Source organism: Rattus norvegicus, chromosome 14 (genome assembly GCF_036323735.1).
Source record: "Rattus norvegicus strain BN/NHsdMcwi chromosome 14, GRCr8, whole genome shotgun sequence".
NCBI classification, from domain to species: domain Eukaryota; kingdom Metazoa; phylum Chordata; class Mammalia; order Rodentia; family Muridae; genus Rattus; species Rattus norvegicus.
Genome location: NC_086032.1, coordinates 102027465 through 102099553, shown reverse-complemented (window position 1 = coordinate 102099553; position 72089 = coordinate 102027465). Strand labels below are relative to the sequence as shown.

Sequence of the window (72089 nt, the reverse complement as noted above, 5' to 3'; positions counted from 1 at the left end):
GCAACCTCAACTTTCTACTTCCCTGGGGTCGCAAGTCCAGGGTAACCTAAAACCCTGCCTGTGTCACTCTTCACCAGAGACGTTGGCTGCTGGCATTTTACGAGTGAAAATTAACTGGGAGTAGGTTCCATGCTGCTATAATCCGCAGACTGAAAGAAAGCGGGTAACAAGGAGGGCCCAAGAGAAGATGTGTGAATCTCACTCAGAGCAAGAAACGAAACAGTCATCAGAGGTGGATGGAGAGTGGGAACTGGGTGGGAGAGATGATAAGGAAGGGTTGAGGGATGGGGATCAGGTCAGGGTGGATGGAGCAGGAGAGGGCTGGGAGTGAGAATGAAAATAGGAGGGAGCACCTCTGGGACTAGATGGATACCTGGTGTGGTGGTTTGCATATGCTTGGCCCAGGGAGCCGCACTATTAGAGGGTGTGGCCTTGTGGGAGGAAGTGTGTCACTGTGGAGTGGGCTTGGAGACCCTCCAACTCGCTGCCTGAGGATGCTCAGTCTGCTCCTGGCTTCCTTCGGGTGAAGATGTAGAACTCAGCTCCTCCTGCACCATGCCTGCCTGGATGCTGCCATGTTCCTGCCTTGATGATAATGGACTGAACCTCTGAACCTGTAATTCTAGCCCCAATTAAATGTTGTTCTTTATAAAACTTACGTCAGTGTCTGTTCACAGCAATAAGAGCCTAAGACACCTGGGATGGGGGAGTCTACGCAGAGTCTACGAGTGGGACCTTCGCTGAGATTCCTACCAGCAGGGGGATGTACAGTCTGAAGTGCCCTCCCAATTTCAGATAACCCCAAGGGGCTGATTAATCTCTTTGAGACTGTTTTATTTACTCATCAGCCCACCTGGGATGATAGACAACAACTCATGAGAGTGCTTTTCACGACTGAAGAGTGAGAGAGGATAATGCAGGAAGCCAGAGAGAATGTCCCCTCAGACACGGGGGCACCATCGATTGACCAGGCTGTCATTGACAGAGGGTTTCCCCCGACTAGACCTGGCTGGGTCTTTAATACAGAAGGAAGTAAGGAGCACCTGAAGGTCTCCCACCAGGCTCTGTTAGTAGGTCTTAAGGAGGTCGCATGACAACTCACCAATTTGACCAAGGAATGTGAGGTTAAGCAGGGACCAGATGAGTGGCCCTCAGCCTTTCTAGAGTGGCTCATGAAGGCATTCCACTAATGTACACCCTATAACTCCAGCAGCATGGAGCACAAAGCTACTGTGACTTTGGCTTTTGTAGACCAGGCCAGTAGAGACATCAGGAAAAAGCTTCTTCAGAGGTTAGAGGGACTACAGGATAAGTCATTGAGGGATTTGGTGCAGGTTGCTGAGAAGGTCTATTATAACAGCAAGACAGAGGAGAAGGAGTAGAAAAAAAGAAAGGAAGAAGATGAAAGGGAGATGAAAAAAAGAAGTGACAGGAAAGGAATTTACAGAGAATTTTGGCTACAGCAGTTAGGGAAAGCAGAGTAGAGAGACTCCAACCAAAGAGAGACAGAAAACCCCTTGAAAAGGACCAGTGTGCATATTGTGAGGAGAGGGGCCACTGGGCCCGAGAGCACCCCAACAAATGGAATCCCAGGCCTTGGGAAAAGCACCCCCAAATGGTGAAAGTGTTAGCCCTGGGGGAAGACAGAGACTAGGAAGGATGGGGTTTGGACCCTGACACCAGGGTAACCTTGAAAGTGGAGGGGAAACCCACCCAATTCTTGGTGGATACTGGGGCCCAACACTCGGTCATCCTTCAAGCTGGTGTGCCATCTCTAGCAAAAAATCATGCATCCAAGGGGCCACTGGGACTAAATATTCATGGACTACCAAATAGTGGACCTTGGGATGGGCCAGGTACCCCATTCATTTATAGTCATCCCGGACTGTCCCTACCCTCTCTTGGGGTGAGACTTACTCTCCAACATGGAGGCCCAGATACACTTCCTGCCCAATGGGCCACAACTAACTGGCCCAAAAGTAGAACCCATACATGTTCTGACTACCAGACTTGACTTGATGGTTGGAAACATTCCCATCAGCCTGGGCAGAAGTGGCAGAGATGAGCAAAGCAAAAATGTCATCTCCCTGTGGTGGTAGAACTCAAGGTATCCCTCAGACAATACCCTATGTCTCGGGAGGCACAACAAGGAGTTAAGCCACACATCTCCAGGCTCCTCCAGCTTGGGGTGTTGTCTAAGTGCCATTTGGCCTGGAACAAACTGCTTCTGCCATTTAAAAAGCCAGGGAACTAACGATTATCACCCAGCCCAGGACTTACAAGAGGTAAACTGTTGACATCCACCCTACTGTGCCTAACCCCTACACTCTGTTGAGTTCTTTGTCACCTTCCAGAATTTGATACACAGTCTTAGACTTGAAAGATTCTTTCTTCTGCCTACCCTTGGCATCCCAAAGTCAAGATTACTTCACTTTTGAATAGAAAGACCCAGAGGATGGAACCACCAGTCAGCTGACATAGATTAGATTCTTCACTGGTTGGGCTCAATCCGGCCACCTTGCTGCCCAACTCCGACCTTTGAGCCACCACAGCACCAGTGTCAAGAAATATTGGCAAAAGCCCATGGGTGGAGGAAAGACCTCTCCACCTCTGCTGGGAGCTGAGGCTCCCTAGTTTACAAATGGGAGCAGTTTTCTCCAGGTAGGTCAGAGATGAGCAGGTGTTGCCATGGTGGAAGGCACAAATGTCATCTGGGTGGAACCTCTACGCCCTCCACCACCGCCCTCCACACATCGGCGCAGAAAGTAGAACTAATGCCTTCACCAAAGCCTTGGAACTTGGGGCCCATAAGAAAGTTAACATCTACACATACAGCAGGTACGCCTTTGCCACAGCTCACATCCACACGGCTATGTACCAAGAGAAAGGACTGCTCATATCAGAGGGAAAAGAAATAAAAACCAACAGGAAATCTTGGATATCTTGGATGCCCTGATGAAGCCAGCAACTGTGAGTATTATTCATTGCCCAGGACATCAGATGGGAAGAGACTCAGTGACTGAGGGCAATAACCAGGCAGATCAAGTGGCTTGAAAAGTGGTTATGCAAGGGCCTACCGGTTATGGGCCTGCAGGAGACATCCACTGGGAACTGGGACTAAGGAATGGCCTCACTTAGAGTATACTGAAGAAGAAAGGACTCAGATTGCTAGCCACCCCACCAACTACAACCTAGAGAAGAAAGGGCAGTGGCGCACACAAGAAGGAAAACTATACTCCCCAGAAAACAAGCTGAGGACTCATTGTACCAAATTCCTAGATGGACTCATTTAGGGGATAAGAAGCTCATCCAAGCAGTCAAGGTTTATGTCATAGACCTTAGGTTTTTAGCCAGAGAGACAGTAGAACAGTGTAAGGTATGTTAGGAAGTAAATGCTTATGCAGCCAAGAGCAAACAGGGCAAGAGACCCAGGGAAAGGCAGCCTGGGGTTTATTGGGAGGTCGATTTTACAGAAGTTAAGCCAGGAAAATAGAGTTATAAATACCTTCTAGTGTTTGTAGATACTTTCTCTGGATGGGTTGAGGCTTTTCCCACCAAGCAGGAAACAGCTACCATGGTAGTCAAGAAAATATTAGAAGAAATCTTCACAAGGTTTGGGGTCCCCAAGGTAATTAGATTGGACAATGGTTTTGCTTTTGTTTCTAAGTCAAGTCATGGATTGGCAAAGATATTAGGGACTAATTGGAAGCTCCATTGTGCATACCATCCCCAGAACTCAGGGCAGGTGGAAAGAATGAGCAGAACCCTAAAAGAGACCTTAACTAAATTGACCTTGGAGACTGGTGGTGCTCCTTCTCCTGGTTCTGTTCCAAGCCCAGAAAACTCCCTACCATTTTAACCTGACTCCTTTTGAGATCCTGTTTGATATCCCTATTCCCTTGGTGTCTGCTGGGCCTTCCCTAGAAGTATCCCAACTCACTGATAGGAACCTCTTCTTGAGGTTCTAAGCCCTTCAATCAATACAACATAAGATTTGGCCCAAACTGTCTGCCTAATGCTCCAGGAACGCCAGAGACCCCCTCACCGTTTCCATACTGATGACTGGGTCTACATCCAGAGGCATCAGAAAATGAAGAAAACAAGATATTCCATGAAGATATCAATTTTTAAGATTTATTTATTTCATGTATGTGGGTATGCTGTTTTCAAATACACCAAAAGAGGGCATCAGATGCCCATTACAGATGGTTGTGAGCCACCATGTGGTTGCTGGGAATTGACAGCTGAGCCATCTCTCCATCCAACAAAATCGAATTTAAACAACATCTATCCATAAATCCAGTTCTAGAAAAGTACTAGAAGGAAAACTCCAACCCAAAGAGGTTACACCCATTAAAAACACAGGCAATAAATAAAACAATCTCACACCAGCATAATCTAAAGATCTAAAGAAGGAACACACACACACACACACACACACACACACACACACACACTACAACCACCACCAACAATAGCAAAATGACAGGAATTAATAATCATTGGTCATTGATATCTTTCAATATTAATGGACTCAATTCTCCAACAAAAAGACACAGGCTAGCAGAATGGATGCAAAAACGGATCCATCTTTATGATGCATACAAGAAACACACCTCAATATCAAATATAGAAATTACATCAAAGTAAAGGGCTGGAAAAAAAGTTTTCTGAGCAAACAGACCAAAGAAGCAAACTGGAGTAGCCATTCTAATATTTAATAAAATAGATTTCAAATCAAAATTAATCAAAAAAGATATGGAAGGACACTTCATACCCATCAAAAGAAAAATCTACCAAGATGACATTTCAATTCTCAGTATCTATAACCCAAATGCAAGGGTTTATAAAAGGAAACATTGCTAAAGCTTAAATCACATATCAACCCATATATACATATATATATATATATATATATATATATATATATATATATATATATATATCCCACTCTCACCAATGGACAGGTCATCCAAAACTAAACTAAACAAAAATTAGAGAAATAATGAAAGTAAAAGAAGTTATGAACCAAAAGGACCTAACCTATCTACAGAGGAATATATCTTCTTCTCACTCCCTCATGAAACATTCACCAAAATTGACTACATACATACTACTCAAACTACCACATTCTATTCTCTGTTCCCCATAATGTAGAATTACATTCAATCCAACTTCAAAAATCCCTGTAGTCTGCAACAGTCTCAAACTTGTTTAAAAGTCCAAACAAAGTTCAAAGTCTCTTCTGAGATTTATACAATCTCTTAACTGTAATCCTCTGTAAAAATCAAGCTGAAAAAAGCAGATCACATACTTATAGCATATAATGGCACAGGATATACATAACTGTTCCAAAACGTAGAGAAGGGAGCATTGTGAGGAAATATTGAACCAAAGCAAGACTGAAAACCAGCTAGGGAAATTTGAAACTCTGCATCTTCATGTTTGATGTCAAAATGCTCTTCAGAACTCCAACTCCTTTCAGCTTTGTTGACTGCAACACAGCTCTTTCTCTTGGCCTGCTTCCACTCCCCATTAGCAGCTTTTCTTGGCAGGTATCCCACAGCTCTGGCGTCTCCAACATCTTGGGGTCTCTAAGACAATCCAGGTTTCACATTCACACCTTTGCACAATGGCCTCTCTAGGCCTCCATGCCGGGACACCGCTGACACATTCCTGGACTCAGCCACTTCCTTAGTTGTGAAGGGAAATTCCATAATCCCCCTTTTTTTTCTATCCTTGATTCTTAAGCCAGAACTATGTGGCTGATGCTGCCAAGTTCTGCTGCTTGCTGGGGCTGGAATATGGCCTCCTCATTCAATTACACCTTCACCAGCTTTCTGCATTCCATGGTTTCCTTCACTGTCTAAACTTGGCCGACCTGAACTGTAGACCTAGCTAACTTTGAACTCGGAAATTTGCATGCCCTTGTCTTGTGAGTGTGGGACTAAAGGCACGAACCACCATGCCTGGGCCTAAACTGTTCCTTAATTCCTTTCCACAAGATGGAAGGTTAGCTGTGCGGAATTTGCCCTGAGGTCACCAATCCCTTTATTTCATTTAATGTCTTTAATATTAAATCTCCTTGAATGCAGATTTAGTTGCATTCCACTTCCTGGTGCCCCTTTAATACACTTTGTATTTTTTCTTGCTCAGCTTGTTCCTTTTCATCGAAACACTGTCCATAAGCATAAACTCTAGAAACCGCACAACAGAGTGTATCCTGGACAGGTTTGAGATTTTTTTCTTTGTCAATACGATGAAATCTAAATATTTTCACAGGCAGACTCTTTGGACACGGGCAAAAAGCAGTCACATTCTTTACCAAAACATCACAAGAATGATCTGTAGACAACATACTAAAATTCTTCTCCTCTGAAACCTCTTGAGCCAGGACCCCACAGTTCAAATCACCATCTACACCACTATCTTCCATGTTTCTACTACTATAACCCATTAAATACCCTTAAAGCATTCACTGCTTTCCTAAACAAAAGTCCCCAAATCCACATTTCTCCAAAGAAAAGCATGGTCATGTCTATCACAGTAATACCCAACTCCTGGTACCAACTTCTGTTTTGGTTCAGGTTTCCATTGCTATGAAGGGACACCATGATCAAAGCAACTTTTATAAAGAAAAACATTTAATAGGGGCTGGCTTATACTTTCAAAGGTTTTAGTCCATTATCATCATGGCAGTATGCAGGTAGGCATAGTGCTGGAGGAACCAAGAATTCTACATCTTTTTTTTTTTTTTCGGCACTGGGGACCAAACCTTGCGCTTCCTAGGTAAGTGCTCTACCACTAAGCCAAATCCCCAACCCCAGAATTCTACATCTTGATCCAGAGGTATCAGAGTATCAGGAGACAGTGTGCCATATTGGGTGTGGCTTGATCATAGGAGACCTCAAAGACCATGCCCACAAAGACACACTTCCTTCAACAAGGCTAAACCACCTAAAAGTGTCATTCCCTATGGGCCAAGCATTCGAACACATGAGTCTAAGGAGCCAAACCTATTCAAACGACCACACAGAGCAACTCTTTACTGAATCATTACTGGGTAGAAAGAAATGAAAGACTTCTTAGAATTCAATGAAAATGAATGTACAACATACGAAGTTATGGGATGTGATGAGAGCTGTACTAAAAGTAAAATTCATAGGTCTAAGTGCCTTCATAAAGATCTCACACAAGCAACTTAACAGCACATCGGAAAGCTCTAAGACAAAAAGAAGCAAAGTCTTCTGTGAAGAGTACATGAGGAGCAGTAATCAAACAATAAAATGGAAACAAAGAGAAAAATACAAAGAATTAATGAAACAAAGAGTTCTTTGAGAAAGTCATTAAGATAGACAAACTCTTATCCAAACTAACTAAAAGACAGAGAGAGAACCCAAATTAACAATATCAGAAACAAAAAGGGAGACCTAACAACAGACACCAAGAAATCTAAGAAAATTATTAGGACATACTCTAAAAACCTGTAATCCACAAAATTGGAAAACCTAAAAACTTGAATAATTTTCTTCAATATCTACCAAAGTTAAATCAAGATCAGTTAAACAATCTAAATTGTCTTTAAACCCTAAGAAAATAGAAGCAGTCATTAAAATCTCCCAACCAAAAAGAAAGCCTAGGGCCAGATGGTTTTACTGCAGAATTCTACGAGAATTTCCAAAAAGAGCTAACAGCAAAACTCAAATTACTCCACAAAATAGAAACAGAATGAACACAAATACAAATTCATTATATGAAACCAAAGCCTCACAAAGATTCAACAAAGAAAGAGGGGTTCAGACCAATTTCCCTCATGAACACTGATGCAAAAACACTCAATAAAATACTTGCAAACTGAATCTAAGAACACATCAAAAATATCATCTACCATGATCAAGTAGGCTTCATCCCTGAGATGCAGGGATGGTTTAACATACAAAAACCCATCGATGTAATCCAGCATATAAACAAATTGAAATGAAAAAAAAACCCCACATGATCATCTTATTTGATGCCTAAAAAAAGTCTTTTGACAAAATCTAACATCTTTTCATAATAAAAGACTTGGGGAGATCAAGGATACAAGAGGGATCCATAAGCATAATAGAAGTAATTTATAGCAAGCCTATAGCCAACATCAAACTAAACTGAAAGAAACTCAAAGCAACTCCAGTAAAATCAGGAACAAGTTCATGTGGTCCCTTTTATATCTATTCAATACAATCCTTGAAGTTCTATCTGGAATGAAGAAAAAGGATAAAGTATCACTATTAGTAGATGATATGATAGTATACATAAGCAACACAAAAAATTCTACCAGGGAACTCCTTTGGTAAAGTGACTAGATACAACATTAACTCAGAAAAATCAGTAGCCCTCTTATATGCAAATGACAAAGGGGCTGAGAAAAAATCAGGGAAACAACACCCTTCACAATTTCCACAAATAGTATAAGATATTGGGATAACTCTAACCAAGCAAGTGAAAGACCTGTTTGATAAAGATTCAAGTGTTTGAAGAAGGAAACTGAAGAAGATATCGGAAGATGGGAAGATCTTCCATGATCAAGGTTCAGTAGAGTCGATATAATAAAAATAGCCATCTTATCAAGAGCAATCTACAGATTCAATGCAATCTCCAACAAAATTTCAGCGCAATACTTTACAGACCTTGAAAGAACAATACTCAACTTCATATTGAAAAAAAAAAGCCCAGGATTGCTACAAAACAATCTTGTACAATAACAGAACTTCTTTTTTAAACCAAAAATGGATTAATTTTTATTTACATTTCAAAAGTTATTCCCTTTCCCCATTTCCCACCCATAAACCCCTATCATGCTTCTATGAGGGTGTTCCCCAACCCATCCACCCACCTCTTCCTGCCTCCCAGCCCTAGCATTCCCTCCCATTGACACCCAACAAGGCCATCTCTGCTACATATGCATCTTAAGCCATGGGACTGTCCATGTGTACTCTTTGGGTAGTGGTTTAGTCTCTGGGAGCTCTGGTTGGTTGGTATTGTCATTCTTATGGGGTTGCAAACCCCTTCAGCTCCTTCAATCCTTTCTGTAACTCCTCTATTGGGGACCCTATCCTCAGTTCAATGGTTGGCTGCTAGCCTCTGTATTTGTCATGCTCTGTCAGAGCCTCTCAGGAGACAGCTATATCAGGATCCTGTCATCTTGCACTTCTTGGCATCAGCAATATTGTCTGGGTTTAGTGGCTGTATGTATATGGGCTGGATCCCCAGGTCAGCAGTCTCTGGATGACCATTCCTTCAATCTCTGCTCCAAACTTTGTCTCTGTATTTGTTACTGTGAGTATTTTTGTTTCCCCTTCTAAGATACATCACCACTTTGGTGGTCCTTCTTGAGCTTCATGTGGTCTGTGAATTAATCCCAGCTTTTGAGCTAATATCCATTTATTAATGAGTGCATACCATTTGTGGATTTTTTGTGTTTAGGTTACCTCACTCAGGATATTTTCTAGTTCCATCCATTTGCCTATGAATTTCATGAAGTCATTGTTTTTAATAGCTGAGTAGTACTTCATTGTGTAAAAGTACCACTTCCTGGATCCGCTCCTCTGTTGAAGGGCATCTGGGTTCTTTCCAGCTTCTGACTATTATAAATAAGGCTGCTATGAACATAGTGGAGCATTTGTCCTTGTTATATGTTGGAGCATCTTTTGGGTATATACCCAGGAGAGGTATAGCTGGGTTCTCAGGTAGTACTGTGTCCTATTGTCTGAGAAACCTCCAGACTGATTTCCAGAGTGGTTGTACCAGCTTGCAATCCAGAGAGATGGTTCACCCACTAAAGGCAAGACTCACAACCAAAAATATAATAGAATTTCTTGGAGGTACAACCACTCCTGATTTCAAGTTATACTACAGAGAAATAGTATAAAAACAACAACAATAACCCTGCCTGGTACTGGCATAAAAGCAGACACAGCACATTGATCAATGGGACCGATTTGAAGACCCAGAAGTAAATTCACACACCTATGAACATCTCGTTTTTCATACAGAAGCTAGAAATATACAGTGGGGGGAGGGAAGCACTTTCAACAAATGGTTCTGTGGAATTGGATGTCTGCATGTAACAGAATGCAAGTGGATCCATATCTTATTACCCTGCACAAAACTCAAATCCAAGGGAATCAAAGGTCACAACAAAAAACCAGATACACTGAATCTGAGAGAAGAGAAGGTGGGGAATAGCTTTGATCACATTGGCACAGGAGAAGACTTTCTGACTGAACAGAACACCAATAGTGCAGGCAGTAAGGCCAAGGATTGATAAGTGGAACCTTGTGAAATTGAAAAGCTTCTTTAAGACCAAGGGCACTGCCAATAGGACAAAACAGGAGCCTAGAAAATGGGAGATTTCCCCAATTCTACGTCTGACATCCATATCCAAAATATATAAAGAACTCAAGAAACTAGACATCAATAACCTAAGTAATCCAATTTAAAAATGGGGTACATATTTAAACAGAATTCTCAAGAGAGAAATCTCGAATGACTGAGAAACATTAAAAAAAAAATGTTCGACATCCTTAACCATCAGGATAATGCAAATCACAACAACTTTGACATTCTATGTTACACCAGTCAGAATGGCTGTGCTCAAAGCACAAGGAATGGCTTACGATGGCCAGAATGTGGAACAAGGGGACCACCCTCCATTGTTGGTGGAAGTGCAAACTTGTACAGCCATTTTTGAAATCAATATGGCAGATTCTCAGAAAACTGGGAATCAATCTATCTTTTTTTTTTTTTTTTGGTTCTTTTTTCCGGAGCTGGGGACCGAACCCAGGGCCTTGCGCTTCCTAGGTAAGCGCTCTACCACTGAGCTAAATCCCCAACCCCGGGATCAATCTATCTTAAGACCAAGCTATAAACCCAAAGGGCACTTCATCCTATCACAAGGACACTCGCTGGACTATGTTTAAAGCAGCTTTCTTCATAATAGCCAGAAACTGGAAACAACTTCAATGTCCCTCAACAGAAAAACGGGTTTTTAAAAATGTGACATATTTACCCAATGGAGTATTACTTGGCTGTTAAAAATGACATCATGAAATTTGCTGGCAAATAGACAGAACTAAAAAAAAAAAAATCATCCCAAGTGAGGTAACTTAGACCCAGAAAGACAAACATGGCATTCATTCCGTTATAAGTGGACTATATCCGTGAAGTAATCGTTCTACGATCACAGACCCTGAGAGGCTGAGCAACAAGAAGGGCTTAAGGGAAGACACAAAGATATTCCTGAGAAGGGAAAATAGAATACATTTCCAGGGCGGACTGGGGGCAGGTAGGGATGAGAACAGGAGGGATCTGTTAGAAGACGAGTGGAGGAAGAGAATGCAGAGAGAGATGATGGGAATAGGGGGGTATTTCAGAAGGAGGTAGAAGCCTAGGGCAATGGAGACTCCATGGAATCTACCAGGGTGACACCAACAAAGACTCCTCCTAGTAATGGAGGACATGGAGCCTGAACTGGTCATCCTCTGTAACCAGGCAAGGCCTCAAGTGGAGGGACTGGGACACCAACCCTAGTCACCAAACCTCCCACCTGCAGTTTGCCATGCCTGCATGATGTGCTCCTACCAGAGCATAGCATAACTGTCATCCGAGAGATGTCATCCAGCAACTGGTTGAACCAGATGCAGAGACCCACAGTCAAACGTTTGGTGGAGTTGAGGAGTCCCACAGAGCAAGGGGAGGACAGATTAGAATGTCCCTCAGAGGACCCACAGGATCAGATGAGTGGGACCTGTAGAAAGTATTTTAATCTCAACCAGGGATTTCTAGCTCCTTGCCTTTGGTTATTGAGTTCCAGAATTTAAACACACACACACACACACACACACACACACACACACACACACACACACACACACCCTTTATATTTTTAATAAGCCTTAAGCAGCACAAGAGCTGAGCAGATATCTATGTTATCCATGTTATTTGAATCTGTTTTCCTAATGATAACCCCACATTACTACTTATTATTTACTGTTTTATTTGGACTGCTCTTAACTCTTCATCAACCAACCCTTGGGGTCAAATTTTTATGGCTCAGCTAACCCATGGCGGCTTCTCCTTCTCCCTCCTGCATGTTCTTCTCCTAAGGGTCCTTCTCCAACCCTAAGCCCTTGAAACCTAAAGCCCACCTATGTCTTTTCTGCCCACTAATCGGATGTCGGAATGTTTATTTACCGTTTAGAAATGATTTGGGGTCAGGGTCACTTAGTCTCTTATGTTATACTCTCTCATCTTTGGGACAACCAGTCTTAGGGGCCCCAAGTTAACATTAAAATACAAACAACATTAGACCAACTCACTATAGGAACTCATCTGGCTTGAAGAGAGCTGGGAGCCTGTATGGGCCTGACCTGGTCCTCTACATGTGTGTTATGATTGTGTGGACTGGAGTTCTTTTGGGATTCCTAAGAGTGGGAGCTAGGGCTGTCTCTGACTCTTTGGGACCCCCTTTCCTCCTACTGGGTTACCTCATCCAGCCTTGACGTAGGAATATGTGACTGGCCTTATTGTAGCTTGCCATGCCATATTTGGTTGAAGTTCCTGGAAGGCCTGCTCTCTTCTGAGGGGAAGTAAAGATGGTGCAGATTGGGGGAAATAGGAAGGGGAGAGGCTGGGGGGAGGACACTGAGGGGAAACTTCAATCAAGATGTAATACATCAAAGAAGAATAAATATAAAGGAAAGGTCAGTTGAGTGACACTCCCGATGTCTGTAAATACAGTACAACGCCACAGACCTCTAGAACTTGCCTACTCTACTTAGTGTGATTTCCCATATGCCCCTTCCCTCTGTCTTTGGGAACCTTCCTCTATTCTTTGATTCTTTGAATTTGACAATTGTAGACACCTCGAATAACGTCACTGCATTAGCTTGCTTGTTGTTGCTGAGATAAACACCAAAAGCAACTTGAAGGGAAAAGCGTTCATTTGGCTTACATGTCCCAACACGCTCCATCAAGAGAAGTCAGGAACAGAGGTAGGAACCATGGAGGATTGCTGCTTATTGGCTTGCTCCTCATGGCTTGCTCAGCCTGCTTTCTTATAACACCTGCCCAGGGATGGCACCTCTCACAGTAGGCTGGGTCCTCCTGTATCATTCATAAAACAAGACCCATGGCATGGCCCACATATGCCAACAAGCCAATCTGCTGGAATAAATTCCTCAGTTGAGGTTCTTCCTCCCTGAGGTATGCTAGTTTTCATCTAGTTCCCTCCCCGCAAAAAAACCCCTAACCATCAGAAAAAAATCATAAATGGTTGTGATTTATCTCACTTAGTATAATGAGCCCAAAACTCCTTCATGCTGCTTTGTATATTGGGCTGCTTTTTGTTTTTGTTTTGTTTTGTCTTGGTTGGTTGGTTGTTTCTATTCTGTACTAAAAGAATTCTCTTGTGAAACATGTGTTTTCTTTATCCATTTGGCTGTTGATAGGCTTCCATATTTTTTCTGTGCCTTGACTACTGTGAATTGTGTGACATTGAACATCTCTTCAGGTCCTGTTTTTAAATCTTCAGAATAAATTCCAGTAAGTGATATTTCCTGGATCCAACAGAAAGTCCATTTGTAAAATCTGAAGACCTTCTAATGGTTTTCTATAAAGTCTGCCCACTTTACATTCTTACTAGAAGCTTGCAGACAGTCCGACTTCTCCATGTCCTCCCCTTTGTCTTTTATGTCTTAAAAACAAACAAACAAACAAACAAACAAAAGCAGCCATCCTAACAGATGTGACTTCTCTGTCTCCCTCCCTCCCTCCCCTCTGCTGCTCCCCATCCTGTGGTTTTACCTCTCCATAGGACTATCGGTCACCGAGAAATGTCCACTATAGTCCACTTTAAAGCCAGGATGTTTGTTATTGGGTTGCTAGAGTTTCCTATGTATTTTAGATATTAATTTCAGGATATTGTTTCTTCTGTTCCATAAGTTATGTGTTGTTTGTTGAAGTTTATATCTTTTTGATTGGCGAAATTCACCTACTTTTGGTGTTTTGCCTTTGTGTCATATCCATGAAATCATTGCCAAGATCAATGTCAACAAGTCTTCCCTCTATATTTTTTGTCTTGGAGTTCTGCAGTTTAATGCCTCACATTTAAGCCTTTAATCCAATCTCAGTTGATTTTTGTGTTGGTATGATGAGGGTTCGGTTCTCTCTTTTCTTTGTGGTTATCCTGTTTCTCTTAAACTGTTGGAAAGATGATCCCGTCTCCATTGTATGTTCTTGGTATTCCAACTCTAGATTATTGCAGGACATTTGATCACACCATGAACACTGAGATTGTGTTATTTACTGGAAAACCCTGTTTTTTAGTTGTGGTGTAGCTCAGCCCTGGCACACACCTTTAAACCAAGAGCTCTCTGCTTGAATATTGTGTGAACAGGATTAATTAAGATGATCCACAAGTCCAGAGGCAGAGCAAGCAACAGTTGACAGGAAGTGGAAAGGATTATTTAAAAAAAAAACATGGAGAGTAAGAGGGAGTCAGGAGGACGGATAGACAAACAGGAAGTAGGAAGGCGGGACATTCAATTTTGGAGATGGCGTGAGAAAGAGAATTCCTTCTGGGATGTCAGTTGAGGAGGAAGGTCAGCTGCGTGCTTTCTTTGCTTCTCTGAGCTAGCAGGCTTTTACCCTAGTATACGGCTCCTGAGTCTTCATTAGTAAAATCCAATGACTACGATTATTTTAAAAATCAAAAGTAGATGAATTGATCACTGTACTGGCTGGTTTTGTGTGTCAACTTGATACAAGCTGGAATTACCACAGAAAAGGAGTTTCAGTTGTGGAAATACTTTCATGAGACACAGCTGCAAGGCATTTTCTCAACTAGTGGTCAAGGTGGGAGGACTCAGCCCATTGTGGGTGGTGCCATCCCTGGACTGGTAGTCCTGTGTTCTATAAGAAAGCAAGCTGAGCAAGCCAGGGGAAGCAAGCCAGTAAGTAACATCCCTCCATGGCCTCTGCATCAGCTCCTGCTTCCTGGCCTGCTTGAGTTCCAGTCCTGACTTCCTTTGGTGATGAACAGCAATGTGGAAGTGTAAGCTGAATAAACCCTTTCCTCCCCAACTTGCTTCTTGGTCATGATGTTTGTGCAGGAATAAAAACTCTGACCAAGACAATCATACAGGTGTGGATTTATATCTCGGTTTTCTATTCTGTTCCACAGGTCAGTATGTCTGTCTTCATAGGTCAGTTGTCCATCTTCATGTTTATACATGTTGTTCTGACTATTTTAACTTTGTAACACAATTTTCAAAACCTGAAGATATGAAGTCTCCATGACTTGTATGTTCTTGGTATTCCAACTCTAGATTATTGCAGGACATTTGATCACACCATGAACACTGAGATTGTGTTATTTACTGGAAAACCCTGTTTTTTAGTTGTGGTGTAGCTCAGCCCTGGCACACACCTTTAAACCAAGAGCTCTCTGCTTGAATATTGTGTGAACAGGATTAATTAAGATGATCCACAAGTCATCTCCATGACTTTTTCCTTTACTATTTATATAGTTATTTGAAGTCTTTTGTGATGCCTTACGCATTACAAAATTGTTTTTCCTTCCTAGCATAGGATATGAACTTCTGTACAGAACCCTATTATTTCATTGTAAAAAGCTGTGGAAACTAAAAGTGAACTGAAAAAAGTTTCAGGATACAAAATTGACATCAGAAACTAGTTATGGGCGGGACAGATGTCTCTGTGGTTGGAGGAGCTCTTTTCTCCTGCACTGAAGCAGAGGTCAGGGGCATTCAAGGTTTGACCAAGGTTTGACTTGTAATCCACCTCTTTGGCCCAGGAAGACACTGCAACTAAAGATGTGACGAACATTATCACTGCTTTACAAGAGGTGCAGAAAACCTCCCTCATCCCAACATGGGGTTTTCTCAAAGCCTCCGAAGCCTTAGACAAGACCAAGCCCACCTCTGTGTGCTTGCATCCAGCTGTGATGAGCTAGGGTTTGTCAAGCTGGTGGAGACACCTTGTGCCCAGTACTAAATCGTCAAGGTTGATGACAAAAAAAAACCAGGGGGAGAGGTAGGCCTCAGATTGAGAGGGGAAGACACAGAAAGTGTAGGCTGAGGTCGTGTAGTGAGTGGTTAAGGACTATGTATGGCAAAGAATCTCAGGTCAAGATGCCATTGAAAAATACTCCAAATACCAGAAATGAACAAATGAAAATATTGGCTCATTTAAATAAACAATGAGAAAGCATTTAATGGATGGCTTGTTTACAGCATGACAGCATACATGGTATTGGAACAGTAAGAGAGCTATCCATCCTGATCCAGAAGCCAGGAGAGCGAGCGAGAGGCTGGGGGGGTAGGAGGCGTGTCTGGCTGCTAGGTAGGGGCTTTGAAACCAAGCCTTCCCTGAGTGATACATTCCTTCCAACAAGGCCACACCTCCTAATCCTCCTAATCCTTTCAAAGAGTTCCACTCCCTGGTGACTAAGCATTAAAATACATGAACTATGGAGGCCATTCTCATACAAACCACCACACTCCACTTCATGACCTCCATAGGTCGTATTATAATACAAAAATGCATCCAGCCCAATTTAAAAAGTCCCCATAGACTATAATAGTCTCAACCTTTAAAATCCAAAGTCTCTTCTGAGACTCATGACAATCTCTTAACTGTAGTCCTCGGTAAAAATCAAAATCAAAAAACAGATCCCATACTTCCAATATACGATGACACAGAATATATATCTTGGAATCTCCAACCCAATCTGGGTTCCACCTTCACAGCTTCACATAGTGACCTCTCTGGGCCTCCATGACACAAAGCTTGGCTTCAGTGGCGTCCCTTAACCACACAGGAGAACCCACAACCCCTTTCTCTAATCTCTTACTCTAAAGCAACTTGGCTGAGGCTGCCAAATTCTGCTGCTTGATGGGGCTGGAGGTTGGCTCTTTCAATAACTCTGCATCAGCTCCCTATTGTCAATGGTTTCCCTTTACTGCCTAAGCTTTTCTTTAGTCCCTTTTCACAAGTTGGAAGCTTAGATGGGTAGGTTCTTGCCCTGAGGTCATCTCTCCCTTTATTCCACTTAGCATCGGTCTTTTCTTTACCTTTTTAATCTTCTTGAGCACAGGACTTGGCTCCATTACTTCCTGGTGTTTCTCTCCCCCTCAAACTTTTTATTATTTTCCTTGCCTAGTTTGTTCTTTCTCATTATAGCTTTGAATAAGACTGGCCGCTGATAATCACACCACAGAGACAACACTAGGCTGTCTTGAAGACTCCTCTGCCAACACCATCAATCCTAAACTCTACAATTTAGCCTCAGGCAGATATTTTAGATAGGGGCAGAGAGCAGCCTGCCAAAATATTACAAGAACAGTCTCGAGGCCACTTACTAATATTCTTTCCCTCTGAACTCACTTGAACCATGTACCCAAGTTGCCCCTAACAGCACTCTTTATGCTCCAACTAGGATGCCCACTAAGCCCCACTTACAGTGCTTTTCTAGTCCAAAAGTCTCTCATGGTTAGGTCTGTCATAGCAATACACCAGTCCCTGGAACCCACTTAGTCACTGTTCCACTGTGTGAAGAGACATCATAAGCTGGACAAGTCTTATAAAGGGAAGCACTGAGGTCATTGGGGCCGGCTTACAGTTTCAGAGGTTCAGTCCATTATCATCATGGCAGGAAGCATGGCAGCATGCATGGCACTGGGGCAGTATTTCCTATTACCAATCACTCTGATTCCTAATGGCCTGGGGATAGAAACAGAGCCTACAGTCACAGCCTTGGGTGATGCACGATCCCTTGTGGCTTTTTCTACTTTTTAATAAGCCAGCTTGCCCTGGTTCTCCAGGAGATGGGCAGAAACATAAGCTAAATGACAGGATGCCACCTTGAGAGTAAAAATAGTAAGTGCAAGAGTAGAACAATATACTAGGACTTGAGAGCCAAGAGAAAAGATACCCAAAAAAGTCTCAAAAAGGAAGTATATAGCAGGGAATACTGGAGAATATGATGTCCAAGATGAAGCAGAAGGGAAGACTGAAGTTAACAAGACAAAGAAAGAAAATAGGATGCTAGTCACAGGCAATACCTTAATCAAAGACCTGGGTGCAGAAGACTATAAACAATTTAGTAATGTTGGAAGAAGGCTCAAAGAGAAGAGGCAGATAAAACCGCAACCTGGCCTTAAAGTCTGTATTACACCAGGCAAAGGCTGTGTTACACCAAGAAAAGGCTGTGTTACACCAGGCAAAGGCTGTGTTACACCAAGAAAAGGTTGTGTTACACCAGGCAAAGGCTGTGTTATACCAAGAAAAGGCTATGTACACCAGGCAAAGGCTGTGTTATACTAGGCAAAGGCTGTATTACACCAGGCAAAAGCTGTGTTACACCAGCAAAGGCTGTGTTACACCAGGCAAAGACTGTGTACACCGGGTAAAGGCTGTGTTACATCAGGTAAAGGCTGTGTATACCAGGCAAAATCTATGTTACACAAGGCAAGCACTGTGTATACCAGGCAAAGGCTGTGTACACCAGGTAAAGGCTGTGTACACCAGGTAAAGACAGTGCTACACAAGGTAAAGGTTATGTTACACCAGGCAAAGGCTGTGTATATGAGACAAAGGCTTTGTATGCCAGGTAAAGGCTGTGTACACCAGGTAAAGGTTGTGTTTCACCAGGCAAAGGCTGTGTACACCAGGTAAAGGCTGTGTTACATCAGGCGAAGGCTGTGTTACATCAGGTAAAGGCTGTGTTACACCAGGCAAAGGCTGTGTTACACCAGGAAAAGTCTGTGTACACCAGGTAAAGGCTGTGTACACCAGGTAAAGGCTGTGTTACACCAGGTAAAGTCTGTGTTATACCAGGTAAAGGCTGTGTACACCAGGCAAAGGCTCTGTACAGCGAGCAAAGGTTGTGTTACACCAGGCAAAGGCTACGTTATACAGGTGAAGGCTGTGTACACCAGGCAAAGGCTCTGTACAGCGAGCAAAGGTTGTGTTACACCAGGCAAAGGCTACGTTATACAGGTGAAGGCTGTGTTAAACCAGGTAAAGGCTACGTTATACAGGTGAAGGCTATATTCTGCCAAGTAAAGCACGTTCTTTTCCTTTAATCTTATAGCACCCATTAGAGGGTAAGCATACCTCAGGCTGGATGTGTTCACTAGATGTATGCAAGAAAGTCCACTGGAATACAGAAAGTCAAGGTTGCAACTTCTATCTAAGACTAATTCTTATTTTAAAAATTTGTGTTTTACAGTGTATATCATATGTGATTTTAGTATGACATGTTATATACTAACTAAATATTAGGCACACACTGAAGTTTGGGTTTAACTGCAGTGCTCAGTCACCCCTGGTCCCTTTGCCTACTGTCCTCTGTACTATCTCAAGAAGTCTTTGAGCGGAGATCACAGGAACCAAGAAACCGAGGGGTCTGGAGCATGATTCTAGTGTACATTTTAGTATTCCCACATGGTTACAGGTCCCTTGTCTCTTTTTCACTGTGTCTATCACTCTAGGAAAAGCTGCAGGGCCTAGAGACCTTATAAATAGAATAAGCCAGGATACATACACAAACCACTGTGTAACTAAGCACAGTGATTCCTCTTGTAGGGCATTCTCCAGAGAAGATGGGCTCAAGCCAATAGAAAGTCATTACTAGCTGACTAGTGACTACACTAGATGTTTGGGATCCCAACGTAGCACTGAGCCTTTCTTAGGTTGAGCTTTTAAACGCAAAGCCATGTTCTTGGTTAACTTACTTCAATTAATAAGACCAGTTAGCCAGAAGAGGAACTACAGAGTCTAGAGTGCAAAGTTAGTACATTTTGAGACTTTACCAAAACAATGAACTCTAATAGATTACATCTTTGTTTTAGTTTTGACAGGTAGGGCTGTCTACGTGCTGAGTTCTACAGACTGAATAGTATTTCCATCACAGAGTGAGAGGTGCTAAGACCTGGGGCCCTGTTACATTTGCCATTGGTCTTAGTGAATGAGCCAAATCTTGGACTCATCCTGTTTTAGTTTAAGATGCAGAATGAGAATTAGAGGCCCAGCCAGTACTGATACAAAATCACTAGCCAATCATTGTCTGTCATACAACTCTCCACTCCTTCAGCCAAACTGCCATATTTCTCTCCCAGGTTAGGAAAATGTTTTCAAAATGGCTTAGTATTTTTCAGACCTTTATGCTAAACTATTTATATAAAGGAGACATTGCAATTTTATGCTGTACTTTAATTTTTAATTTTCATATATATTATAATGTGTATGATATATTATTAAATTAGGACACATCATATAATAAATATAATATTAGGCATGCACTCAATCAGAATCTGCCAATAGCCTGGCTTTAAACGACTACCTGCTTTAACATTACTAAAGTTAATTATTTAAGTCAGTTTTGGCTGTGAGGTTCTTAAGAAAAGAGCAATTTCTTGAGCATTTTTTTTAGATCCTGTGACAATAATACCACTGTTCTGATCCACCTTTTGTCACCATGACAAATACCTATTTAAAGGAGGAAGGATTTTTTGTTGGTTTTTGTTTCAAAGGTTTAGCCACAGTTGATTGGCTCCATTGTGTCTCGGGCTATAGTGAAGCAAAGATCATGACTGGAAGACATGTCAGGGTTCATAGTCATACAGAAGAGAGACAGAAAAACTAGGAATTGCTCTCAGAAACACATCCTGCCCTCAGTGCACCAGGTCCTCCAACTAGATCCCACCCTCCACATTCCATTATAGCTCAACAACCTATTTACATTTTAAATCCGTCAATGGACAGAGCCCCCATGACCTAATTATCTCTGGCCCTTCATTAACTGCCTAGGTTGCCTTCAGTCCAATCAAGCTAACACTCCTGCTGGGCATGTGGCACTCCCAGCACTCTGGAGGCAGAGGCAGGCAGATCTCTGTAAATTCAAGGTCAGCCTGCTCTACAAAGAGTTCCAGGACAGCCATAGAAAGACCTTAACTCAAACAAAACAAAACTACTATATTCACAAATACCACAAGATTCACAAAATTAGTCTTTAACCTAAACATAGGAAGTAATCCAACTAGCAATTAAAGAGAAGAACTTTTATCTGAACCTAGATACAAAGTGTTTTATAGAGCACAGGGTGCTGAAGAGTCTTTTTCTGAATTTCACTTCCTGGGTGCAGAAAAGCAGTGCTTTTACTGCTGGGTGTACAGTTACACGTTTGAGCATGTCGAGAAAATATGACACCTTCAAGTTTACAGCTTTCGTATCGCAAAATCATGTGCTGTCCTTGGTGTGTCTGAGAGGGTTGGACCTTCCTAAAATTAGTATCACAAGAATCTTTTTAATAAAATAGTAATAGGAAAGAAAGTAATTAGGTGTCATGTAATTGTCACGACATTGCATGGAACAAGCACGACAAAGAGTGGTGCAGGAATTAAGGGCAATTGATGTTTTGTGGTCCAACCAAGTAATTAAGGCATAGAACAGTATAATGGGATTATTGGCGCCGAGTTAAAGGACGGGACACATGAGAGATTTTAAAGCCCCCTTATTATCTTTTACTTATTAGGAAAGATACTCAGATAAAATGAGACAAGACTTACATGCTTTCAAGCTACTTGAACAAAAGAAAGCTGTAATAATTTGCCCACAGCAAACAACAGCAAGGTAGAAAAGTCTGAGTGGCAGGCAGGTCAATAGATACAGAGAATCGCCATAACCTAGGGAAGGAATAACTAAGTTGGCAGAGTTTGCAAATCTGAGTATTGACATTCCTACATGACACCTGCTGTTGAGAGCTACCTGTCACTCTACTTCAGGGACTGCACTGAAGTGACAGACATGGCCTACTAACTGAGACATGAGTGGAAACCACTCTTCATTTGTGTCATTTCAAACTATTCGATCGTTGTTAAATTTTAATTACATTCCATCTCTGCCCCATTCTTGAGTTAAAGTTTCTCAAATATTTTTTTTCAAGTGATTACATAAAGTGGATGCTAAAACATTAGAAGCAAGAATGTAAAGACAAAAATCTTTAGTCTCTCTGAAAATATTCAGAAGGCACCCTTTTGAGAGCTTCACGAAGCTTCGGGTCATTAGATTGCTTCTGTGAAATGCCATTATTACAAGTATTCAAATGTCCAATCCACAAGGAAAAGAGTTGTGTTCCTAACAGCCAGTTGACAACATAGAAAGTTTAATATTTAAATAGTGATAGATTAGGATAACTATGCAAGAATGTTGAGATATCTAGATAACTGTGAAGAAAATTATACAAAAACATATCCTAAAACGCCATGAACCAACAAAAATGAATTATTTAAAATATTGAAGTAAGAGAGAATTAGATGAAATATAAATAGAGAAACCATAGAAAATAATTCATAAAAGTCAAAGCATAGTATCCTAGTTAGGGTTACTGTTGCTTTGATGAAACACCATGACCAAAAGAAAATTTAGGAAGAAAGGATTTATTTGGCTTATATTTCTACATTGTAATCCGTTACTGAAGAAAAGTCACAACAGAAACTCAAGCGCAGTAGGAACCTGAAGGCAGGAGCTGACGCAGAGGCATTCCCTGGCTTGCTCAGCCTCTCGCTGACTTCACCAGCCCAGGGATGGCACCACCCACAATGGGCTGGGCCACGTACATCAATCACTAATTGAGAAAATGTCTTACAGCTGGGTCTTATAGAGGCATCTTCTCAGTTGAGACTTTCTCCTTTCTGATGACTCTAGCTTGGGCCAAGTTGACGTAAAAGTATCCAGCAAACGTTTCAATATTGACTTTAATGTAGATGGTCTAAGCATGCTGGAGAGACAGACTGCCAGAGTGAATTTAAAACCGTTAAGCACATAAAGTACATCATTCACAAAATGCATGAAGCAAACTCTGACCCCACTGCAAGGATAAATACACAAATGTGTCATTATAGTTGGGAAATTCAGCACTCAATTCTCAACAACTGCAAGAGTTGCGCAAATCCAATCTCAACGGAGATGTAGAACTCAGTCACCAACACAAGCAAACTGACAGAAAAGCCAACAGTGTATACATTTCTGGCAAGCACTCAAAGGAGATATTCACCATGGTAAACTGAGTCCTGGGCCATCAAATAAAACTCAACAAATGTAAGAGTGTGAACCAGGACTAGGGTATAAATCAGTGGCAGAACATATGGCTAGCATGTTCCCTGGGTTCAATTCTCAGCACTGGAGAGAAAAATAGGGGTTTGGGGGTAGGTTGGGAGGGGTGGGGTTAACCATTATGAAATTAAACTGAAGCTGAGTAACAAAGGCAACAGGAAAATATTCATATACTTAGAAACTAAATGATGCGCTTCTAAGAATGCACAAATAAAATAGGAAATCTCAAGAAAAATTAAAAATATATATAATGAATGAAAATAAAGGCACAATGTATCTAGATATATGTGATTTAGTGAAGCCACTGCTTAGACAAGAAAGTCTATAATGCTAAATGCTATATTAGAAAAAATAAATCTCAAGTCAGTAGTCCTATCTTAAAATATAGAAAAACAAAATATTCTGTGGGTCTTTTGGGGAGAAAAGACAGCAATGGATCCTTCAGCCAACTCTGAATACTGCCAGACTGGCCTTCCTGGCAAATGTGCCCACCTCTGCAACAGTGTCACGAAGGCTGCTTACTGTGCTTGTATTGGATTTGAAGCCTGCCCCACAGGAAGTGATTCAGGCCTGGCATAGAAACCTGGTGTAAAGCCCATGGCTCGGGAGGTCACAGGCCCTAGGGAGAAACCAAGTTCTGGTCAAGAACATGTTGTCAATTTGCCATCCAAACAACTCTGCTTCTCCCTCTAGGCTAGTGCTCCCCTCAGCTTGACCAGAGAAGTTCTCTGCAGTCAATACAGAGACCCTTAACTGAGAATGAATGTAGTTGATAGCTCAGCCTTAATTGGGGCATCTCCATTAGCACCCTGTAACCTGCTCAATTGCTCAAGGAACATCATACAAGAAGAGAGGGGAGAATGGAGACATCATGGGATGGGGGTGGGGGAGGAGGGCTGTCCTGGAAGAGGAAATATGGCCACTGCACCCCTGAGCTCACTGCATCTATGATTACCTACACAGGATCAAGTACACACAGCAGGCAGCATTCCAAAAGGCAGCACCAGGTTAACTCAGTAGGGAGCACAGAGCAGGAGAGCTGCTGGGGTGCCCTAGGAAAGTGGGCAGAAGGAGTTTGGGATTCTTTTGAGGAGAAAGGGGGAGCAGTTAGGGAGCATAGAATTAAGTTGTGCTGTTAGCATGTATCATCAAAGAATACATAAAATATAATCTATTTTAAAAATTAACCGAAAGCATAAAGAGGTAGGGGGGAAAATGAAGAACAGAAATAAATGGAGTTTAGTAGGGAAAAAATCCCAGAAAATCAATTAACTAAATCAAGCTTTGAAAACAATCAATCAGCCTAATTGAAGGCAGTAACAAGAATCCCAAGGATTGTGAAGAGCAGGCACAATTTATCTTAGAAACAGGACCGCCATTACAGAGTCTGTAGTTGACAACGTTGAAAAGGCAGAAGCATTCCTTGACAACTTGGCAGGGTACGTTGGCTTTTGCCTTTGCTCCCATCACTCCAGAGGCAGTAGTGGGTAGATCTCTGTGAGTTTGAGGCCAGCCTGCTCTACATAGAGAGTTCCAGTACAGCAAGAACTATTTAAAGAACCTGCCCTTAGAAAAAAAGAGAGAAGGGAGAGAGAGAGAGAAAGAGAGAGAGAGAGAGAGAGAGAGAGAGAGAGAGAGGAAGAAGAAGGAGGAGGAGGAGAGAGAGGGGAAGGGAGAGGGAGGGAAGAATGGAGGGAGGGAGGGAGGGAGGGGAGAGAGAGAGAGAGAGAGAGAGAGAGAGAGAGAGAGAGAGAAATAGAAAAGAAAAAAGATGAGAGAGAAGAAAAAAATGAAACTCACAAACTACTAAAACCCAGTCAAGAAAAACTAAACAACTGAAGACATCTTGGAGCCTGTAGTGGCTATTCCTGGTTGTCAACTTGACTCTATCTGGAATAAACTACAATCCAGAACTGAAAGGCACACGGGTGGAGTCTGGGAGATACAAATTTCTGACCTAGATCTTGGCATGGAGATCTTGAGGCATAGTGACTATGAATCCCAGAAGACTAAAGCAGGGAGATGTCTGAGTTGAAGGTCAGCCACACCTTCTGCTGGACACCTATTTAAGGACATTGTAAGAAGGAAGATCGGCTCTTCTTTGCCTGCTTGCACTTACTTGCCAGCACATCTGTTGGAATCCACTAGCCTTGTGGGACTGAGCAACTACTAGATCCTTGGGGTTCCCATTCACTGCTAACCATTGGACTGCAGACTGTAAGTCATCAAACAAATTCCCTTTCCATATAGAAACTGCCCATAAGTTCTGTGACTCTAGAGAGCCCTAACTAATACAGAGCCCTTAAAGTATTTATCATTATAAAAACTCCTGAGAAAGGAAATCACCCATTCCAGAGGGTCCCACTGGAGAATTCAACCACATGTTTAAGGCGTTAATACCAAATATACTCAAACTTTTCTACCGCATAAAGCAAGATGGAATATTCCCCAACTTGCTTCAGGAGGGTAACATTGTTTTGATACAAACCCAAAAACAACATAAAAAGAAACACAAAGCTTCCCCAAAAGGGGGTGGAGCTGTGGCTCCTGGGTACCAGTTGTCCTTCCAGAGGATCCAGCTAATGCACCAGTTTGGTGTGATACTTGGGATCAAACTCAGGTCTCTCTTCTGTGTCTAAAGTTTCTGTTGGAGAGGCCTTTCTCCTCATCGGGTAGGTTCATCCCTAGGTGTTTTGAAGGTAATATAAATGGAATTTCCTTGTCTGCCTGAAGAACTCATTGTTGGTCTATAGAAATGCTAGAGCTTTGGTTCTGTGGCCTGCTGCTTTCCTGAAAGTTTTAGTTAGCTCTGAGAACTTTCTGGAGTCTTTGAAACTTAAGATCATACCATTTACAAATAGGATAATTTGGCCTCTTCCTTTCTTATTTCTCTTACCTTTATTTTATTTCTTAGCTTAGGTAACTGAAGACTGAAATGTGTTTTCATCCCTTAGCTTAAATATATCAAATTATTTCATTAAATGTGAAAGATGATTGAATATTAATAATGTGTATTAGCTAATTTAGGTTATCTTGAAATTTTTAAAAATTTGTGGCTGGATTCTGAAAGTTGCCTGTGGTCTATGGTTTGGTGCAACAACAGGAACCAAAAATTTCTGGCTCTAATTTCACTGAGTTCTTAATTCTTTTCAACAATTGCTTTTTCATTTATAAAGTGTTGCTGATAATTTTAGTCTCTCAAGGGAGTGTCATGATTTGAGCACAACGAATTCATTCTAAATTTTCAAACATAAACTTCGATTTTATGTTCACTAGAGTTTACAGTATTGAAGCTAGTTATTTCCTGAAAGTAATTAGGTTTTAGAGTTATCAATTCATTTAGTAACTTTATCAAACAGAGATTATACTGAAACTAACTCAGATAAAGAGCTGAAGAGATAAAGGCTGTCAGGATGGCTTACCTGGTAAAAGTGTTGCAGCCAAGCTAGAGAACCTGAATTCAATTCCTGAAATCCACAAGAAGGAAGAACAGAACAATCTCCCAAAAGTTGTCTTTTGCACACACACACCAATAAATAAGCTAATAAAAATTTTAAAAATATTTCTTAAAATTAGTCATCACAATAAGTCAACATCATTTTTAAATTTTTTATTATGTGTGTGTGTGTGTGTGTGTGTGTGTGTGTGTGTGTGTGTGTGTGTATCTGCCGTGGCCCACGTGTGGAGGAGGCTGGTGGACAACTTGTAGGAGTCAGTTTTCTCTTCCTACCATAAGGGTCACAGGGCTCTCAAACTCAGGTCATAGGTTTAATGAGCAATTTCACTAGCCCTTAACACTATCATAATATTATACATCATGAGGAAGTAGGATAAGGGAGGACATTAAAACACTGAAAAGTCCATTCTTACATAAAACTACAATTTAAATAATTATTGGTATTCATTTCTTCTGTAAGTTTCTTCAGAAAGCAACTGACATACAGAGTCCAATATAAAACCCATCAAGTACACACTATATATAGATACCATTAGATGTAAGAAGAGATTCTGCACCAGGGTATTGCTGGTAATATATACAATACATATACAATACAATACAATACAATACAATACAATACAATACAATACAATACAATACAATACATGCAATACATACAATAATACTGGGTATTATTGCAATCTAAATGGGACTAAATGGGACTGACAGGAGAGAGTGTTCAGGAAGACCTTGGTTTCAAACAAGATGTATTTGTTTACCTCTGGTAAGCCTCCTCCTCACCTCTTCAGAGTGTGTTTTAGAGTGTTCTAGTGAGGGCTCTCTAAAGCAGCAGAATACATTTAATTTACACACACACAGACACACACACACACACACTATAAATTAATGTGATAATATATGTAAGTGACCCAAAAATTTTATCAGAGAATTCCTACAGCTGTTAAACACCTTCATCAAAGTGGCTGAGCACAAAATTAACTTAAAAAAAAAGAAGTAGACCCCCTTTATACAACCTATAAATGGGCTAAAAAAGAAATTGGGGAAACAAGACCCTTCACAATAGCCACAAATAATATAAAATATTTTGGTATAACTCCAATCAAGCAAGTGAAAGATCTGTATGACAAGAACTTCAAGTCTTCAAAGAAAGAAATTGAAGATATCAGAAGATGGAAAGATCTCCCATGCTCATGGATTAGTGGGATTAATACAGTAAAAATGGCCATTTTATCAAAATCACTCTACAAATGCAACACAGTTCTCATCAAAATTACAACACAATTCTTTACAAACTGTGAAAGAACAATGATCAATTTCATATGGAAAAGCAAAAAACCCAGAATAGCCAACACAATCCTGTCTAAAAAAAGATTTCTGGGGGTTGGGGATTTAGCTCAGTGGTAGAGCGCTTGCCTAGCAAGCGCAAGGCCATGGGTTCGGTCCCCAGCTTCGAAAAAAAAGAAAAAGAAAAAAAAAAAAAAGACTTCTGGAGGACTCACCAGTCCTGACTTCGAGCTGTACCTCAGGGCAATAGTAATACAAAGCAGCATGGTATTAGCATGAAAACAGACAGGTTGATCGATTGAATCAAATTGAATACCCAGAAATAAGCCCATACACCAGTGGATACTTGGTTTTTGACAAAGAAGCCAAAACTACACAATGGAAAAAAAGAAAATATCTTCAACAAATGGTGCTGGTCTAACTGGATGTGTGCATGTAGAAGAATCCAAATAGATCCATACCTATCACCCTGCACAAAACTCAAGTCCAAGTGGATCAAAGATCTCGACATAAAACTGGATATGCTAAATCTGATAAAAGAGAAAGTAGGGAATAGGAGTGCTTGAAACACACTGCAATGGCCATTCTCGGCTGTCAGCTTGACTATATCTGGGATGAACTGCGATTCAGAAATGGAGGGCACACCTGGGACGGGGATCTTGAGGCTGGAAGACACAAGCTTTTGATCCAGATCTTGAGTGGGGTGACACATGCTCTTAATCCAGACCGACACACACCTTTAACCCAAATCTTGAGGCACACCTTTAATCTGGACCGGACCTTCTGCTGGAGGCCTGTGTAAGGACAATAGATGAAGGAAGCCCATCCGTCGCAACCTACGTTTTCAGGATTCCCGTTCATACAGAAGACCAGCTAAAATACCTCGTAGGACTGAGCAACAACTAGATCCTTAAACTTTCCATTCTCAGCTGGTAGAGTTGGACTGCAGCCTGTAAGTCATTCTAATAAATTCCATATACATATATATATATGGAATATATATGTGGAAAAAATATATATGGAAAAATATATATATTTGGGAAATTCAACTGTGTTTTTTACTACAGTCAATATATATACATATATATAATGAAATGTATACACACACACACACACACACACACACACACACACACATTCATTCCATAAATTCCATGACTCTCTACAGTTACTATAAAGAATTGAAGCATATAACAACTCAGGCAGTCTACGGTTTTATAAAATTCTTTTTCTGGGTTTTAAAGTTATAATCTAGGAGAGGGACAAATCTGTTGAGACAGTCAACTAGTTCCACATTTTACCTGAGAGGGAGAAGTCCATAAGTAACATTCTGAACATTTAAGATTCCTGCCTTTTTGTTCTACTCGTCATGATCCGATTGAGGCCATCTTTCAGTGGATGAGAGTTCTGGAAGCTCTTGCAGAGGGCCCAGGATTGAATCTCAGTTTCCCACACGATGGCTCACAGCCACCTATAATTCCAATTCCAGGGGATCTGAAACTGTCATTCAGGTGATACACACACATATATGCAGGCCAAACGGGCGTATGCATAAAAAAGTGTTTGTTTGTTCACTTACCTGTTTGTTTTTCAAGACAGTTTCTCTGAATAGCCCTGGTTGTCCTGGAACTCATTCTGTAGACTGCATTGGCTCCAGAATTCAGAAATCCACTCCTCCCTGCCTCCCAAGTGCTGGGATTAAAGATGTACCCCTCTACCTCCTGGCTTACATATTTTTTTAAAATGAGCTAATGTTTTCTGGCTTTGAACTATATGCAAATGTATGCAACACATTTTCTTTCCTTTGTATCTTGCTCAATGCTATTTGGGAAATTCAACTGTGCTTTTGACTACAGTTAAAAAATAATTAATTTTTTTTATTGCTACTAATGTTCAATTATATGACTATGTCCCGGGATTTGTGTGTGTGTGTGTGTGTGTGTGTGTGTGTGTGTGTGTGTGTGTGTGTTTTAAAAAGTAATTTTATCCATCCTATTTTGGACTTGTATCTAGTCTGGGGAGATTGTGGAGAATACCACTGTGTGACTTTTGGCATTTATGAGCGTCCAGTCTTTAGGCCACATCGGTGGTGGTGGTGGTGAAGTGGCTGGCTTAAGGATGTGTTTAATTGGGTGTCGACAGTTCCCATTCCGTAATCCGTTATGGATGAAGTTAACACTCACATGATTCAATCATTTCTTAGTATTACCACTAGCTGAGAACCCAGTTAACAAGACATAAACCCTACTGAGGGAAATACTTCATAACCAAACTGTAACTACAGGTTTCCCGAAATGTCTGGGAAAAATCAACTTGAAGAAACAAACATGTCCTTTCAGTGTGTGGTTACTTGGTTTTCTTGTTTCTGGACCTGTGGAAGGAGGCTATGAGAGAGGAAAAGTGTTCACCTCAGCTAGAGCACAGAGAAAGCAAGAGGCAACAAAGTGAGGTCAGGGCAAAGATGAATTTTTTTCCAGGCATGCCTACAGGAACTTACTTTCTCCAATGAGGTCTCAGCTCGCAGTTTCTACCATCTCTCAATTATCAGTCCAATTTTGAGACCCTTATTGGGTTAATCCACTGATGGGATTAAAGCCCTCTCTGGGCCTGCTGCTCTCCCAGCACCCTCCTATGTTTAATGAACCAGAAGCTCATCAAATCTGAAGAGTTTTTATAATTCATGGTCTCCTATCCTAGCCCCTTTCCAGAGGTTGTTAGATGTGGCTGAGATATCCAACACCCCACCCTCTAATCACCTGGTCTACCCAGTAAGGATGCCTGATAGCACCCCAAGTCACCTATTTAGCATAAAATCATGTATTATATCTGAAATGAGGCATCGCTACTAACAAAAGATAAGCCTACCACTCAGGAAAGTTTGGAATATTTTAGGAGTTCTACGGTAGAAACGATAGAAAAGTCAAATACATTTTGTATTATTCCAGATCATGTCCATTTGGCTTTCTTCAATCTAGAATAGTTGTCTTGTCTTGACATTTATTAAAAATGGAGTCAGTTATGAAAAAGAACATCCTTGATGTACTAGTCTTATATTCCCTTACACTTAAATCTAGGTTGTGCATTTTCAGAATGAAGAAACATTATGTTTTTCTTGGTGCATGATATCATAAGACACATATGTCAGCTTTTCCCTTTACACTTGAGGCCAAATATTTTTTCCAGACCTTGCTATCCTAGCTTCCGACTCTCAATGCCCCTGTCTCAGCTTCTCAAGTGGCAGGATTATAAGGTATATGTCACTATACTTGGCTAGTAAGATTAATTTTAATGATTTAGTTAAGGCGGCAGGATCATTCAGGAGTCTCAGCTACAAAGATATTTGTCTTGGATATGTTCTGAGATTGGTTTTACCTTTTAGGCAAGGTCTAATTCTATGTGCCAGGCTAGCTCTGAAACTGTTGTGATCTCCTGTGGGGATTACAGGCATGAGGTGCTGTCGTGACTCATCTTGTTTGTCCACCTGACTATATGCACTAAACAGTAAAACACAAACGAGTAGGCGCTCCTGTGAGGGAATTTCTTATCCAATCATTTGAAGACTGAAGACCCATTCTAAATGTGGGCAGTGCTTCCTACAGCAATGCAGATAAAAGGAGAAGCAAACTTCACACTTTGCCTCCTTGCTCTCTTGCTACCGACTTCCCTCACAGATATTAGAAGCAAGCTCTCTGAGATTCCAATGGAGTCCGGAGACTGACTCTCCAAGCATCCTGGGTCTTGAGCACCAAATCTGGATGGCCAATACACCCAGCCCTGTGGCCTCTCCAGTGTGAGACAGACGTCATTGGACCGCCCAGACTGCATCCTGTAAGCCAATATAGTAAATCTCCATTTATTACCCTTCCATTTATTCTACGTTTCTGTTTCTTTAGAGCCCTCTGACTAACACAGAGGCACTACGCCTAGTGAAGGCCCTTTAATGCCACATTAATGATAGTTTTCCTTACCAAACTTAGTAGTATGTTTTAAGTTTCATTTTTGATTATTAATCCCATGTAGATTGGTTATAATATACAAACATAGGATAGATGTCTTAATTATTATTTTAGTTATTGTTTAAGCATTTTGATTATTTTAAAATATTTGCATTCTTTTTATTCCTTTCTGTTTCAAGGCTTAGACGTTTTATTTTGTTTTCTGGTCTCTTGTACTTGCTGGGTCGCTATTAAATACTCATGACAACAGTAGATGTCCTTGTCTCATTCCCAGCTTTACAGAGGAAGGTTTTGATAATTTACCATTTAATATATTCTCTACAGATTTATTTTTTAGAATCGATTTTAGTGGAAAATATTTTTGTGCCTGGATATTGGCTATTTTCAGTATCATGCCTGCATGTCAATCATCCTGAACACTTCCTCTTCTGAGTCCACTTTTATTACTATAGATACTAATTATATTTACAAACTCTTCAATATTGATCCAATCTTGGACTTCTGGGGTGAGCGTTGTTCAGTCATGTATAACTGCTAGAGGAGTTGTCTTACCTTAAGAATAAGTCCTAATAACTCTCAATGACAAATGTTTTTCAATTCTATGGCCCAGGTAGCAGCCAGTTTTGCTCTCCAGATCCTTTTTTCTTTTCCAAATACAATGATTACATAACAGATTGCTCCAACAGTGAGTAGTCTGGAAAATAAGAATTCCTCCATCTCTCTTTTTCCTGTGAGAGCCATTAATTCCATAGCTTTCCCTGTAAATGCTGCTTTCATTTCCTCAGAAGAAGGGGTGAGAGGAGAGCCATACCCAATCTGTGCATATACAGCTTGAGCAGAGCCCTCAGTGTTTCTTTCTCTATTTTAACTATCCCTAGGTCTTGGCTTGGAAACTTCTAGGCTCTGTACAAGCTGGTCTTCTGCAAGGCCAAATCTTGAAGGCTTCAGCTTCCAGACTCTGTCTGTTAACCCGTGCCTAGAATTTTTCAACCTTCTAGATTAACTCTTGAATAAACTTAATTTTTCTAGCTCTTTCTGAACTAAGGCTGGCTGATTCAGCTCAGCTGTTCTGGCTCAAACTCCTCTCCAAACTGACTGATTCAAATTGGCTTCTCTTGGCTTCTGACTGGATTGTCCTGCTTGGGAAAAACTGCCTCTGAAATCCACAAACTGAACTGCACTGACTGCACAATCTGAACAGAACTGTACAAACCCGGCTGAACTCAACTCACTTCTCTCTCTGCACTGTTCTTAAGTAGCCTCTTTTTCCCGTGTGTTCTCATGAGAGCTGGGTATATCCTATCTCTGACTCATTCTGTCAAATCTTTCTCTGATTTGTCACTTTGTCTGCCCCTCAGTTAGATGTCAATGTTTGGGATTAAAGGTGTGTGTTTGCTAAAAGTGTGCCAGGGATTAAGGCTGTGTGCTGGGGGTGGTGGTGGGGTGGTGGTGTCAATATTCCAGCCAGAGTATTAAAGGTATGTACTAAGGTTGTGTCAGTATTTCATCCAGTTCACACAGACCAAGGTGTGGCCTTTGTCAGAGTTGGTATGGCCTTGTCGGACTTAGTGGTTACTGAGAACAGAGTTTGAGGTCACAGATGCTTAAGCCTCACCCAAGTGGGCAGAGCAGTAGTCTTTGTAAAACCCTTTAGAAATGTCTGATTTGTTCAAAATGTAAAGTCTGACAAAGGTGTATTTTCACAATAGCTTTTGTTGGATCCAGTGTGGCAACTGAAGCTCTCTGGCGGCTTGTCTTCCTAATATAGATTATATTAGAAAAAGCAACTGTACACCTGATCGGCTCAGGAAATCAGAGTGCTGGAACTGCCAGAGACAATGCCGCTAAGCGCTCAGAAGGAGGCTGGTTGACATTTTAAATCCCCTTTTAATCGCCAACTAAAGACAAACAAAAAGCGAAATCAACATGACTGTAAACCAAGTACTATGTCCTGCCCTGGCCTGCTGAGATCAGAGTAAGTTGATCAGAGCTGGTGAGTTTGCTTAGAACCATGGGCCAAGGCCGCCTCAGGAAGCACAGCCAGGGTCTATTAGGCTACCTGTTTCAGGAACAGGTGAATCCCATAATTAACCTCGGCTTCTATTTGACAAGAAGCAAGACTTCTACCTCCCTACCCTTTGGGTTTATATGTTAATCCCCTGAGCTCTGGAGGGGATCTGTTTTTTAATTGATGGAAAGCCGTTTTCAGTTTTTCCAAACACACGGAGGGGAAAACAAACGGCTGAGAGGGGATGCTGAGTTCCCTAACTGAAGCCTGCTTAGATGAGTGGAAAGCTGATGATTGCTACCTTGCTTGGTTTGGTGCCTCTCACATCTCAACACACAGAGCAAAGCCTATGCTAATGAAACGAGGTTTTGTTTTGGATTTTGGGTTTTGGTTTTTGTTTCTTTTAAATGGTGTCATGTATTCAGCTCTGGCCTTAAATACAACGGAAATAAGGAAGACATAGAACTCCTGGCCCTCCTTACTCTTTTTCCCAAGTATTAGAATTACAGGCATGTACCATTATGACTAATGCTAGCAAGATTTTTTTAAATCAAGAAATATTACTCAGAGATGCCTGGAACCTACCTCACAAGTACAGACCAGGAAAACCCAGAGATTTGACATTGGAAATCTTTTAAACAGCAAACTTTTGAGGGCTGCCAAGATGACAGAGCAGGTGAGTGTTTGACCTGATTTCTATTCCTGGGACCCACACAAAGGTGGCAGGAGAGGTTCCACTCCACAAAGTTATCCTCTGACCCCCACACACGGACACACACAAATAATAAAGATTTTTCCTTTTAATTTTTTCATATTTGCATTATTTTCTATAAATGTATTTTTTTTAAATCAATGTAGGCTAGAGGAGTGTTTTAAAGCACGGAGGGGTCAGAAAGGAATTCCTAGCTGTGACATCCGGCAGCTCTCAACCACCTGAAACTCCAGGGTGCCCTTTGTTCTCTTCTGACCTCCATGGGCTCCTGCACACAGGTGTATATCCATCCTCACACAGACACACATGGATACACATAAACCGAGCAAAACACAATAGGCTCGTCAGTTGTTCCAACTGTGTGTCTCGTTTTACATATTCTAGGAACAGGAAAGTAAATGGACTCCTGTCCTCCTTCCTCTGCACCAGCTTGACTTTTTAAAAAGTGGCAAGTTGTGTGAACACAGTCATCCCTTGGTATTAAGGAGCTAGTTTGAGGACCTCTTACTGGTTCCAACACTAACACAAAGAGGTGTTCAAGTCCCCTCTATAAAACGGCACCATATTTGCATATAACCTACAAACATCGTCCCACATACTTTAAACTACCTATAGATTAATTATAAAGCTAAATGCAATGTACAATGCTATGTAAATAGGGAATAATGCCAAAAAACTAACATATTACATATAACCTATGAATATTCTCCTCCTGTACATTTCGAATAATGTCTAGATTATTTATAATACCCCGAACAATAGAAATGGCTCAGGGAAACAACACAGTTGCACACACTTTTAGTCCCAGCACTTATAAGGGAAAACCCGGCAAATCTCTGTGAGTTTGAGACCAATCTGGTCTACGTAGTGAGCTCCGGGCTACAGAGTGAGACATGTCTTTTGAAAAAACTACTTTCGAGAATGACAAGAAAAAGGTGTGTACATGTTCAGTGTGGATGGAATTTTTATCTTGAATAATCAAAATACAATGTTGGTTGAATCTGAGGTATGGTTTGCGGATCTGGAAAATCGACTAGCACTCTACCAGCAATGGGGACTTTGCATTAGAAACCAGAGATACACACTAAAATTCAGTGCTGAATGGACTGGGTAGTAAAATAAAACTAAACCCCAGAAGGTGATCTTTCCTCTTGGAGGAGACGGCGTGCCGGGTGAAGGCCGAAGACGCTGGAAGGCATCCTCCAAAATTCACAGTGAAGGGGAAGGGTGAAAGTGAGACAAGGGGCTTCTGAGAATTGCAAGGCTTGTGTGTCCCTCCTCCTCCTGATACTGGCAATGGCGCCGGAGCATAGTAATATTATGGTTGCATTGCAAAGCGTTCTTGTTAGGTATGCATATTAACATATTCTAAAAGATTAAAATTGGGTCTATGAATAAGGCCCTGCAGATAAAGATGTTTGCTGCCAAACCCGAGGAACTGATTTTGATCCCTGAGACTCAAATGGTGAAAAGGGAGAGCAGACTCCCAGAAGTTATCCTCTGACTTCCCCTGCAGGCTGAATGTAAATGTAATGTAGAACTTTTCTTAAAAGAAAAAGTTCAAGGTTAACCTAAGAATTTATTTGAACATTCTAGAGGTCACAACACTGGCAAATAACAAACGTGGGTCTACTTTGAATGAAATCCCGTCCTAGCTCCTACTCTATACCTCTTGGACTTGATTTTTTTTCCTTCTCCTACCAAAATCTCTGCTCCCAAATCCTGCTAACATACAGAATCCCCTATTTTAGGAAGCTATTAGTGGCATTCCATCATGTTGAGATGGTCCTCTTTTGGTCCCCCAATGACAACTGGACACCATCCATGTTTAAATAGTCCGTATATGTATGTTCTCATTCACTAGACAATAAACTCTTGAGGGTACGAATCTAGTTCTACAGTGTATGATACATACTTCTGCAGCAGACCATCACTCATATCTGAAGTTTTTCTCCACCTTTCGATGGGGAAACTCTGAACTTACTGGGCTCAAACAACAGACCTGCTTTTATGCATCAGAAAGAACATGCAGCAGAAACAAACTGATGGACCAGATTTTCAATAAATACTTTGAGTGAATAAATGAATAATTCAGTAAGTAACCTCCTTTCCTGTGACCGAGTTACATTCCCTAAACAAGTGTGCTTGACTCCGTCGGGGGCAGGGAAAGACATGATTTGAAATTACTTTTATCCTTTAATCTTTAAATATTGGTCACTTTCTCTCTCATTTTCACCGTCATAATTGCACAGGACATGATTTTCACTATTAGAAAATGCTTGATTTGGGGAGGGAGAAGGGATAAACCTACGACTAACTGGTAGCAGTTATGTTCAGCTAAACGCCACAAAGTCACAAATCGGGGCTTGGAGATGGCACTGCGAGGAAGAAGGATTCGAGTTAGACTGATTTATTTATAAGTTTTCTTCCCTGGAATGGTTGTGTTAAAGTCGCACCTTCCTGGGTGTGACGCTAAGCGAGGAAAACCTTCTCAATGTGTACTGATTACGTCTATGACTTTAAGATGTGGGATAACGGGAAGAGTTAAAAACGGTGTTAGGGAAAGCGGTGGTCTTTTCTAGATGCTTTTATTGCAGACACAAGGGGAAATTGACAAATTACCTTCCCAGAGGTTTGCCTGAATTGACAATCCCACAGACGGCGGGCGACCTGACACACTCTGACAGATGCGTTTGCTGCAAGCATGCCACTTGGGGTGGGCGGGCCCCAGGAGCTCAAGGCTGGGGGTGTGGCCGAGGGCGGGCCCAGGGTTCCAGGGGCGGGGCCGCGGAGGGCGAGAGGCAGCCTGGGAAGCAGCGCCATATTGGCGGCGGCCGCGCTGTATTGTCATAAATAGAGCCGGTTTTTGTGGTGTTTTCACTACTCGGTTGAATGCCTCGGCTGTAGAGAGTGGGGAAGTGAGCGAGCAAGCGAGCTATAAGCGAGCGAAAGGAAGTGGACAGAGGAAGGAAGAGAGGGCAAGAACAGGACCCCAAAGCGAAAGACACTGGCTGGAGAGAGACGCAGGAAGCGATGAAAGAGATGTCTGCGTAAGTGGGGGCGGCGGTTGAGGGCGAGGTGGAGAGAGGTGTGCTGAGGTGGGCAGCCCCGCGGCTTCCAGCCCCTGCGCCTCGCACCCTGCGCAGCCGGCGGGGACCTCTGCTTTCCGCTGCCCGCCACTCCGCAAGGGCACCTCCCCTACCCGCGGCTCACCTGGCCGCCCTGCGGGGTTCGGGAGTCGCCGTCAGCTCCCCGCCGCCCGCCTTTGAGGACGCCCCCAGACTAGGATGAGGGGGAAAGGCGCGTGTGGCTGAAGAGAAAAACGGTCGGTCACTCTCCTGCCTCCGCCGTGTCTGAGCCGGTCTGCTCGTGTCTGCATTGGCGCAAATACCATCCCCCTGCCTCCCCTCCTCCCGGCCGGACCCGCTGTCTTTCAGGTCTTTCGGAGAGGGACTGACCTAGCGGAGCCCGTGGTTTGCGGTTGCTCTATGAGAAAGGCTGATCCCCCTACCCTATTCCTTCCCACCGACCCCACAGTATCTACCGGGCTGTATCTATCCCCTGCTCACACTTTCCTAAGTCAGAAGCAGTTTCTGTACTTGCCAAGAATTTATTAGATTTCTTACCTTTCACGTTATCCGGAAATAATTTAAACGTACAAAAAGATGCACAGAAAAACAAAAACACTATGTAGTCACCACCCATTTTTTTTTTTTTACAAAGACTAACATGGGGTGTGTTCTTACCATTTTAATCTTTCTTCTTTCTTTAAAAGAAGTCAAGCATTCCAATACATCTGAAGCCTCGCCTATCCCTTCTCCAGTTCCATTCACGGGGCTCTTCCAAGGCCCCAGAGTACTGAATTTGGTGTTTCTTGTTGCTTTATTTTTAATGTTGATACTGCATATTCCTGTGTTCATAACCCATTGTACCTGTTTTAAACTTTATAGGCTATTATCAACTGCTACTCTCCAGACTGGTTCTTTAGAACATGTTCTTTCTCACCTTTCTCTATGTTAATATTTTCATTTCTAATTATTTTCTATTAACTAATGTATTCCATTTATAAACACAGCCCAGTGTAGTACTTTTAATGACTATTTTGGGTTATTTAAAAGTATTTTTTAATAGAATGCTAGTGAACATTCTACTTAACTATCTTTGTACCTGCAGTACATTTCTGTAAGGTATTTTTCCTTGTAAGTGGAATTCATAGCACTTTTTGAAACCTACTTCTCAAGAGTTCCTGTTAGGATTGATTATGGGAAAAATCTGTCTATGCCATGTATTTATCCCACACAGACCTGCCAGACAACCTTATCTCTTTAAGATAGATGGATGGATGGATGGGTGGGTGGATGGATGGATGGAAGGAAGGAAGGATGGGTGGATGGATAGATGGATGGATGGAGAAATACAACTTGAAATAATTGAAGTTTTGTTTGTTCTGCAGCGAGATAAAAATGGGAGAGAAATTAAAGTTGTTTTTTAATACTCCCCTATATTTCATTAAGTCATTTCGAAGGTATATAGGCTGTTTGTTGAGATGAGGGTTCACATGGCCCAGACTGACCATGAGCTTGCTTCTGCCTCCTACCTCCAGACTTCCAGGGTTAGACCTTGGGCCACCAAACCTGTCTTAGCTATCTTATCTTCTGTGTTATCATTTCTTTCTCCCCATCCCATAAAACCTCCAGCTGAAAAACACGTTTTAGTTTGTGGACTGACTAGTAGTAAGCTGCTGTTGTTTTGTTAGTTCTGTTTGGTTCAGAGGTGGAACTCAGGACCTTACACATGAAACAGTCTGTCACTGAGGAATGTCTCCAACCCCAAGCCAATTTTTAAGCAGTTAAAATGCAAAAAGAATTAACCATTGTTGTATTTTTGTGATGTTTAAAATTTAAATTGATACATTGTACATAATGTATACAATGATTAGTTTAAAGTAACTGGCTTGTCAGTTGAATTTACTGATTACTTATATAAATATATACACTGTAATTATTTATCACAGTTGCCTTACTGTGCTATAGAACATTTGAATTAATCATAAAGCCAGGCTCAGTGATAACACAAGGCCAGCCTGGTAAGTTCTAGGACAGAGTTACATAGTGAGACCCTGTCTCAAGAAGAAAGAAGGAAATCCTAGTGTCCAGTTACCCCTTTCTCTGGAGAGAGGGTGTGGCTGTGTAGCCCAGGCTTGGAGCTCAGATCCATCTACTTTACCTCCTGAATGAAGGAATAGAGAGGCACGGGCCACTATGCCAGTCCCATTTAACCTCTCTCTTTTCTTCCTCTGTTACTATTTTCAAGAGCTAATTTACTCATTAAAAGACTGCTTTTTTATTTTGAGATTTACTCTTACTGTTTTGAACAGTTCTTTATGCAAATATGAAGAGAGGTGGTTAGGTTGAGAGTATATATTATTTTTACTTTTGCAACGAAATTTACCCCACATCCTTTAGACATAGATGTAGTTAGAAATTCTGTGGTGCTTTATTCAAGATTGTAATTTTATACTGGCTAAGGGCAATTAAGGGTCACTTATCTCCTTCAAAATTTGGTATTGAATGTAAGGAATGTGACAGTTACTCAGTGTGAAAGTGGTATGAGTACCAGGCTAAAATGAAGAGAATACTAAGTACAGTCACAACAGGCTACAGCTGTAAACTCTGGTTCCAGGAAAAGATGCCTGTGAGTGTAGGTTTCCCAAGGACGAATTGAGGTTTCTTTTTAAGGCTAGATTATCTCCTAAGGACCTTGTGATGGGATGTTTTGTTCCCTTACTTGTAGGAAGACCATTGTCTGACTAATAGTGTCTTTCAAGTGTTTGACTGCTTTTCAAAGATTCCCTAGCCTAGATGGTACTTGACTCAGCCTGGGGGAGGAAGGTGGCTAGTAGGAGGAGCCCTGGCTTAGAGCCCATTCAAGCTTTTCGCATTTGAACTGCGTGGTCTTGATGCCAACACATACTGCTTTGGGCTTGAAAAGATGTCCTGACCATGGAAGCTGGAAGCTGTATGAAAAACACTTCATAAAGACAGAATACCCACCTTTCCTCTTTTCCTTTCTTTTTTAATGACTTCTTTGGTAATGTCCCACAAACTTTTAATGTGGCTTAAATAACTTAAGAGGTTCAGTGTGTCCATATGACATGATACTTTACATTTTTTTCTCTGTTTCTTTTTTCTTGAATAGAAACACTATGCTGGACAGCCAGCGTCAACAAAAGCATTATGGAATTACCTCTCCAATTAGTTTGGCATGTCCTAAAGAAATTGATCATATTTATACACAGAAATTAATTGATGCCATGAAACCATTTGGAGTATTTGAAGATGAGGAAGAATTGAACCACAGGTATGTCATGGAAACTATAAAATATTTTTACAGTATACTATTTAATCATTAACTCATACGTATTGAATGCCCAGTGATCACTGCTTAGGTAAATAAAAATGCTCTCCCAAAAGAAAAATCTTAGCTCTCTTGGAACATAAATTTTTAATAGGCATTAGAAAAGGAGACTAACAGTCAAATGCCTACAATGTTAACCCTGACCAAGTACTGGTGGGAAACATAAACTTGAGGATAGAAGTCTTTAGAGAAGACCTCACTGAAAGGAAGGGAGCCACACGGATTTTTGAAAGGAGTGTGTTCTGGGCAGAAAGTCTTGGGTATGCATTGGTACGTTTGATGGGTAGGAAGGAGGGCACCTCGTAAGGCACTATAAAACTTTTGGAACTTGAACTCGTTAGGGTTTTGAGAAGGAGATTGGCACCATCTGACCCATGTTTTAGTGGGTACTCTGGCCATTGTGTTGGGAATAGTGTAAAGGAAGAGGGGTCAGAGGACAGAATAGTGTAAAGGAGAGGGGTCAGAGGACAGAATAGTGTAAAGGAGAGGGGTCAGAGGACAGAATAGTGTAAAGGAGAGGGGTCAGAGGACAGAATAGTGTAAAGGAGAGGGGTCAGAGGACAGAATAGTGTAAAGGAGAGGGGTCAGAGGACAGAATAGTGTAAAGGAGAGGGATCAGAGGACAGAATAGTGTAAAGGAGAGGGGTCAGAGGACAGAATAGTGTAAAGGAGAGGGGTCAGAGGACAGAATAGTGTAAAGGAAGAGGGGTCAGAGGACAGAATAGTGTAAAGGAAGAGGGGTCAGAGGACAGAATAGTGTAAAGGAGAGGGGTCAGAGGACAGAATAGTGTAAAGGAGAGGGGTCAGAGGACAGAATAGTGTAAAGGAGAGGGGTCAGAGGACAGAATAGTGTAAAGGAAGAGGGGTCAGAGGACAGAATAGTGTAAAGGATGAGGGGTCAGAGGACAGAATAGTGTAAAGGAGAGGGGTCAGAGGACAGAATAGTGTAAAGGAAGAGGGGTCAGAGGACAGAATAGTGTAAAGGAGAGGGGTCAGAGGACAGAATAGTGTAAAGGAGAGGGGTCAGAGGACAGAATAGTGTAAAGGAGAGGGGTCAGAGGACAGAATAGTGTAAAGGAAGAGGGGTCAGAGGACAGAATAGTGTAAAGGAAGAGGGGTCAGAGGACAGAATAGTGTAAAGGAGAGGGGTCAGAGGACAGAATAGTGTAAAGGAGAGGGGTCAGAGGACAGAATAGTGTAAAGGAGAGGGGTCAGAGGACAGAATAGTGTAAAGGAGAGGGGTCAGAGGACAGAATAGTGTAAAGGAGAGGGGTCAGAGGACAGAATAGTGTAAAGGAGAGGGGTCAGAGGACAGAATAGTGTAAAGGAGAGGGGTCAGAGGACAGAATAGTGTAAAGGAGAGGGGTCAGAGGACAGAATAGTGTAAAGGAAGAGGGGTCAGAGGACAGAAAAGTGTAAAGGAAGAGGAGTCAGAGGACAGAATAGTGTAAAGGAAGAGGGGTCAGAGGACAGAATAGTGTAAAGGAAGAGGGGTCAGAGGACAGAAAAGTGTAAAGGAAGAGGAGTCAGAGGACAGAATAGTGTAAAGGAGAGGGGTCAGAGGACAGAATAGTGTAAAGGAGAGGGGTCAGAGGACAGAATAGTGTAAAGGAAGAGGGGTCAGAGGACAGAAAAGTGTAAAGGAAGAGGAGTCAGAGGACAGAATAGTGTAAAGGAGAGGGGTCAGAGGACAGAATAGTGTAAAGGAGAGGAGTCAGAGGACAGAATAGTGTAAAGGAAGAGGGGTCAGAGGACAGAATAGTGTAAAGGAAGAGGGGTCAGAGGACAGAATAGTGTAAAGGAAGAGGGGTCAGAGGACAGAATAGTGTAAAGGAGAGGGGTCAGAGGACAGAATAGTGTAAAGGAAGAGGAGTCAGAGGACAGAATAGTGTAAAGGAAGAGGGGTCAGAGGACAGAATAGTGTAAAGGAAGAGGGGTCAGAGGACAGAATAGTGTAAAGGAAGAGGAGTCAGAGGACAGAATAGTGTAAAGGAGAGGGGTCAGAGGACAGAATAGTGTAAAGGAAGAGGAGTCAGAGGACAGAATAGTGTAAAGGAGAGGGGTCAGAGGACAGAATAGTGTAAAGGAAGAGGGGTCAGAGGACAGAATAGTGTAAAGGAGAGGGGTCAGAGGACAGAATAGTGTAAAGGAAGAGGAGTCAGAGGACAGAATAGTGTAAAGGAGAGGGGTCAGAGGACAGAATAGTGTAAAGGAGAGGGGTCAGAGGACAGAATAGTGTAAAGGAGAGGGGTCAGAGGACAGAATAGTGTAAAGGAGAGGGGTCAGAGGACAGAATAGTGTAAAGGAGAGGGGTCAGAGGACAGAATAGTGTAAAGGAAGAGGGGTCAGAGGACAGAAAAGTGTAAAGGAAGAGGAGTCAGAGGACAGAATAGTGTAAAGGAGAGGGGTCAGAGGACAGAATAGTGTAAAGGAAGAGGGGTCAGAGGACAGAATAGTGTAAAGGAAGAGGGGTCAGAGGACAGAATAGTGTAAAGGAAGAGGGGTCAGAGGACAGAATAGTGTAAAGGAAGAGGGGTCAGAGGACAGAATAGTGTAAAGGAAGAGGGGTCAGAGGACAGAATAGTGTAAAGGATGAGGGGTCAGAGGACAGAATAGTGTAAAGGAAGAGGGGTCAGAGGACAGAATAGTGTAAAGGAAGAGGGGTCAGAGGACAGAATAGTGTAAAGGATGAGGGGTCAGAGGACAGAATAGTGTAAAGGAGAGGGGTCAGAGGACAGAATAGTGTAAAGGAAGAGGAGTCAGAGGACAGAATAGTGTAAAGGAAGAGGAGTCAGAGGACAGAATAGTGTAAAGGAAGAGGGGTCAGAGGACAGAATAGTGTAAAGGAAGAGGGGTCAGAGGACAGAATAGTGTAAAGGAGAGGGGTCAGAGGACAGAATAGTGTAAAGGAAGAGGGGTCAGAGGACAGAATAGTGTAAAGGAAGAGGGGTCAGAGGACAGAATAGTGTAAAGGAAGAGGGGTCAGAGGACAGAATAGTGTAAAGGAAGAGGGGTCAGAGGACAGAATAGTGTAAAGGAGAGGGGTCAGAGGACAGAATAGTGTAAAGGAAGAGGGGTCAGAGGACAGAATAGTGTAAAGGAAGAGGGGTCAGAGGACAGAATAGTGTAAAGGAAGAGGGGTCAGAGGACAGAATAGTGTAAAGGAAGAGGGGTCAGAGGACAGAATAGTGTAAAGGAAGAGGGGTCAGAGGACAGAATAGTGTAAAGGAAGAGGGGTCAGAGGACAGAATAGTGTAAAGGAGAGGGGTCAGAGGACAGAATAGTGTAAAGGAGAGGGGTCAGAGGACAGAATAGTGTAAAGGAAGAGGGGTCAGAGGACAGAATAGTGTAAAGGAAGAGGGGTCAGAGGACAGAATAGTGTAAAGGAGAGGGGTCAGAGGACAGAATAGTGTAAAGGAAGAGGGGTCAGAGGACAGAATAGTGTAAAGGAAGAGGGGTCAGAGGACAGAATAGTGTAAAGGAAGAGGGGTCAGAGGACAGAATAGTGTAAAGGAGAGGGGTCAGAGGACAGAATAGTGTAAAGGAAGAGGGGTCAGAGGACAGAATAGTGTAAAGGAAGAGGGGTCAGAGGACAGAATAGTGTAAAGGAAGAGGGGTCAGAGGACAGAATAGTGTAAAGGAAGAGGGGTCAGAGGACAGAATAGTGTCCAAGGATGGCAGTAGGAATAAGTCATGTGGTCTAGATGTGTTAAAGGGAGAGTTCTTTTATGACAGCTAGAGGCAGTTTCCAAAGATGAGTCCAAGGTTTTCAGTGCCTGCATCTCACTGGATGGAATGTCACTTTCTGAGGAAGGCTGAGATGGAAGCAAGTTTGGAAGAGTCAGGAGATAGTTGTCCATTTATAGGATGCCTAAACTCATCTCTTTTTTATTGTCATTTTTTTAATGTGAGTGTTTATGCCATTGGTTTTAAGTTTAATAACTTAATAAGTTTAATAATTTTAAACTGCATTAGTCAAGTACTATTTCATAAAAATTAGCCAGTTATTAACTTACCTACTTTAATTTACAAAACACCATGAGTGTCAGAGAGATTGCTAGTCTCTAGTATCACAGTGAATTGATGTAATTCTGTTGTAAAGCAGAGCTGACAATTCAGTTTGCCTCTGTAGCCTGATTGAAGGTAACTTGGAGGTTTATATTAGGTTTTTAGTTTTTGAAGACAATTCAAAAACCAAACTATTATCAAATGTGATCATGTCTGGCACTCTTAGGTCTCTCAGATGTGCTGTGTATCAACAGATGTGATTACATGAGCATAAATATAATACAGATTTAACATAGCGTCAACGTTAGGTTTCTACATTATTTCTTTAATGTTTAGTTTTTGTTTTGTCTTAAAAGTTTAAAGTTCTCATCTTTTATTATAGGCTGGTTGTTCTTGGTAAATTGAACAATTTAGTAAAAGAATGGATTTCTGACATCAGTGAAAGTAAGGTAAGATTGAAACTGCAGATTTAAATTACTGTTTCATATTTCAGCCATTCACCCTAGGAATGACGTGTAAGAGTCAAATTATCTGAAATACTTTAAAATAGACTCTGCATTTCTGAATAATATAACTTACACAGTATATAACTGTCTACTTTCGTATCTTTGGAAGGGTGCTTTTTGCTTTGCTTGCAAAGGGCAATTTTCTTTTCCTTCGTTGTGATTGTCTTTTGCAGAATAGTATCATGTCCCAGGTTGTGAGTGAATGGAATACAAGTTCAATCTAGTAGTTTTGACTTTCATATCTTATAGTTATATCAGAATCTTTACAGAAATATGTCATTTTAAGTAGGTATTATAATTTTGTAGCTCTCCATTTTGGTTTACAAGAAGTTAGCCACTGACTTCCAAACTGAATCAACACCAGTAACAACCAAAAACAGGCTCCCTGACACATTAGAAATAAAGCGATCTAGACAACTAGACTTGTAAGTAAATGGGGCTTTAACCCATAGATAGCCAATTGTAGCAGCAAGTCTATAAAATGTTTAGTTTGAGTCATACATACCAGCCAGGGTTCTCAGTCTAAGGAGATTTTACTTAAAAGCCAGACATTAGATTACAGTGTACCCCATCTGACACTGAACTTGCTTTTGAGCACAGCACAGAGAGGCTAAAGTGAGGTCAGGATCCTGTTCTCCAGGGCCTCACAGCCCCCAGGACCTCTGTTTTCTGTGACACAGTGACTGCCTTTTATTTGTGTTTCCCATGTGGAAATCTCTTAATTGCACTTGCTTGGCCCCTCAGACAAAGCAGTTTTCAGGTCCTATTTCATATTTAGGCAGGATTTTCCTCATGAACTTACCTAGCTTTCTGCTCTTTTGAGTTTTGGATTGTGAGTTTCTTTATTGTTGCTTGAGTATTTTACTCACTGTACTAAGATGAGATTGGGCGTGTTCAACTAGGTGGTAAAGGTCAGTACTCAGCTTCTTACCCCAGACTAACTCCCGAGATAGAGTAGGAAGAAAAGACCTAGCTAGCATATAGCATTGCCGGTTCAGGTCCACGTTCAGACAGCTCTGAAGTTTCGAGCTAGGGTGGTAGTGAGAGGCAGGGGCAGCAGAGGGCTAGGCAGGCATGGAGGAGGGCCAGAGCAAGTGTTGTACTCCATCTAGGAAATAACCAGTTGAATCCGACAGCAGCCCTTTGAGGACCTCCCCTGTGACCTAAGATCCTCCCACCTCCTAGTCCTAGTCACCTAGCCTCTTAAGGTCCATACTGCCATCCTGGGACCAAGCTTGTTACCATGGGACCTTGAGGAAACACGACTCATATTAAACCATTTGTCCATCCTCCAAGTGTTCCTAACTCTTGCAGTTTACATGGTTTTGTTTGTTCATACAGTATTCGTATCTCTCCCCGTAACAGCGCTCAGTTTAAAGTATCTCAGTGTTTTCTATGAGAATTTTCAGTTAGATTTCTCTTTTTAGTTACGATGAGTTTGTAAGATTGCTTCTTTTGACTTAGAATAAGATAATGAGCCACTAAAGACTTAGACTTTAGTCATTAAATTTAATCCAATCTTTATGTTATTTCCTCTTGTTGCCAAAAGGGTATCTGGCTCATTTCTGATCTGTCAAGAAGGGCTTTATCAGTAGCTAAGGTTGTTGGATACAGTAGATTTTGGAGGCAAAATGCTAGTTGTGAGTAATCAAAACTTCAGTTATAACAGCTGTCAATATGTCACTATTATACTATCATTCATGAATATATTCTACTTTGGGGAATAGATAACTAAAGGATTTAAGATAAGTCAAAGATCATTTGATAACTGTTGAGATACTCTAGTATTTTTCACAGATAAAATAATAATTAAATTCCGTAGCTGTATAAAAAATACTGTGTCCTATAATATCACTTCTCATAAAAAATGCAAGGTCATACTTTTTCTTTTTCTTTTTCTTTTTTTTTTTTTAAGGCAGGGTCTCACGCTGTCAGTCCAGCTGTTACAGAACTCTATTGTAGACTATGCTGGCTATAAACTCAGACATCTGCATGCGACTTACACCCTTCCAAGTGCTAAGATTAAACACATTCACCACCACCACACCCAGCAAGGATTTTTTTTCAACATAGAAAGTAAAATGATATTTATCTTTTTTATTAATACGAGTCTTAATAATTTCATTGGCTCCTTCCTAACTAAAATTGTGAGACTCTTGAAACATTACTATGCATTAAACAGAGGAAATAACTGTGTCTTGTTGTACAGGCCATTTTATTCAGGCTAGTCACCAGGAATCTGGAACTGTGGAGGGGAGATGAAGAGTAGTAGGTAGTCTCACCTCTGACAAGTTTAAGTATAGTTGAAGAGCCGAGAGGTACACATTCGAAAGATATCTCTGGAAAGAGAGCTCAGTTGATAGAATGCTTGCCACACGAGCATGAGGACCTGGGTTCAAATCCGCAGACCCTGATCAAAAACAAGTAGGGAAGGCTGGGACCATGGGGGCGCATGTGGTTAATCCCGGGACTGGGGAGGCAGAGGCAAGTGAAGCTCTGTAACTCAAGGCTGGCCTGATCTACAGAGCCACAGAGGACAGCCAGAGCGCAGAAACCTTACCTCAAGTAAAAACAGACAAGCCAGGTAGACAGGTAGACAGACAGAATAGATAGGTAGGTGGAAAGGAAGAAAGAAGGAAAGAGAGAAGCAGAGACAAACAGACAGACATCTGAGTATGACACCATACTCCTTAACCTCAGCAGCAGTGTCAGTGAGAGACCCTGGTCTATGATCCCAGCACTTGGGAAATGGAGACTGGAATGTCAGACGTTTGTTTAAAGCCAGTCCGGGCTATAGGGAACCCTGTCTCAGACACAGGAAACTTCACCTGTGGAAGAGTAGTGATGATTGGAACAAAAACAACAAATTAGAAGGACTGTCTCGCTTTTACCATAGAAGAATGTTTAAAGCATGGGTATTAAGTAAATCAGAACACAAGAAGGCTGAAAAGCTAAGATCAAACAATTAAACATGCATGTGACAAAACTAAAAAGAAGACTGGGATTGGCTGAGACTTGTACTGGAAGAGCTGCAGTTTATTAATTTGATTTCCCTAAAGGAGACTTAAAGTGCTTTTACCCATCTCTTAAACAGGATTGACAAATGTACAGTGTATCAGTTGTGCAGTGAAAGACTGCAAACTTTTAGACGCTCTTTATGCAAAATAACTTTAGTGATTGAATGCCTTTTGCTTTATTCTAGAATCTCCCACCTTCTGTTGTGGCTACTGTTGGTGGTAAAATTTTCACATTTGGATCTTACAGGCTTGGAGTACACACCAAAGGTAAGTGCTTTTTAGTTATGTTCTAGTGATGAGAATTTTTAGGAAATTGTTTTACTTGTTCACAGTTAGCAAGTACTCAACAGAACAGTTCCTGTATCTTATCACCATTGATAAGTATTGTTAGCGTTATCTTATACTCATCTTCCATACCTGGTTCTGTGTTTATGTTTATGTGAACTTAATGAAATACAATATATCATTCTTAACAAGAAATTATTTTTGTAGGAGCTGATATTGATGCACTTTGTGTAGCCCCAAGACATGTGGAGAGATCAGATTTTTTTCAGTCCTTTTTTGAAAAATTGAAACATCAAGATGGTGTTAGAAACTTAAGAGTAAGTATCCTTTGGTATCTAATACTTTGAACTTAGAAACAACTATAAAGACAAGGACTTAGAATCACTGACATATCTCTTAAATTGCTGTATCTTGTTAATAACATGCATGGAAATCGGAGCATGGGTTTATAGCTCTGCAGACACACCTGTAGCTCTGAGGCCTCAGTCAGGCAGCCATCTGTCTGAGCTTGGTTCCCATCAGTAAACGAGAGAATTGGTGAGAATGTTCATAAGATATCACTTACTGTAATATCTGATATGTGTGATATATAGCCAGTTGTGGGTGATATGTGTGAGGTTCCCTTAATACTACGTGTATATCTAGCCTTTCATTTCACAAGTAACATTTCCATTCTAGCAAATAATAAAACACTGGCCTCAGTTCTAACAGCATAATTTTGTGTGTACATATTTGTAAGTGTGTGGGGGTTATCATACGCTTGGGGGTATCACAGGACAATTCTAGGTATCATCCTCCAAACATTGTCTGTCTTCTGTCAGACAGGGCCTGACATGGCCTAGTATCACCAACAGGGTACACTTACTGGTCAGTAAGTCCCCAGATCCTCCTGCTTCCTCCCTCATGCACCATTTTCCCCAGCATTAGGATCTGTGGATTGAACTCTGGTCTCATGTCTGCAGGCCAAGTACTGAGCTAGCCCCTACCACTTGTTTGATAAATATTTTTCAAAAATTTTACACTAATGCTTTTTGTAAAAACTGTTCAGAAGCCTCATGCATCCCAGGCTCAGACTCAGTGGATCGTCAACAATGGCCTTGACCCTTTGAGCCATCCCTGAGCACCAGGGCTACAGGAGGGGCTCACCATACACTTTTATACTTAATACTTTTTGTAAATAATCAGTTTTCAATTTAGACCTCAGGGGTTGGGGATTTAGCTCAGTGGTAGAGTGCTTGCCTAGCAACCAGTTCAGTCCCCAGCTCTGGAAAAAAGAAAAAAAAAAAAAAAGACTAAGATTCTTAGATCTCAATTTAGACTCCAGAAATAATATTAAGATAACAATAGATCTTCTTTCCAGTTTCTGACAGATATTCTTAACAGGATAAGTTAAATAGCAGGCAACGAGACTTTTGTATGAGACCTAAATAAAAGTAAATAAGTAACCTCTGTGTTACTTTTTTGTTTTCCTCTTTTATAGGCTGTAGAAGATGCTTTTGTACCTGTCATAAAATTTGAATTTGATGGTATTGAAGTAAGTGTTTTTGCAATTGACATTTTTAACCTGTAAGTTTTGTTTCAAAATCTGACTTAGCACGGGCATGTTTTATTTGGTTTGGTTTTGGTTTTGGGCTTGGGTTTTGAAATAATCTCACTATGTGACTATAGCCGGCCTCCTGAATGCTTGCCTGGTACTCACCACAGTTTAAGGAATAGTAGTCTTTCACCTACTTCTTGTTTCTCTTGACCACTCGTCGTGGAAAATTTAGGAACCTTCATTTCTTTCCTCATGCTTTTTGTACACAAACTTTCTCATTTCTCTAATCATCTAAAATAGTTGCACTGTTATAATTTTGTTTAGAGCAGTGTTCCATTTACATTACTATCTCAGAAACAGTTTTCAGAGCTCAGGACTGAGTATACTGACCTACTGCAATTCCTTGCTCTGTAACAGGTTTGCCCTCGGGAGTTAATGACTATTCAGTTCTGTCGGTCATTATACTTAGTCTGATTTCAACCCAGTCTTCTATGGCTGTCATAATCTTTAAGCTAAAAGCCATTAGCATCTTGAGGAAGAGTCAGTCCACTGGGTCTTGGCCCTGTTCTCAGCTGAGTGTGGCCCATGGCCTGTGCACAGCTGTCATCCTGTCCATTTCACTATGATCTTCATGGAGCTTTCTCTCTGTACTCTAGAATTTCCATCTTTCTAAATATACTACTGTTTTACTGGAGCTCAACCATTGGATGCCTAAATAAGAATTTGTTTTCTTTTTATCTTGCATGCTTAAAAAACAGAATTCATAATTTTGCTGAGTACATCATTCTAGGTAGGAAACGATTTTTTATGTCCTCTAAGGCCTGCATTGTCTTGTGGCCTCTGTGCTGTAGAAAAGCATATTACTATTTTCACTCTCTTTGTATGTATGGTCAGTTTGTCCCTTGTTTTATTTAGTTGTTTTGTTTTTATTTTGTCTTCATACTCGTAGAATTCATGATGATAATATGCTTTGGTTTGTGTTTCTAACTGATGTGCTTGGCGTGCAGTAGTCTTTAGAGTGGAAAGGCCTTCAGTTCTTGGACCTCTTATTGTGGGGGGTTTTGGGGTTTTTTTGGATTTCTTGCCTTTGTTTACACACAGGTCTTTTCCCATAAAGCCCTAACATTTGTGAGTTGAGTCTCCAGAGAACAGCTTTCTTTAAAAATAAATAGCACACACAATTCTCATTTCTTAATTAACCACATCTTAATATTTTTATTATTCTTGGTTTTTTCTTGTCTTTCAAGTTTTGTGATAATATCCACTTCCCTGTTTTTAATTTCTAAAAATACTAATTATATTTTCTAAATGTTCTTTTAAATTTATTTATGTATTTATTCATAGCTACCTGTTTTTATTTTCCAAATAAAATGCTTAAATCTGTTTTCTTAGGTCACTGGGTGTGTTAGCATCTGCCCCCCAGCTCTCCAGCCTCTATGACTTTTGCTGATGTTTCTCTGGTCTCAGTTTCCTAGTGGGTTAAGCCATAAACTCCGAAAACTAAACCAAAACCGAAACCAAAACACTTCTCAGTGCCTCAGTGGAGTTTCACGAGGGAGTAAAAGTAAATGTGTGTTGGATCTTCCCATGTTTCTCTCAAGATGTGCAGTGATTGTCCCACATAAGGCCACCCACATAGGCCTCCTATGCTTTAGCAGACTGTCCAGACCGATAACTATGACTCCTCATGGTTGGAGTTGGGGTTGGGGAGAATGGACCAGGAGAAGTAAAATCAGTCTCTTTTCTGTTTTATCTCTTTCCAAAGATTGATCTAGTCTTTGCAAGACTGGCAATACAAACCATATCAGATAATTTAGATCTAAGAGATGACTCTCGCCTGAGAAGCCTCGATATACGGTGCATTCGAAGTTTAAATGGTAAGTTTCTATAAAGAAATCTTAGATACCTGCTTGAAAACAATTTGGTAAATAGAGCCTATAGTTGTAGACGATTAATTAATTAATGTACTCTAAAGATTGCCCTGGCAGTGGCAGCTTCAGGGGTTCCTCATTACCCACCCCAGTGTTCTGGATTCACGAATGAGACACAGACACACACACACACACACACACACACACACACACACACACACACACACACAGCTCTATATTGTAATATGCCCTGAGCAGCTCAATGGTCAGACCACTCCCAAAGCTCCACGCCACTAACACACTCTCCCCTCTGATATTCCTGAATTATTACATACTAAACCCTGCATTCCATCCTGGCCTGCAGCCCTCCAGGGCCACGATCTATGAGTCTTACATGTTGGCTGTCTCTCTGTCCTGCACTTCTCAGGCCTGATCTTTCTGCTTTCCTGGCAATGACAGTTCTATCCTTTCTTCTCTCTCTATCCTAAAGTCCCACCTCTGTCTCCTTGCCTAGCCATTGGCCACCTGTAATTTTATTTACCAATCAGAACCAACTGGGGGCAGAGACCCTCAGTGCCTTACCTGCGCACAATTCCCATGCAATTTTGGGAACTCAATAAACGTAATACAAGCATTAAACCAAGTCCACAGCAAGAGGCCTTTTGTAGAATTGTCAGTGGACTACTTTAAGACTTGAGCAAACTAAAATCTGAGAACATCATGGAACACAGGCTTAGTGTGAGAGACTTTACATTCTATCACCAACACCAGGAATTTGAAAGTCACGGTTTTCTTTATAGAATAGTGTTAATTATTTTTTAAATATTCTAAAAAGCATAATTTATTTGAAAGATTGTGTTTAGAATTGTGGTTCATAAACATATTAGTCTCAGAAGTCCTGTAAACCTTAAGATTCGTGGAGAACTCCAAAATATTTTTTATCTGCATCGTATGTCAATATTTACCATAATATAAATAAAAATGTTTAGAATATTTATAGTTCACTAGAAATAAAAAGCAATTATAAATTAATAATTTTATATATAAAATGGGCTTTTTTCCAGATTACCATATCTGCTTCTACAGTTAATGTATTATCTGATATCTTGGTTTTGTTAAAATATAAAGAGAAACAGAATTACTCTGTCACATTAATGCCTAGTGGCCTCTCTTGTCCTTTGAATGTCCCTCTGCCTAGTTTGTTGTTGTTGTTGTTTTGGGTTTTAGGGTAGTTGTTTGTTTGTTTTAACTATCATACTCTGGCTATTTGGAAAATGTTAGTTTACAAAGTTATTTTTATCCTCCAGCTGTTAACACATATTTCATTGTAAAGTGGTTTTAAATTACATTGATTAATATTAGCACCAGTTCTGTCATGAGAGTCTTTAAAGTATTTCAAGCTGTCAGGTTCACAATAGTAGATAAAAGTGATTTATAACTAATTTAACGTGAAAACTTACCTCTTCTCCATAGTAAATAGTATCATTGTTTTTCTTGAGGCAAGGAATTTGGTTTATTTTTCAGACTGCCTAATGATCGCCCACTTGTGTAACCTTTTATATCTTTAGTCATAATTTCAAGCAGCCTGGTATTCCTTGAAAATAAGGCTGTTTTAGCATATAGCTGAAATGCTGGCACACCGCTTTCCTTTTGGTTGCTTTTGTTTAACTGGGAGCTTATGAGAGTAGTGAATTATACTGAACACTTGTGGACTCTGTGGCCACCACCTTGTGTGACCCCTGAACACTGTGGTTGCCAGTACTCCATCAGTGCAAATGTCAGCACACATGAAAATGGTAAGGGAAGATGGAGGCTTCTTAGAAAAGGAGGTTCAACCTCACAGGTGCTTCACGTTTTAAAGCCACTGATTATATTCTCCTTCCTTTTACACGTACGTTTGTTTGTTTGTAACATGGTTTTTCTGTGTACTCTTGGCTGTTCTGGAACTCACTCTTAAACCAAGCTGACCTCAAACTCAGAGACCTACCTGCCTCTCCCTGGAGAGTTCGAGATTAAAGTCAAGCACCACCATGCCCAGTCTCTTTTGTTTGATTTAATGTGATGGTAAATTACACTTCTTTGTGGAAGGGCTTCTAATAAGAAAGTTTTATAACTTGGAGACACCGTGATTAAGTCAGATGTAGGAACTCAGACCGGTCTGTTCTTCAGCATTGGATTTTACCCACATTCTTTCAATTCCTCAAAAGTAAAAATATTTTCACATGTGTTTCGAAATTTTAAATTTATCCTGACGTAGCATTCAAATTTTAACATTTGAGAGTCTGAAGGTTAGGAGACCATTTGAGCTAACTGAGTTTTACTCCTTAGTGAAAAATTAATGTTTTGTCTTTTTCAGGATGTAGAGTTACTGATGAAATTTTGCACTTAGTGCCAAATAAAGAAACTTTTAGACTTACTCTAAGAGCAGTCAAATTATGGGCAAAGCGTAAGTATCCCAAGGCTTTGTATGTATTTATAAAGTTCTACTTTTCTGTTGCCAGCAGTTGGAACACATAGGAGAGCTCTGACCTCATTGATGTTGTTGAGGGTTGATGGTCATCTTAGCAAAGCTGTTCCTCAGTTTCTAAGGTGTGGTGTCTGTGTCTCTGAGTGTGAGTGTGTGTGTACGTAGACAGAGTGCGAGTGTGCTTGTATATAACTCATCAAATGCCCTCCGCTTGCTCTGGTGTGATAGAGGACGTTCTGTATTATGTATAGCTGTAGTCAGACACTGCTTAAGAATGGGGACAGAGGACTGAGGGGAGGTGACACTGAAGCAGTGGCTCAGTGGTATCTTCCATACAGAAGATACCTCGACAGCATACAGCAGAAACACACAGTGTGCTCTAGGTGACATACGTGCGGTAAGTGCAAACTGCTGCACCCAGAGTTAATCGAGCGAGTCAGCGAGAGATTGCAGATGCCTGGGACATTAACATCCACTATCACAAACTTGGTGACTTGCTGGCTTATACGAAGTTTTTTCTTTCTTCAGTAATATATTTAACTTACTGTAAATAAGTTTTTTAAACTTAAGTTTTTTAATTCCTTTGTAATAACACAAATTGGGCATGGTGGCATGCTAGTAATTCCAGTGTCCAGGAGGCTGAAGTTGGAGGGTTACATATTCAAGGCCAGGAAACTTTGTCTTAAAGAACAAAAGCCATTATGCAGGCAGGAACGATGGCTCCCACCATTGTTCAGGGACTGAAATGCTGGGGATGATCACCAGAATAGCTCATGGGTTAGAGGCCAGCTCCCTTCCCAGTCCACATTGCTCTCAGTTTTCTTGATTTTTTTTTTTTTTCTGGAGTTTGCTTTTCTCTTCCCTCTCTTCAGCTATACATTTTTTTCATCTCATTATCATTAGTGTTAAGTGACTGCCATTATGTATATGGTTGTTCCTTGGCTGACAGCATTCAGTACCAGGTTTCACATACCTTAAACAGACCTCTCCATAAAAGTCTGATTATGGAAATGTTTTATGTTATCGTCCACTCCAGTTAACTCTGTGAGTAATTAGATACTTGAAATGTCCAACTAAGGAACTGGATTTTTAAATGTGTGCTTTGTGTCATTGACAGTAAAATTAAATGATTCCCAAGAAAGGTAAAATAATGTTCATTTAAAAATCTTGTCACGTTATATCTTATCATTCCTAACAGCCAAAGAGCAACACAAGTCACATATTCATACTCTGATGAATGAATATAAAAACATGGTATATCCTTACTGTCAGATAGTATTTTGCAATAAAATGGAACACGGTACTGGTAAATGATGCAACAGAAATGAATGTTGACACCACTTTAAGTGTGACAGAAGTTACTCAAAAGCTAACATATATATGCTTTGATTTATAGGAAAATGATGCTCAGGTCTCCAGGTCCAGAGGAGGGAGTAGTGTGACTGGTTAGGTTTCTTTGGAGTTGATAAACTGTCCTAGACACAATTGTGGGGTTGCCCAATTCTGACTATACCAAAAGGTGTTGAATTGTATAGTTTAAATGAGTCAGTCTTACGGCATGGGAAGTTTGCAGGCAAGGAGAGCCATGTTGCTAGTGGTCACCATATTAGGGGCACTTACATGAGTTTAAGCAGGTGAGTTCTGTCCTTGGCCTTAAATAGGCAGGACAGTGTGATTGATATGGAAGGGTAACATGAACAGTTTGTCTCTCCTCACAAACCAGACGAAACGCTGTATTTTTCAATGTTTATATGCATACTTTTTATATTTAACATGTCTAAACTGATATTTTTGTAGGATTTTTCCCCCTGTCTGTGTGGGACATAGAATAGTAGCACTTGTATAATAAGAGCATATTAATATTAGGCTTAGTGAGATATGGTAACAGTTTTCCATGGGTTTCCATAAAAATATCATTTCACAGGTGAGTCTGATATCATTGGTATATTCTTCACAATGGAGACTTACCCAGATTCTATGAAATACTGACGTTTATTGCCAATTTTATGCTTGGCCTTTAAAGACTCCACATGTGTATGACTCTTAGTGAAATGTTCTTAACTGCTTACCTCCAGATATCTTTCCTTCTGTTGATCTCTCTAACTGAAGATCTCTGGGGTGGGGAAGAGGACTGGGGATAATCTCAGGAGAACTGTTGAGAGGTGGCAGTGGAGCGGTAAAGGAACTGAGGTCCTCGGACCTGGGCAGCAAAGCAGAGAGCCTGAGGTAGAGACCGAGGTTTGCCGGCTGACTCTGAGTCTAGTGTTGGGTTGTGCTTATCATCTTGGTTCCTGTTGAGTCCCATGAGTGAAGTTATCCTGTTGGTATTTCGAGCAAATAGATCTGAATAATAACTACCACTTCATTTTCCTAGGCCGTGGTATTTATTCCAATATGCTGGGGTTCCTTGGTGGTGTCTCCTGGGCAATGCTGGTAGCCAGAACTTGCCAACTGTACCCAAACGCAGCAGCTTCAACCTTAGTCCACAAGTTCTTCTTAGTTTTCTCCAAATGGTAAGCATATGTACTTTGACAAATTGTTAACATCTATGAATGTGTAAACAATTATTTGAACTTTTAAGAAGTATATCCAGGCATAGTGTTTTCTGCCTGTGATCCTAGAACTTGAGAGTTTGGGTGGGACTGTTGCCATGAGTTTGAGGATAGCCTAGGCTCCGTGGTCTGCTTTAGCCCTGGCTGTAGAGCGACTGTAAGGAGAACAAACCTATACATGGATATTTGTGTTTTACATTCGTTAAAAGCTTTAAAATGTGTTTATCTGAGAATGGGACATCCAGATGACACTCTATCCTGTTATAACCGACACATAAAATCGTATATACTTACTGTGTGCCCACAGTATTTTGGTAGTGTACATTATACAGTCAGATCAAGGTTGCCATGTGTGTGTCTTCAGACCTTTATCATTTTTTATGGTGAACACAGTCTCTTAGCTTGTTGAAGCGCATCACTAACATCGCTTGTAGTCCTCCTCCTGAGCAGCAGAACTTACCTAACGTAACGTCCATTGCCTGGCACTGTCCTGTCCTTCTCTCTGCCCTGCTCTCCTGGTCTCTGATAGCCACTATTTTCCTTCCACCTTCTGAGGCCAACATTTCAGAATCCCCTAATGAGTGGAGGAGAATCCTGTGCCTTGTTTATTTCAGTTAGTGCAATGGCCTCTAATACCATCCATGTTGTCACAAAGGAGATAATTTGTTGTGGCTTCCTTGGCTGCCCGTCTCCTTCCTCCCCCTCCACTCTGCACCATTGTTTTGGGAAAAAAAGCTTAACTTTGTAACCCATGCTTATATACAACTTGAACTCCTCCTGCTTCAACCTTCCAAGGATTGGGATCACAGATGTGTATCACAACACCTAGTTTTGCCTCTTTTTCCCCTTTTTGATTTCATTTTCTGTAAATGGGTGTATTGTTTTGTCTAAGTGTGTGTCTGTTCACCACGTGTGTGCCTGGTCCCTGTAGAGGTCAGAAGAGGACATTAACCCCTGGGGCAGGAGGTACAGTTGTGAGCCTTCCATATGGGTGCTGAAATTGAGTCTGGGACAAGCAGTCAGTGCTCCGGCTTGTTTTGTTGTTGTTGTTTTGTTTTGAGTTTTATTTTTTGTTATTTATTTACAGCCTGATCTCAGCCTCCCTCTCCTCCTAATTCCTCCCTCTTACCACCCATCTATCCCATTCACCCCTCCTTCCTCTCTCCTCAGAAAAGGGGAGGCCTCCCATGGATACAGGCGGCCTTGGCAATGTCAGGTTGCAGCAGGTCTAGGCACAGCTCCTCTTAGTGTGGCCAGACAAGGCAGCCCAGTTAGGGAAAAGGGATCCAAAGGCAGGCAACAGGGTCAGAGACAGCCCTGCTCCTGCTGTTGTGAGTCCTACACGGAGACCCAGCTGCACATCTGCTACATCGATGCAGAGAGCCTAGATCTGTCCCATGATGCTCTCTGGCAATCAATGCTCATAACCCCTGTACCTCTCCTAAGTTACTCAGTAAGGTAGCAGGTAGGTTTGTGAATGTGAGCCTTATCTTAAGAGAGTAGCATCCCCATGTATTTGAGCTCTGAATGGCGGTGATGACCATAGCTGCCTCATTCATCGTAGTATCCTCCGTACGTGTCAGTTACTGCTGTCACTGCACCCTCAGAGTCAGATCTGCGAGAGCAGATGAGAAGGGAGGTGCAGACCGCTCTAACAGAGGAATTGGAGTTTCTGAGGAAGCACAAACAGACTCTTCCTCGTACATTGTACGTTGTCATGGAAGATGGGGAAGTTCAGACTTGTAGTTTTTATATGGCATCTGAAGGGAGAGTGTACATGAATTAATGTCCTTCATTCATGTTAGGGAATGGCCAAATCCTGTGCTGCTGAAGCAACCAGAAGAAAGCAACTTGAATTTGCCTGTCTGGGACCCGCGGGTATGGAATTTATTACGGAATTTTATCCAGTCATTTGGGAGTAGGGACTTTCTCTAAATGACAGTTCAAATGTAATATTATTAAAAAATGTCCATATATGACCAGATAAGTGGTTGTATCAAAACAGTATCATAACCTATTGTAAAAATCTAACAAGTAGTTGCTTATAATAAAGTATTGAAATATATAAAAGTAATTCTTTGTAGTACAGCTTAAAGCAGACTCATAATTCTCACATAGCTGCTAATTTAATAAGAGTAGGCAATCATTTCTATATAATGTCTCTGTGGTTATTATACTTCAACATTTCTGAAAAACTATTGCTTCTAAGATGCATCGTTTTATAGCCTTATTGAGGAGAAATTAACTTCTGCAGAATTCTGACAAACAAATATGTCTGACTCCAGAAAAAAAATGCACTTCAGAAGACAGATATACTTCCTAGAATTGAGAGAGTTTAGTATTAAATGTATTTTTCATATTTTTCATAATTTGGGGAAGATAAAGTGAGGACTACTGAGTAGTAGTATAGGTAATTATTCTGCTTCTCATTTCACAGGTAAATCCATCAGACAGGTATCATCTTATGCCAATAATTACCCCTGCCTACCCACAACAGAATTCTACGTATAATGTGTCTACATCAACTCGAACAGTAATGGTAGAAGAATTTAAACAAGGTAAATATGCTTGGCCCTGTTGCCCCTTACATGTTCCCAACATTTTAGCAGACAGCTTTATTCTATATTGGTAGCTATTGACTGTCAGTTAAATTCTTTGTAAAACATCAAATGCTTCCTAAAGTATATAATATTAAGGCCAAAATTTGAACCAGTCCAATATGGTGGAATTTAACCTTATGTTCTCAGAAACTACATAGTGTATTTACATTCCCTAAGTCAGGCATTTGTTACGTTAGATGGTTTGGGTAAAAAGACACAAAAGCTGGGCACTTTTCGAAATTAGACCTAGTTTCTAAAAACCCTTTGGTTTTCGTTTTTGTTTAGGTCTTGCAGTTACAGATGAAATTCTTCAAGGGAAATCAGATTGGTCCAAACTATTAGAACCACCAAATTTCTTTCAAAAATACAGGTATTTAAACTTTCGTAATCTTTGTGTATACGTATGGGGGCGGGGGATCTTAACTTCTTGTCGTGTTTATGGTTTTTTGTTTGTGTGTTTTATATCCTTTATTTTTAAGGGGGTTAGGTTGTATATACCTGTGGGCGTGTATGCCGTAGTACTCATGTGGAGGACTGAGGACAGCTTGCAAGAGTTAGATCTGCCTTCCATAGCCTGTGTGGGTCTTAGGGAACAAACTCGGGTCATCAGGCCTGGTAACAAGTGTCTTTCTTTACCTACTAACCCATTTTGCCGGACCCTTGCTTTGTTTTGAGACAGAGCCTCACTCTACTCCAGGCTGACCTCAAACTTACTTTATAACCTAGGTTGGCCTGGAACTTAGGATGATTCTCCTGCCTCAGCCTCATGAGTGTAGGATTTGAGGTGTTAGCCAGCGCTTGTACAATAGGACTTCAAATGTAGAAAATGAATTATGACAGATGACAGTGTAACTCACATTTCTTAAGCCAGGCAGTGGAAATCCTCAGGGCTCGGGGCTCTCATTCTAGCATCAGTGACAGTTGCTAAACGGAACTGCTTTTAAATTGTGGAGTCTGTAGTGTTGTAAAAGTAATCTGTGGGGGTTGGGGATTTAGCTCAGTGGTAGAGTGCTTGCCTAGCAAGCGCAAGGCCCTGGTTTCAGTCCCCAGCTCCGAAAAAAAGAAAAAAAAAAAAAGTAATCTGTGACTTTCAGAAACTGTGTAGTTGTATTGTTTAGTTCTTTGTGAAGAAGAAAGAAAATGGATAAAAAACCTCAGACTAACAGATGTTTCTGGCCGTTCTCTTCCTTGATCATTGCTGCCAATGCTGCGTAGACATTATATAGTGCTGACTGCCAGTGCATCGACAGAGGAGAATCATCTGGAATGGTAAGACTTACATCTCACGTTCTCCTTCCTATGTCTGATGGAACATGGTCACATGGTGCCACACCAACTGTAAAACTGTATTTTAGTGACTGAGGTCCATGATGGAGCACTGGGGATAAGAAATGCCAGTAAGTTAGTTCAGTGTCGGCAGGATAGGAGTCAGATTTAAGCAAACCTTTGCAGTAGCCTGCAGCTTACTATTACTGTCCCCCATCCAACGCAGAAGGGAAGAAGACACTTTTTGTACCTTCTTAACCGAGGTGGTGCTGGTACACGTGTCTGAATTTTAAATCTCCTGACAATAGACAGTAGAACGGCCAAGCTACACTACAGCTTTGAGTGCATGCAAATTCATGCTCTCTGCCATCCGTGTATTCCTGTTCCTGGGCCCAGTGGGCAGGAGGTGTGCTGCCATAATTTCTTCCAGTCTGACCTGCTGTTTTGTTTCAAGGGTCTTTATTTCTCTGGTAATTTAATTTTTTTATTGATGAAGTTTTTGTCTAGGTGAGGAGTCAGGAAACTACAGCCTGTGACAGATTCCAGCTGCCACTTGTAGTGAGCTGTTGTAGTGAGCTGTTGTAGTGAGCTGTTGTAGTGAGCTGTGTAGTGAGCTGTTGTAGTGAGCTGTTGTAGTGAGCTGTTGTAGTGAGCTGTGTAGTGAGCTGTTGTAGTGAGCTGTTGTAGTGAGCTGTGTAGTGAGCTGTTGTAGTGAGCTGTTGTAGTGAGCTGTGTAGTGAGCTGTTGTAGTGAGCTGTTGTAGTGAGCTGTTGTAGTGAGCTGTGTAGTGAGCTGTTGTAGTGAGCTGTTGTAGTGAGCTGTTGTAGTGAGCTGTGTAGTGAGCTGTTGTAGTGAGCTGTGTAGTGAGCTGTTGTAGTGAGCTGTTGTAGTACAGGGCAATCCTCATGACTGTGTGACTGACTGTTACTCTGCTGTGCAGACACAGAGACTACCACTCAACCCACTGCACATCATAGAAAAGCTAACTCATTGACGTAGCAACACTGCACTAACTCAGTTTCCATGCATCTCCTCTTGGAACAGTTATATCAGCTTTCATAAGTGGAAATATTTAAAAGTATTCTTGAAAATTTTCTGACTCATGGTTACTAATACATAGCTCACAGTACATATTTTTACACTCGATCTTAGCCAAAAGGCTGAGAAGCCATGACAGTTTAATGAGAGAAAATTAAGTTGTAGAAATCTTGCTGAACCTGTATGTTTTTGTAAAAGCTGGTTTAAGTTTAGTGACTTTTTGAAATGCAAAATCCAGTATTTTGTGAAAGTCAGTCTGCTTCTTTCAGGAATTATGTGCCTACATTAGCTGTTCCTGTTCATATTATTTAAAGGTAGCTTAGCCTTAGTGTAAAGATATGAAAGTAGAAAAGATTGAAGACCACATAACTAAGTCCTGACTATTAGAACCTTAACCAAGACTGGGTATTGTTAGAGTCAGAAATGCATAAAGTTAGATCAGTCTTTTGTAAGCAGAAAGTCACTGAAGTTTGACATTTGCCTGCTTGAGGTCTTACTTTGTCGTCGTCGTCGTCGTCGTCGTCGTCGTCGTCGTCGTCGTCGTCACTGTCGCTCTTACTGTGTGTGCTCATGCCCCAGCGTGCATATGGGTATCACGAGTCGGCCTTTAGAAGTGGCTCTTCCCTTCCTCTGTGACTGCAGGGCTCAAACCCGGGTTGTCAGGCTGTGCTGCGTCAGATGCTCTGACCTTAGGAGTGCACTGCTGCCCCTTGTTATGTTAAAGACCCCTGCTTTAATTAGACCCTCCTTAAGAGAGTGTACAAGCTCCACAGTTCACGTCTCACTTGGTTTACTTCAGTATAGTTGTCAAACTTCCTATGACTTCATTGAAATCCTGCTGTTTATCTCAGGGTTGGATTAGTAGAATCTAAAATCCGTGTACTTGTTGGAAACTTGGAACGGAATGAATTTATTACTCTCGCCCATGTGAATCCCCAGTCATTCCCAGGAAATAAGGAACATCATAAAGCGTAAGTTGTCCCTAAATAACATTTTTAAATATTATTTGACATATGCATTGCTTCAAATGAGTTTTAAGACTGTCCTTAACAGCCATTGGTGGGAGAATGATGTATGTTTTAGATATGTGTGATCATGTATTCATTATTATATAAGTATACACTGCAGTACTCAGCAAAACTCCATGTTAGTCTTCAGAACCTTCTAACTGTTCAACAAGTCATTCTTCAATGCAACTTAGTCTTTTAATACAGTATTAAGCAGCTACGCCAGTGCTCCGGGTGTAGCTTAAGAATTTGGTCACATCTCTGAAATCTGTTAATAAGGTAGAAAAATAAAAACCAAATTTGATTGTCCAGTAGCATTTGTTAGATTGAAAAAATTAATGGAAATTTTTAAATTTTACTTTATAGCAACAATTACGTATCAATGTGGTTCCTCGGGATAATTTTTCGGAGAGTAGAAAATGCAGAAAGTGTTAACATAGACTTGACATATGATATACAGTCATTTACTGACACAGGTAAGACTTTGTAATCATGGGGCTATGATTGTCAACCATGACTGTAACTCAGTTCCATCTGTTTAGGGTCTAGCTGGAGATGCTCTCTCATTCCCGATCTGCTTAAATTAAATTGGTCCCTGCTGGAGGAATGGATGTGCTGTTTAGGGGAAGGACAGAAATGATGGAGCAGTCTTCAGCATAGAGTGCAGAGTAATGGTCTGACAGAGGAGTCATACAGAAGAGTCATACTTCACAAACTCACAAATGCAGAGCAGGGCTCTGGCAGGAGTTCTCTTTTTATTTTAAAACACTGTGGGATGCTTAGTCTAGGAGCCAGCCAGTGTGCGTAGGGGACAGGAGTGGGAAGACCCCAGGCACTCCTAAATCAGATGCTTGTTGTACCATCTTCATGTGTTTTCTATTTTAAAATAGAACTAAACTCCTCAGGTGACTTTCTTATTTGTTCAGCCAAAGTTTATCATTGCAGTCCGTAAAAATGAATTTTGGATTTTTTTAAAAGATTTTATTTATTTTATTTATATGTGAGTACACTGTAGGTGTCTTCAGACACACCAGAAGAGGGCATCAGATCCCATTACAGATGGTTGTGAGCCACCATGTGGTTGCTGGGACTCGAACTCAGGATCTCTGGAAGAGCAGTCAGTGCTCTTATCCGCTGAGCCATCTCTCCAGCCCTTCGTTTTTTACCTTAAATAATCATCAGGAGAAACAGATTTGCTGAAAATGTTTCAAGGTTAATTGGAAAAAAGTTGCCCTTTATAACTAGCCCCAGCCTCAGTCTCTGGAATATGCGTTATAATTGGGCTGGTATTGATCTGAGGTGTATGATGTTCATGTGATCTCTTCTTGGCAGAGATGAGTTTTCTGAGTTCTTTGCAGCTAGTCAACATGGTAATGTGGATTTCTCTGCTTCACCTTCAAATTAACTAATTAACTAATTAACATTCTCAGGAAGGGACGGAGAATCTGCAGTTTGATATCATGAATATAAACTAGGGATCAGATGTCTTAAAAAGGAGAAAGCAGAGATACTCTGTTAATAAGATTTTTCAAATATTCTTTTCCACGTGTGCACACTCATGCCACATGTCATAGTATTTGCATGGAGAAACAGCCCTTCTCTCCCTGTCTTCAGTGGACTAAAAAGTCCAACTGGTCTTTACCAATAATGAAAAGCACTAGAACAGAAATCTAGAGCCATATGTCTTGGATGCAGTCAGGTGGTTCTAGGCTTTCTAAGACAAACGTTCCTCCACCTGTACACGGGGTAGAGTTGCAGGTGGCGCTGAGCCCCCGTGTTCTATATCTCTGTGCGCTCCAGTGAACAAACAGATTCAGGATAGCGGGAGACCTTGAATTGCATTGTATTTTTGGTAGAGAATTATCATAAGTAGTTGGCTGCAGAGACAGTGCAGAGATTCAGAGTTCTGGCTGTTCTCCCAAGAGCCTAAGGCTTGGTTCCCCAGCACCCATGTGTGTGTATGTGCTTGTGTGTGTGTAAAAGAAAATTATCTTAGACTCAGACAAGTAATTATATAGAAAGATTACCATTTTGAAAATAGCAAAGATTTGGGGGGAAATATGCCTGCATATTTATTTTGTTAATAAGGATTGTCTATAAGAAAGCTTTTAGACTGTATGTACATAGAACCAATCCACTCTTAAATAGTATTGTGGCACAATGGAAGTATTTTAGAAAGATTTGTTCCCATAAGAGGGTGTGGTTTTATTGGGGCATAGGTATTCTAGACATTTCAGAAAAGGGAAACAGCTTGTGGTTCATAGAGAGATTTCTCATTTATCGTGTTAACATGTTTACAGTGTACAGGCAGGCGAACAACATCAATATGCTGAAGGACGGGATGAAGATTGAGGCCACTCACGTAAAGAAAAAACAGCTTCACCATTACCTACCCGCGGAGATTCTTCAGAAGAAGAAAAAGGTGGGTCTGCTAGCCTACCTCCAGGATGCTGCAATGGCAGTTGATCCTGAGACCAAACTGGAACTTTCCATCTCTTCTAAACCTCTTTGGAAAGAAGATGTAGACAGCAGGTCTGAAATCTCATTGATCACAGATATTTGCATTTGTGTGCTTCGGAACTAAAGGTAGTCTCTGTGTTCTCATTTGTTTTGAAACCCTGAACAGCCTTTTTCTCTTGGCAGAGTCTTTCTGATGTGAGTCGGAGTTCAGGGGGCCTTCAGTCCAAAAGATCGTCTCTGGATAGCAATTGTCTGGACAGCTCCCGAGACACTGACAGTGGAACTCCCTTTAATTCTCCCGGGTCTGCACATAAACCTTCCAACCCAGACAGCCCCACAGGAGACGCAGAGAGGTATGGGTCAGAACGGTCCTTTCCGCCTGTGTACTGAAGGATGAGGAGAATGTTCTGTGCCTCTCCTAAAAGGCCTGTTCCGTCGCCCAGAGGTTTCTTGCTAGCGACCAGCTTCTTGTTTAGGAATTCGGACAGTTTGTAGCTGCGGGAGTTGCTCCACAGTTAAGGACTTAGTGGAATCGCGCTGTGTAGGTGGATGTACAGATTTTCTGCTTAGACTTTTCTCTTGATTTTCACCATCTCTAACTTTCTCTGTTCTTCTAGTGAGTAAGGTTGAAATACTAAAAGGAAGTGATGTTAAAATGTTAAATGAGAGAGCTTGAAGTCCATAATAGGAAATAAACTAATACTTACACTTTACACTTGTACTAGGAGTAACGCGGAGCCCATGGCTGTGATTGTGGAGAAGCTGCCAAGTGTTCCCCCCGCGCAGGGGCTGTCCATTCCAGTCATTGGTGCAAGTAGGTACCTCAGTCCCTGGCGCCGACAGCCCCACCACATACGTGCTCCATTACTAGGCTGTGTCTTTCTTTCTAGAGGGTGACGCTGCAGTCAAAGCCGTGTCCTCCCCAGCCGTGTGCACCATTCCTACTGTAGTAGGACGGAGCGTCATTCCTAGAGTCACTACACCCCACAACCCTGTCCAGGGACAACCACATCTAAATGGGATATCAAATATTACTAAGAATGTTACACCCAAAAGATCCCACTCACCACCTACAGATGGGACTGCTAAGAGGTTGAAAGACATAGAAAAGGTAACATTATGCCCTCAGTGGTGGCCGTGCCTTTTGTTTTGTTTTGTTTTTTTTCTAAGTTAAAATAATAGTAAAGAAGCCGACAACTTGTTGTGTTTAAAAGAATATTTTAAACCCTTAGGAAACAATAATTGTTGTTCATCTCAAATTCTAGTCACTGAGGTCTGAAAGTTGCTTGATTGGTTTACATTTCTTGATTACACAAACGCTGAGGAGATGAGTGGTGGCCGTACTGTTCATACGCTTTCTTCTGTTCTGTGATCTTCTCTGCTTGCTCCCAGTAGGTGGTAATAAAGTGTATTCTGTTAGAATCTGTTTGAAAGATCACTTCAGCTGCAAAATTAAGGGTAGCAGCTGAACTCGGTCTCAATTTAGTTGTAATTAATTGAAGGCTTTAATTGTAATTATTGTAGTTTCAGAGGGTAGACTAGTGAGTTTCCTGATTTATATAGATTTTATGATCTTTGCAGATACATAATAGCAACTCATCTTTATTGTTTCTATTTTAGTTCATTCGACTTGAGTCAGCATTTAAGGAGTCCCGTGCTGCCGAGGACAGGAAAAGAAAGCCAATGGTAAATGAGTTGGTGTTGTCTCAGAGCGTGGTCTTAAAGAGCTGTAGTATGAGAAGTACCAGACGAAGTATTTCAGTTTCAGGCGCTGGGTATTAAGTAGGAAGAATTGTTGTACACAGAAAGAAAATTTAAACTGGTGTGTTTAACTCTTCTGTTTTTAGGATGCGATTGGTGGAGAATCTATGCCCATTCCAACTATTGATACATCACGCAAAAAGGTAATAGATGATAGATAGTATCTCCATAGGAAACACGAGTACAAAAATTATTAAGAAACTAAAACTAAATCCAAGCATTTAGAGGTCTGAGGCATGAGGAGTGCTTCGTTTAAGTCTAGCCTGAGCTACAGAGTAAAACCCTATCTCACAGAAGCAAAAACCTAAGATCAGAAAGGCAGTGGTTATGTCCTTGTTCTCAGAAACAGGCAAGTGGTTAGTTAGGACTGCAGATGACAGAAAGCTTACAGTTCTCAGTGGGCATTCCTCAAAGTCAAGAAAAGATGTCCTTAGATCTAAATCTGTCTTATTTATCCATGAATAGTTGTTCGCTCAGCACAGGAGTTTCTTACTAATACCAGAGATAGCTTTTGTTATATACATGGATGGCTTTCAAAATTTAAGTTATTAAAAATCAAATATTTTGGGGCTGGAGAGATGGCTCAGTGGTTAAGAACACTGACTGCTCTTCCAGAGGTCCTGAGTTCAAATCCCAACAACCACATGGTGGCTCACAACCATCTGTAATGGAACCCAATGCCCTCTTTTTGACAGTGTACTCATATACATAAAACAAATAAATCTTTTAAAAAAAGAAATTAAACATATTTGTGTTTTAAAGGAGCCAAATATAGCACTGTATGTGGAGAACACCTTTAGAACACGAGCTAAATAGATTCTAACATTGAATTTCAGAATTTACTCTGAAGAATTACCCTTAAACTAATAAATAGAATATTGAGCATGGAAAGCTGAGAAAGGAGCTTTGTACAGAACACGGAACCTTCTCTGAGATTGTATTTTCACGCCTCCAGAGAGGGGAGTGCATTTCCTTATAATCAACTTTTACCCTGTCAGACCCTTTGAAAACACAGCAATATCTCTACAGGCAGTTTCAATTATGCAACTCACGCTGTAAGACTGTTACAGAAATATATACTAAACATGATAATCCAAGAAAGTAGTGGAGTGGATGCTAAAATACAGAACAGTGAATGGTGCAGTTGTGCTCTAAAATGTTTCAAGCCCAGCCAGAGGTGGTGCATGCTTTTACCCCAGCCTCTGAGTTCCAGCCAGCCCGAGCTAGCTACATAGACCAACCTGTTTCAAACAAAACAAAAAGAAATTCAAGGATGAAGTTTAAGTGAGAAGAATTATAGGTTTTGGTTATGTTATAGTTTATCGCCCTGCTCTTATTTTTTTTATACGCCAGAACTTTTTACCGTTTGTTTGTTTGTTTGTTTGTTTGTTTGTTTGTTTGTTTATTGTGCTGGGGATTAACCCCAGAACTTCATGCATGCCACACGAGTGGTCTACCACCGACTACATCCTCTGCAAATTAACTATAGACAAGGTTTACATTGTTTCTGTTATCCAATCCAAAAGCTAACTGAGGGCAAAGCTCTCAGGGAGCAGCCCTTCCTGCTAATCCTCACTTTTACTTCAGGTGCTCAAGGCTCTCCTTGGCAGTCACCGTCACTTGCCCAGCTGTGAGAGGGGCTGAGTAGGCTATGCATTTCTCACTGGAGCTCGAGCTAGCAGAGCCCTCCTCTCCAGGGTCCTCACACTGCTGCACTTCCACACTTCCCTACCCCTCTGCGTCTCAGTTCCAACTGTCTAAAAAGTGCCCAAGAGCAAACCTACTTAGAATGAATAGGGGAAGGAGGAGAGGTCAAGCACACATGGGAGTGGTGGATGGTAGGAGCCATTATGGGAAGGAGGGTGTATGTGTGCCTGTGTGTGCATGTGTGTGCTCTCGCACTCTGGAGTGCACGGGCATGCACACACTTTTGTCTCTTTCTTCCTAACAGCGACTACCCAGTAAAGAACTGCCAGACTCATCATCTCCAGTTCCAGCAAGCAACATCCGAGTCATCAAGAACTCCATCCGCCTGACCCTTAATCGGTAATAGCAGTGCCACTTCCCTGAGGTGAGCATGCGGTCATGAGGTGCACCGAGGGCAGCCAGTCTTCAACGGAGAGCCAGCTGCCGTGCAGATAGGTGGCGGGGACAGTCGTCAGCCTACTCACCTCGGAGTGAGGTGACGGAGCTGCTCTCACTGATTGCTGGGCACACTGAGGACACCTGCTAGTGAACGTCACCTACAATATTATGGCTTTGCATTTTGAGGTTTTACTGCCTTAACTTTTGATGTTTGTTTCTGTTATGGGAACCAGTTCTTGGCCACTTGGACTCTGATAAAAACAAGTCCTGAACTGTTTGGTTTTTTTTTTTCTTTTTTTTTTTTTTTAAGTCTTGTGTTGTAATCATTGTATAGAACTGAAAAAGTTAAAAACAAAAAAAAAAAAAAAAAAAAAAAAACCCGTCTTGTAATTTTCTAAATGTTTGTGTGTTTACTTTAGCATTGAAGCCACTTTGTGAAGCTCGAGGTTGGTGAATGTGAGGTGTCTCTTCTGCTCCTTTGTTTGTGTAGATGTCTATTTTGTTTATTTAAATTATTTTTTCCAAACTGGCACATCAATATTTAAACTATTTTTTGTGCTTTTGTCCAGATGTTGCATAGTTACCGGGAGGCTTAGTCCAGTGACGACACAGGAACTGGGCACCGTAAATGTTTTGCCTCCCATGGAGGCCTTCAAAATGCATCTTTATTAAAAATCAAACCAACCAGGATACTGAAAGTCAGTATATGAATGGTGAAATTGTTACATATCGTACTATCTCATGACATTCTTGTTAGTTGATTGTCTTTTCTACAGAGGAAGAATTCATTCCACCATCAATGATAAGATCCCTTCAAGTATAGCAGACTTGTATTTTTGAAGTATAAAAGTAACTCAGCATGACAGCCCCTCACCATAATTCCCACAGTTGCCAACAGTTTCTTCATGGATTAGGCATGCAGAAATAAGCAGTGGATTTCATGGAAACCTCAAGGCATTTTTTGGATGACATTGTTACCAACCGTTAATTGGCTCAGGACCTTTGTAGTTTTTATTTAACTATATGAGTTGTCTTTTTTTACACTGCTTTTTTCAGTGCATTTCTTAATATTTTTTTAAGTTTCATGAATGCATGCTCAGTTTATTAAAAATCCACAACCATGTAATCTTGTAATCTGTTGACTCCGTGTTTTGTAAATGAAGTCGTATGTATTTTCAGAGTATTTTTGTATGTACTGTAAGATATCATCTTTTCAAAGAGAAACTTTAAAACCTTTACTGTGTCTTTAATTTTTTAAACACACCTAATTAATATATTTAAAATGGATCGAAGAAGATAGCCAGGAATGCTGTGCACCACCATTGGCTCTCATCAGTGCTCAGCAGGTGCGAGGCAGAGACGGGAGCAGGGTGTCACCGAGTATGCAGGAGAAATAGCCCGGCTGTGTGTTCCTTAGGACACATGGGAGCCACAGTCAGTGGAGAAATAGCCCATGTTCACTTGCAAACCTTGACCACCATTTTAAATTCTTAAGTTTAGATTGTCAAGAGTGCTATATCCTCCCTCTCCTGATCTGTGGCTGCCCGAAAGGCAGATACTAGTGTTTAATGTACACAAAAGAAAAGTGGAAAAAACTTACTGAAAGTAAACGGCAAGAGCTGAAAAAGAAGGGCTGTTCTACTACTCACATTCTCTACCAACCACCGCTCACACTCACTGCCAACCACTGCGCACATTCACTACCAACCACTGCTCACACTCACTACCAACCACTACTCACATTCACCACCAACCACTGCTCACACTCACTACCAACCACCGCTCACACTCACTGCCAACCACTGTGCACACTCACTACCAACCACAGCTCACATTCACTGCCAACCACTGCTCACACTACCAACCACTGCTCACACTACCAACCACTGCTCACACTCACTGCCAACCACTGTGCACACTCACTGCCAACCACTGCTCACACTCACTACCAACCACAGCTTACACTCACTACCAACCACTCCTCACACTCAACTACCAACCACTCCTCACATTCACTACCAACCACAGCTCACATTCACTACCAACCACTGCTCACACTACCAACCACTGCTCACACTCACTACCAACCACTCCTCACACTCACCACTGCTCACACTCACTACCAACCACTACTCTCACTACCAACCACCGATCACATTCACTACCAACCCCTGCTCACACTCACTACCAACCACTCCTCACACTCAACTACCAACCACTGCTCACACTCTCTCCCAACCACTGCTCACATTCACTACCAACCATTGTGCACAATACCAACCCCTGCTCACATTCACTACCAACCACTCCTCACACTCAACTACCAACCACTGCTCACACTCAACTACCAACCACTCCTCACACTCACTACCAACCACTGCTCACACTCAACTACCAACCACTCCTCACACTCACTACCAACCACTGCTCACACTCACTACCAACCACTACTCACACTCACTACCAACCACCGGTCACATTCACTACCAACCCCTGATCACACTCACTACCAACCACAGCTCACACTCTCTCCCAACCACTGCTCACATTCACTACCAACCACTGTGCACACTACCAACCACTGCTCACACTCAACTACCAACCATTCCTCACA

General features: G+C 41.3%; 1 protein-coding gene across 1 annotated transcript; it reads left to right on the top strand.

The window, feature by feature from the left end:
- The first annotated feature begins 37398 nt into the window (after positions 1 to 37398).
- Papolg (poly(A) polymerase gamma) lies at positions 37399 to 70712 on the top strand. Its single transcript, NM_001107244.1, is given in 22 exon segments — positions 37399 to 37648; positions 40797 to 40958; positions 45406 to 45472; positions 48732 to 48813; positions 49039 to 49148; positions 50312 to 50365; positions 52134 to 52245; positions 54596 to 54685; positions 57081 to 57219; positions 59064 to 59136; positions 59696 to 59816; positions 60144 to 60228; positions 61074 to 61127; positions 63014 to 63133; positions 63536 to 63645; positions 65470 to 65591; positions 65813 to 65982; positions 66355 to 66443; positions 66520 to 66740; positions 67250 to 67315; positions 67477 to 67533; positions 69342 to 70712. Coding segments are annotated over 22 exon segments (2220 nt in total). The 5' UTR covers positions 37399 to 37631; the 3' UTR covers positions 69441 to 70712.
- The last annotated feature ends 1377 nt before the right edge of the window (positions 70713 to 72089 follow it).